Source organism: Dreissena polymorpha, chromosome 6 (genome assembly GCF_020536995.1).
Source record: "Dreissena polymorpha isolate Duluth1 chromosome 6, UMN_Dpol_1.0, whole genome shotgun sequence".
NCBI classification, from domain to species: Eukaryota; Metazoa; Mollusca; class Bivalvia; order Myida; family Dreissenidae; genus Dreissena; species Dreissena polymorpha.
The window spans coordinates 41,817,830-41,880,785 of record NC_068360.1 but is presented as its reverse complement, the minus strand read 5'-3'; the positions used below and the strand labels follow the sequence as shown (position 1 = coordinate 41,880,785).

The following is a 62,956-nucleotide window of genomic DNA, read 5'->3' as shown; positions in this document are numbered from 1 at the left end:
TCTTTAAATTTTGTGAATAAATGTGTTTCTGGTGGATAACAACGACAACATACCAGAATATTGCTCATGATCACACGTAAAACTTCTTTCTGAGAGCGAATGGAAAATGCGTCACAAATTCTGACAAATAAACAGTAGGGTGTCGTTATTGAAATACCGCGAGAATACTTGAAGAATAGAGATGCCAACTATGATGTTTAAAACAAAAAAAAAATTAACAAGCGTTTGTGATTTGTCAGGATAATAATAACAATAAGATATCGAAAAGATCAAAGCAAATAAATTCAACAGAAATCTGAGATTCGGCAATATAGACGGGTTATTTTCACCTAAATTGTGTTTGGTAAAGACAGTCACTATATGTAGTGAACCAGTCTTCGGCTTATACCCACTGAAGAAGAGCATTCAGGGGAGATAATTGAGTAATGACTTAATTCTGGAACGCTTGCGAAGAAAAACAAATAATACGAGAATGTTAAGTGCAATTCGCTACACAATTATGATGTAATTGATATAATTTTTCCTGAGGTATGTATTTAAATGTGATTTAGCATATGTCAAAGTGTTTTTGATTTGTTCAAGGTCATAAATAGCATCGCGAAAATATATGTCGCGTGGCAAATATTTTTGAGTCGCATCCATATGTGGTATTCATATGTAATTTAATGTCTAAATTTCCATATATATTAACGGTCAACGCCCGCTTCGCGGGCTTTTGCCCGTATTAATATATAAATATGACTGTGATATAGAAACAATTGGAATCTGTGATATACTATTTGATTTGGAATGTTTCCATATTTGCAATAATATGTATTTAGTTAAACCTCATTTTTGGTAATGTTTTTCATTTTTGTTAACATTGGTTTAGTTGTCGGATTGAGACAAAACGCTAGGTTATTCACGTGTTTTCTTTCAATCAAACACCAAAGTATATGTGTGTAAGTTAGATCATATAACAACTTGATTTTTTTTTTTACGTACTTTTAATGGACCCCATTGGAAATAAGCTTTCAGATTAATGGGTTATCCATAGGTCAAATATGGCATTACAATTGATAACTAATTTTTATAACTGTTATAATATATATAGATTTGAATTTATTTAAATATTTATATATTATTTGCCAACTACAGCTGTCATAATAACAGTTGTGTAACTATGTTTTTATGCTTTTATGTATTGTGATATTGATATATGCGTTTGACCTAGAATGTTAAATAAATAAATAAATAAATAACCGAGCTTGGGAATCTTCACATCTTAACATGAATGAGTCTCTGGTGAATTATGGCAGTCCCTAGTATATGACTATCGAGCACCCCATTCACGGCCTTATTTTTGACGATGCTGCTTCAGCAGCTCGTCTAAGTTATCATACCATGAAAAAATTCTTCACAATGGCGAGCTATGTAACAGACCGAGCCAGTCCGATTGAGATAACTCGATTTTTCTAATCGGCATATCTCGCTGATTAGCATCATTCTATACATAGATGGTGACGTCACTACGTTATTGTCCTCTCTATACTAAGACGCATCACATTCCCCTGGTTTGGGGAATTATGCTTCCGCCAAAGTAGTTCTGCGTAGGATCGAAAATGTTAACAATGAAACGAAAGTCGTTTTTATTGTGTGTTTAAAACGGAACGTTGTTTAAATAAATGTTATTTAATTATGTTTAAATGTAATAATGAATCTCGATTATGACTGATAGCGATTATCAGAAGCGCGATTACCCGCCCTACTTTCGCTTTCGCTTTTCACTCGTAAAAGAAGTGCTACCCAAAATTCCTTTCGCGTTAGTACACAGGTCAGTAAGACCAGTGTGTACACAATGGATTAGCATTGATAACATTCTCCAGCAGAGTTGTCGTTCGTGCCTCAACATCGGTTCAACATACAACAATGGCCGCGCTGGTTCACACTAGTGTCAAAACTTTCTTACAGCATACATCGGCTTGTTTGGCTATTTAGAAACTGTCATTTAGGATTTATGAGTTATTTATTAACTAAATCTCCGCTAATGTCAACAATGGATTTAATTCGAAGGATATATTCGATGTGAATGCAGGACTTTCTGGATCTTGACAGCTTGACACGGCAAAACTGGTATTTTTAGTTATCAATTTAAGTCACATTTTGCTTTGTAAATTGTATTCGAGCATTTTGCGACTTATTGAATGACTATGATACCCGATATCAACATATCACATGGGATTTAAAGATCACCAAGCTGTCCTGAAAACATTGATTACAAAGTCTTTACTCAAATTACTGGTTTGTATTATTTCTTCTTTCTATTTGAGTATTTAAATGGTTTGATGCACTTGAGAAAGTTTAAACTTGCATATAGCATTATTCATGTTAACATGCGGAAGAATATTTACCTGTTAATACGTTAAGAACCATAACAAACTCAAAACTAGTGGCGAATCTCACAAGATGACACGCCGTTCCTATCATTAATGCAACACTTGCCAAAATCGTTGGCATGGCAAGCCATTGGCGGTCAACAACAAGTCCTAGTGATATTTTCGAAAATAAGTCTAATCCTGCTTGAATAGACACGCATATGGCAATTTGAGAATTACTTAAATTAACATCCTTTGCATGCGGCGGAAGCATCGCCGGAACTAGCCCCAAGCCAGACACCATGCAAAATGCCATCAGTAAAAACAGTAAAAATAGTGGGTTCTTCTTTAAGCTTAAGTCAAACACCGTGCACAGCACGTTCTTTATTCCTGAAAAAATTGCCATGCAGCATGTTGTCTGAAATTCTGTCGTAGATGATGCTGTCGTTTTCTCTGGTTCGTGGACGTCTTAAGATAAATGTTTTCTTGCAGAGTTTATGCCAATGAAAGACCCAAAAATGCATTCTCCGCTTGCGTACAGAGCAACTTCTGACCTGTCGATGGCTTGTATAACTTTGGTCAAAGTGGACTTACTCACCTCAGTGCATTCAGACAGCGTTCTTGAGCGTTTAGCATTGTAAGAATGTGCCCGTGCACGACTAATCAAAGGCGACCCTTGTTGATTTCGATTGGCAATGTCTACATCATATGATTGCATTGCAGCATTTTTCAGTCGTTGATCCAACGATTTTCCTGAACCTTTGAATGCGGTTTCTCGTTCATCATCAACATCTAATTCATCGTCAAGGTCATAATTTGTGTCAGTTATTTCACCTCTTGCCTTGTTAATGCTTTTGTCATGATCTTTGCCGTCACCAAAAATAACAGATGTGTCTTCTTCTTTCTTACTATCACCCTTATTTCTTCGTAGGGAGTACAGTTCTATTGGCCGCATAAGAAGTCCTGATAAAATGGAATGCATTAATAACGCGGAGATAATAAGCATTGCTCCTGTGTAGCCGTATTCATCGAACAGTTTCACAACTACAGGCGCGAAAGCGAGTCCACCTAGTGAACCACCAGCAGTAAAGATGCTATTAGCAAGACCGCGATGCTTGTTAAAGTAAGCCCCTATTATCGCCAACTCTGGAGAGGCTATCATTGCCAAACCAGCACCTGCGAATTAAATTGTCTACCATGTAATATTGTTATTGACAAAATCACAGCAAAACATTATTAAATTGAATCGAGTATCGATAAGTTATATGTGTTCCTATTTGAAACGAGGTCCTATAATGCACAGCTAGCGAGCGATTAATGATGCTTCCATATGTAAACTATGTTTTAAGAGGCAGGTTTACAGTTTGGAGCTGTTAAAAATAGTCTGGTCAGTTGATATATTCTGTACAAAATTGATTTAAATATATTGGCTCATATTTTGCGATATAGAATGTGTAATTCCTTTGCATAGTTAACATAATTGTTAATTGTTGTTCACATTAAAAAAGGATATATGTTGGCTGTACTCTCATATGTCCATATATAAGTATATACATATCAGCGAAAGTTTTCAAGCATTACTACATATTTAACGCTAGAACCTGAACATAATAATATTTTAAACTCAAGAAAATTGCGATGGCATACCCAAACTGTGACAATGTCTCTTTTATTAGCGATATTCTTCATGTTATAGAACATTAGAAAATAAAGGTTAGATAAAAAAACAGTAGTCGTTCGATTGCAATCTCTCGCAAAAAAATGAACCTGATGCACTTTTAGCATTATAAATGAAAAGCGCACTGGTCTGGTGATATATATGTTCCTCGTAAATTTTATTTAAAAAAAACACCATGTAAGTGTTATAGATAGTACATTTGCACAGGTTCAATGACAGCTAACTTCTGTTGCAGTACTGCTATAATGAGGAAACCGAAGGCTGAATCAAGTGAATGATTAAAATTCAAATTATTGTAGTCTTAAAAATACAGCCGGAAACACAACGACACACAAAAGTTGGTTCGTACCGCATAGGATGCCCTGCGCAAAGTAGTACTGTCGAATGTCAGTAGCAAATGCTGTGATTGCGTAGCCAACCACTGTCAGAATTCCGCCTAAACAGACTGAGACACGGCTGCTGAATTTTTGCAAACCGATGGTCATCACGAAATGTGCTGTAATTTATACAAAAGTTACCTTTTACAAATGTTAATATGTACACGTATCATACCACCGATACATCCGGTATTTAACATTCAATTTCAAGACAGTATCACAATAGGTGCCGGACTACGTTTTATATCCATCAAATATAGTCTTTCTTCGAACTAAATTGTTTACTTGACATAAAATAATGCTTGATAACTATGTGTTTGTTTTATCTAAAGATTATTATGATAGCAACAGTAACCAATAAGTTTGCATGATGTGATGAGACCTTGTATAATGTCATCAATTATATATTCAACCATCTTGCATCAAACAAATTCGGGAAACACCATGAAGTACCTTCATAAAATGAATACAAGGCTTACGACTTCGTTTGAGCTACAAGAGCAGTTCACCCATGGAAAAAAACAGCCTTTATCCCCGAACGTGCTTATGGACGAAGAGGATCTTTTTTCTCTTCATTTAATGTGTATATATACAACGGAGATACCTGTAACATTAAGGGTCACATTATGTATCAAATTCATCACGGCCGTTTCCGATGCGTTTGCGTTAAACCGTAGCTGAAATTGCAAGAAGAAGACCCCAAACGACCGCAAAATTCCTCCATAGACCATGACTTCGAAGGTACAAGCTCAAACAAATAAAATAAAATAAATATATAATGCGTTCTCATTTAAATGTTATTTAATAACGATATGTTACTGCGATGCAGACGATTTCCCTCTTGTTTTTCAAATATAAATATTTGAAGTTTCATCAACGAGTAAGATCATTTTATGGTTTATATTTTCATTTTTTTTAATGCACTTATTTTCATCAACGTTGAAACAGGGTCATAAAAAGAATTACATAGAATGGCAAATGTCTATATATATGTATATCTGGTTCCATATGAAACTGGAAGGTTTAACTATCCTTATGACTTTGTGGTAATATTGCAATAGAGGAGAGAAAATTTACATTTTTTCTTCGGTCTACGTAAACAAACGTTAAGCAAATTAATTATTTCGGCCATCGTTTATTATTAGCCGCAAGTCAGCGAAAGGGTACGTATGTAATATTTCGCACGCCAACAAACTAAGTTAAATAGACATGCAAGTACATGCAAGTACAACCGCGTTTGAATGCTTTGTCTGCATATAATCGGCCTAACAAAGTAACTACGCGACTTACAATGATTCTGTTGTTATTATGTCGGAGATGTGCACACAAAAAAGAACATCAAACGGCAACACATTAATGTAGTATTGCCAATTTTATGTGTGTATTTTAAAAAACTAGATGGCGGACACAACTTTGTTACATAACGCAGAGTCATTTGCCTCGTTGTTATAAAATGCGTCCGATAATTTTACATAATATGTTTAGTTGGCTGCTGTTTTAATGCAACTAATAGTCATCAATTTTCCAACTTATTGCCACAGATTAAAAATATAAATGAGCAATCTTCATTTACGACTGATAACGAAATTCGATTCATCATCGTTGAAAGTTGATCAAATAATAAAGCTTTAACCCTAGCGTCTAGAAAAAAGGCCTTGGCAAACAGCGTAAACCCAGATGAGACGCCGCATGATGTGGCGCCTCATCTGAGTCTGCGCTGTTTGCTTACAGGAATTTCTGTAATAATTATTCTAAATATAGAAATAAATATACTAGACATTCCTAATTTGGAAATAAATTGATATATTTAGAAGGATGGGAGAGTCCACTAGGCAATAATGGGTTAAACACGCTAAATGATTGAGTATTTGTGGCGTGTTTGTGTTGTTTTCCTGATATTTTTGACAATACAAGGATTGCTTGTATAATGTATAAAATATATAAAGAAATATCACAGAACGTAAGGCTTAAAGGTATCGTCAAACACGACGACGAAGAAAAGAAAAGTTGTAAAATACCGTATTTTTACAATTATTAGTTTATATTGATTAAAATACCACGACTGGTATATTACATTACTTGAAAAAAGTTTATATTTTTAGTATATTCGGTAATAAAATTTCGCGATGTGAAATCGAAAGTACATCGCGAAAATAGGTGACATAACGATATACACACTATAAATAACACAAGTAGATTGATCATTATATATATATAATATATACAATTCACTACGCATGCACAATTTGCATTCCTGGGTTTACCACGTGATGATGATGATCAATCTACTGGCATTAACTGGTAGTTACCTGGTACCGGTACCCAGTAAAATGTATTACCGAATATACTGAAAATATGAAAACTTAACAACTTTTTTCAAGTAATGTAATATACCAGTCGTGATATTTGAATCAATATAAACTAATAATTGTTAAAAAAATACAGTATTTTACAACTTTTCTTTTCTTCGTCGTCGTGGTTGACGGTATCTTTAATGGTTAAGGCGATACTTTCGTAATCCAAATGTCATTGTCTCGAGTCACGGTGGGGTTCATTTTTGTTTCTTGTTTTCCTCCTCTAAATTCTATTCTTAGTTTATGCTGAAGCTCTTTATTGCCGATGTTTACATTGACCAATTAAAGGCATTTAATGACAAGTTCCGAAATTGCCAAAATATGTCTCTTTAATGCACGAGCAGGACTACAGGCACCGAACTCTCAGGCTTAAGTCTGGTTTAAGTATATCTGGATTAAATGGCTTATTTTATCGATGCATTTTATTGTTCTTTAAGTTGGCCGTATTGTACAAAATAATAGTCATGTTGTTTAGTAAACAATAACGTACAATTACATTTGTATTATTTTTAAAGGAAATTCAAGCACACTTGCAAGAAAAATTGAGCTGAAACTTGTACCATTTTGACAGACTCAAGGACTTTTGAGTTGAGGGCCCACATTTCTCATACTGTTCTAAAACGTTTGTTTAAAGGATAGAGTTGTAACCAATACATCTTACTACAAAGTTTCAATAGATGCAGACAATCAAGTTTGATTATGCCATAAGCAAATTACGCAATATGGATATTTGCTAATCTGGGGTGATAAGGTCAATAAAGACTCAACAATAAAAAAACATTTAGAACATCCAGTTTTAAGACTATTATTTATCTTTAAAATTAAGTCTAAACATTGGTTGGTACACACGAATCCCTATGTCCCTCTTCTAACAAACGGAGCGACACACTAGCTTACAATTACCAGCAAGAACTACCCATGCCCATCCTTTGTCGATTGGTAGATCTTGATTCTTCGTCACCTCAATCGTATCTTGCTCTCCAACTTTCAGCTTACGAGCGTCTTTTTCCATATCCGGAGTGTCATGGGTAGTATCGTGGTTCTTTTGAACACGTTTGCCCTTCATTTTCATATGAGTTTGTCACAATCCTTTACTTACTGGTTGCTATTTTGTGTAGCCGGTTAAACACTATTGTTGTCCATCTACATTCCGATATTACGGGTTTACAGACGTTCGGCCTACATAATATCCATCCAAGTGTTTATATCAGCAGGATTGCATATTTATCAGTTTGAGATTTGATCGGCAAATTCAGCGAGCTTTTAAATATTCATATCGTAGATCATATTCGTGTTCTATTTTCTATGTTATATGATATTTAATGACTAAAATGATTTGTTCTACTTATGCCAAAAATTATGCGCTGTTCGTTGTTAATTTTTAACTTGACAGTAATTTAAAACGCTTCGCGCGTAATGTGTTTATATTATGACGGATCCTTCGTGAAATAATTGTCAGGAATAAAGTACATATTTTACAATGTTATTGACTTTCCAACACTGTGATTCTAAACATGATTAAGTTAATTAACGTAATTACTATTCACTGTTAATTTAGCATCAATGTTTTGTGCACTAGAAGTAGGGGCACGAGTTTATATATTTCCCTAGGTGTGAATTGCATTCCGCTTCACCATTATTGACCAACATGTTTGCTATTGCACAACCAAACGAAATAATACGATAAAATAAAAATAAAAAGCTTTTAGTTGTCTTGTTATTTGTTTTATCATAGTCGAGAGGTTTAAGTAGGAACTTATCTAGGCCTTGTACAAGGATTGTATACTCGGTAAGCGATGGAGTGTAATACATCAACGCGAATTTTATATTAGCCACCAAACTATTTGTTTCAAACTTAAGATAAAGGTAATTGAGTTTACGTTAAAGCCACACACTTTATTTGGCATAGTAAATTTAAGTATAAATAAGAAACATATCTGATCTATGCCAATAAGAATATATCTGGTGGTTACAAGGTATAAATCCGTTATTTTTTGCACTTTAAAACTGAAAAATAATCGCGTTTATCAAAATAGACGTATACGTCTAGAAATCCTACTTTCGGTTTTAAAAGCGGTACCGTTTGAAAAATAATAAATTACTTGCTAACTAGGCTATAGATTTAATTTGATCTATGCCAATAAGAATATATCTGGTTGTTACAAGGTAGAAATCCGTCTTTTTTGCGCTTTAAAAATTAAAAATAATCGCGTTTGTCGAAATGAATGGACGTATACGTCTAGAAATCCTACTTTCGGTTTTAAAAGCGGTACCGCTTGAAAATTAATAAATGACTTGCTAACAAACCTATAGATTTAATGACAGTCTTTCACATTTTCAAATTGCATCTATATGTATTGATTAACATTTATTTCACTTCAAAGTCAGAGGCAAGGTGTGTGGCTTTAAAGCTAGTACAGCGGTCATGGGCTTCTAAGTGAGACATTTGCATTTGTATTACAACTGAGTCAGTTTTTTGCACAGTATTTCAATTAAGAAAGAGATAGGGATAAATAAAACTGTACATATTTTATTGACAGAACGATATCAGGTAACGTATGTCGTAATACATTATATATTAAGTACTTTAGAAAGCCAGAGTTATTAAATGGGTCTGCGATCAATTTCTTGTACATGTATTGTATTTCTTTCTTTAACCTTTACTCTACAGGATCAAGATACATGTGCACTGTATATAAACAAGACAACCGTATTACGAATAATTTATCAAACAAATTTCTTTTTTTTTCAGCAAAATATTTGCAACGGTTAACATATTAGTTTTGTTTTAAGTAAACACATAGAGTTACAGTTTAGTATGCATTCGAACGATACATTGGCGATAAGATCAAATGTTTTCAATAGTTTGTTACTTATGTATTGTGGCCCTATTTCATTTGATCTTGTTTGCAAGGTCGAATTACTACATTCAGCAAATAAGAAAGTATCTAAATGTACTATACAACGTTGTTTAATGACACGTAGTTTATCATAAACATGCTTAAAAGGTAGCTTCCAGATAATCGCTTGGGATATGTTCGTTCGACTAACTGCACAGATTATAATATTATAGTTATATTTATTAAAAAAACGCGGTGCAATGGTTAGCTTACCGACAGGTAACTAAGTTAAACACCTGGTATTAGCGCGATTTTCGTCTCACAGTGAAGAAATATGGACTCGTATTCGCCAAAATACTCGCTGCTGATAAAACCTGTTCATGGCTTGCACACATCAGACATTTACAGTGTAGTTTTGCTGCTTATGTTAGCAAGATATATTCTCAATGTTTAATGATATAAGTACTTGAGCATGATTAGTTGAAATTCACGCGATATTATTTTGTTAAATGATATATTACCACATTACTCTTTTATATGGAGACTAAATTCCTTAAAAATCATTTGCCTGTTATAACCGAACATCTCGCAGTTCACTTAATACGTAATTGTTAACTAGAATACACGTGAATACACATGATTTTAATGTACTCCTTAAATTCGAAAAAAAAACAACAGAATACAAATATGTAACAACAGCCAAACTGCCGATGCAGTTGTTTCTTTAGTTTTATTCATTTCAACAAGATTGGTTTACTTAAATATTGGGGTGTGTTAAGTAAGTGTTATGACTATATGAAAGAGCTGGAGCATACCGCATTGAGGTCAAGAAAGAGAAGTCAAAGATCGATGTGAACAGCACAAACTACACTAGTGAAGACATCACCATGAACGACAATAAGCTCAAAGAAGTGACCAGCTGCAAGTAAGGGGGAAAAAAACAATTATAAATGTCAATGCAGTGAAAAATTATTATTTTCATGAGAAGCACAGCCATGTATAGCATGAGTGAATAAAAACATCGATAATCTACCGAAACAAACATTTTTGAAGATGATTTTCCATCGCAAATGTATGTTTCAAACGTGTAAAACGCTGTAATTGCGCAGCAATACAAGTAATAAAATCATGCCTTTGCGTTGCAATTAATCAGTGACGTAGTGTTCACTCTTTTTTTACTGTTCGAAATAGATAAATATAAGTTTTTACATAACTAATATTGTCCTTTAATCGACCGAAAAACGAATAAAAACATCTTCTGTTCGGGCATGGTTTATGTTTGTATTCGGAATGCTCGTGGACAAAGGCTGATGTCTCCGGTCGCCTTCATTGCTATTGAAACCATTTCAATGTCGTCGAAGCAAAGTTCGACTTTTTGCTTGTAATGACAATTTTACTTTATATTAAAGGTCTATATGTGAGGAGTGTTTTCTTTTTCATTTATGTCTCGTTGTTTTACTTGGACAGTTTTGATCCGATGTTCAAATGTGTTAAGCTGCTGTGACATTTAACTTTTAGAAGTAAAAACACAATGTGTCGCCAAATTATTTTCCATTTGAAGACGTGATTGCTAGTTCAACCGTGTCTTTCTCTCGTGCCTGTTTCTCGGCCTGCTGTAATTGTGTCAATCTCGAGATGACGATAACAAGGGCGGCGCCAACATATGCAAGTGCTCCGAGCAAGTGAAATGATGCCACGTACGATCCAGAATTGTCTCTCAGTAAACCTGCAATAAATCAAAATGTAATCATCACTGAAGAATATTTCAAAGTTATCAAAGTATTTGCTATAGTGTCATTGCGTTTTCTGTGAATGTACATTGACTGCATTAACCTTACGTTGTTTTTATTGTAACATAATAAAATAAGACTCATGATATTTAAAACAGTGTATGGAAACCCGTATGTTCATGATTTGCAAACATATTGGCTGCTTATTGCACAACTGGATATCATTTTAAAGTCAATAGATGAAGATTAAAGGACATTGCAGTATAGTTTTTAAGCATATATCTTTTAAAGCATTTGCATAACAAATGTTAAATCTGTCAATATTAGTATACCGTATACTTTTTCCACAGTTTTTGTTGTCTGGCAATGTCATGTAAAAAGTGTAAGCACCAATTTCCCTCCGTTAAGCAAATAACTAACAATACAGATGCGGTGTCATTTAATTGCCTAGCCCAATCTACCTTTATTTACCCTCCTACCCCATAAATCTGTTAATTGTATCCCATTGTTTTTTGCACGCCGATATGATCGCAACTCCGAGACACTAAGTGTTGACCACATCATGTTTTAAACCACTGCTGAGTCAGTCGATATTAATTATTAAAAGTTAAGAAAATAAATTTGAGAAAATACACTGAATGGAATACCCCATAGAGGTGTTATACATCTACACTATGATATTAAATAACAAACATAAATTCGATCAGAGTCTGCTACAACTATTGGTCATACGCTACCGGTGACAGGGAAGATGATGGCAATGGCGGTCCCGTGAACGAGTGCGCCGAAACCTAGAGACTTCTTGAATTTCTCGACACCTATAACTTCTATCATTAATACTGCGTACATGGAGACATACTGGCCGACACAAATTCCTGAAATATGAATGTACAAATCATAATGAAAAATATGTAATTAAAGGTTGTTTGAATTTGAATGAACATGTATCAAATAACTAATGTTGGGGTTAAATATAGTTGTTACCTCACGCAAAATCCACACAATATTTCAGAATTAACAATACATACTGTTAGTTTAAAAGAATTATACATGTTTAGATATAGGTGAATGTTATTCAAGGTTGTTTGTTTTAGTTAATCTTGACAGGTTTCCGTTATCATTTTAATATTAGCCGACGGTTACAATAAATTATTATTCTGATAACAGTTATGCCGTTTTATAATTATACTAGAGAAATGTATAATATACTGTATATAAATATGTCAATACCAGATATCAAGACCAATTTTTCTTTTACACTTCCAAACAAGTTTACTTACTTCAGGAAGTTTAACGTTACATGGGCAATTACACATTTTTAAAAAGCCAAAGATGAATTACCTGAAAATACATTGAGAACCATAACAAACTCAAAACTGTTGGCAAATCTCACAAGATGACACGCAGTTCCTACCATGAATGCAACACTTGCCAAAATTGTTGGCTTGGTCAGCCATTTGCGGTCCGCAATGTATCCCAGCGTTATTTTTGAAAATAAGTCTAATCCAGCTTGTACAGACACGCAAATTGCAATTTGCGAGTTACTTAAATTAACATCCTTTGCATGCGGAGGAAGTATCAGGGGCACAAGTCCCATCCCGGACATCATGCAAAATGCCATCAGTAAAAACAGTAAAAATATTGGGTTCTTCATTAAGCTTAAGTCAAACACCGTACACAGCACGTACTTTATCCCGGAAAACATTGTTGTGCAGCATGCTTTCTTAAATCCTGTCGTTGATTTTTCCGTCGTTAATTCAGGTTCCTTGATGTCAACCGATGAATGTATTTTTACAGAATTTATATCAATAAAAGACCCAAAGATTCCTTCCCCGCTTGCGTAAAGAGCAACTTCAGACCTGTCAATAGCTTGTATAACTTTGGTCAGAGTGGACGTGCTATTTATGCCTGCATGTTCTCCGGTGATTTTCTGGTCAGTGCATTCTGACAGCGTTCTTGAACGTTTATCGTTGTAGGAATGTGCACGTGCACGCCTTATCAAAGGCGATTCTTGACGATTTCGACTGGCAATGTCTGGATCATACGATTGCATTCGTAACATTTCAACATGTTTCAGTCTATTAATTGCTGACCCTGGGCCTTTCGATACGTTTGCTCGTTCAACATCAATATCTAACTCATCATCAAGGTCATAATTTGCGTCAGCAATGACACCACTTGTATAATTAACGTTGTCGTCATGGTTATGGGCGTCATCAAAAATAAGAGATGCGTCTTGTTTGTTCTCGCTTCGTTCCTTTTTTCTTCGTCTTGAGTATTGTTCAATTGGTCGCATAAGAAGTCCTGATAAAATAATATGTATTAATAATGCAGTGATAATAAGCATTGCGCCCGTGTAGCCGTATTCATCGAAAAGTTTCACTACTATCGGCGCAAAAGCAAGTCCACCTACAGAACCACCAGATGTAAAGATGCTGTTGGCAAGACCGCGGTGCTTGTTGAAGTAGGCGCCTATAATCGCCAAAATTTGAGGGTGTATCATCCCCAAACCAGCACCTGAAGATAGGATTTTTTTTAATATGTTATATTTGAATTGACAAATAACAGCAACTAAACTGTTTTAATGGTAAAAAACTCGGAGCAATTGCCCTTAAAAATGTTTTAAAAGTGGTTGATACAAATGCAACGTATGCTCAAAGTAAAAAAAATAAGTTGGTTCGTACCGCATAGGATGCCCTGAGCAAAGTAGTATAATCGAATGTCAGTAGCAAAAGCCGTGATTGCGTAGCCGACCACTGTCAGAATTCCGCCAACACAGACTGAGACACGGGTGCTGAATCTTTGCAAACCGATGGTCATCGCGAAAAGAGCTGAAATACACAGATTACGTTTTAACAATGATACTATTTACATGTATTATACAAAAATATTAAAATTGTAAATCAAGCGTTACCGGTTACCGTCCTACATGTTTGGCATATAAACGAGTCATATTAATAATATATATGTACTTCCAATTTTAGGCCTATTTACATTGTACCACCGATACCTCCTTATTAAACATCCGATTTCAAGAAACTATTGATGCAAATTTCCGGACTTCTTTTTATGTATACACTTATACTCGTCCTCCATTTGCACGTAAATTCATTCGCAGAAAAAAATAACTTTACAAACAATCGTGATTACTCTGTCTTTATTCTCAAAAATTAATATAATGACAACGGTAGATAATGAACGAAGTTTGAAATTCGAAAGATCTTGCGAGCCTGTGTTTTAACATCTTTGATTATGCAAAGTAGTATATGACGTAACAAACTCGCATTGAACAAGTAAGCAGAACACTATATTAGCATATGTTCTATATGTATTGTGTTTAAAATTGTCATAGTTAATAACTACAATGTTTGCTATTTTTATTAGAAATAAGAATATGCTATTCCTGGAATAACACGTTTTAATCAGTGAATTTAAGGATTGAAAATAACTTCTAACTTTTTATTCTATGTGTGTATATTCACTGTATATACCTGTAACACTAAGGGTCAAGTTCTGAATCAAATTCATCACGGCCGTTTCCGATGCGTTTGAGTTAAACCGTAGCTGAAATTGCAGAAAGAAGACCCCAAACGACCGATTTATTCCTCCATAGACCATGATTTCCAAGGTACAAGCTAAAAGATACAAAATACAATCAATTAATATATAGTGAGTAATTATATCAAAACAATGTAAAAGCATTACATTGTTATGATGCTTTACTTACTTTTGAACAAACAACATTTAAGTCTCATTAACGAGGATGATCAGTTTATAGTAGCATTTCGTACGCAAAAAACAACGACTTTAAATGACATGCAAATACAGTAAGTGTTCATGCTCCCTCAGCATATTGGCGGGCTGACAAAGCTAACGCAATACTTAAAATGATTATTTTTGTTTTCGCCTGAGGTGTGCAAAATCTCGTACATCAAATGGCAGCACATTTATGGTGCATTGACATTAAGCCACTTTTAGTGCGTATTTAAGAAGCTAGATTACGGATACAACATTCAGCTTAATGTGTCGAATTCCAATTATGTAGTCCAATAATATGATATAAACTGTGTGTTCAGCTGTTATGTTGAAGGGACATTTTCACAGATGGAAAGCATATCAATTTTTAAACTATTCGCCACAGGTTCAAAAAATAAATGAGCACTAGGGGCGCAATAACACGAATAATGAAGACTCAAACTAAAATGCGTTTTCTTTCATGAGTTATCATCGTTAGAAAATAATAACATTTTAAAGCATTGCAAATGCAAATTGATCGAGTAATTTGGAGAGTTTCTGTTGTTATATTTTGTTATAAAACGTTTTTTTGTTGTTGTTTTTTGCTAAAAAGAGACTTTCCTGAAAAAAATATCATAAAAGCGGAATCTGTCGTCCCTGATAAGCCGGTGGTGACTGCACAGGCTAATCTGGGTCGACACTTTACGCACATGCATTAAATCCCTTTTTTCACAGAGCGGGGCCCAAAAGTTTAAAATGTAAGACGCAGTGTGACAGCTAGAATACCTGGATAGTTTAGGCGATAGCTTCCTAATACAAATTCCAGTGGTTCGCGCACAACTTGGTTGCACTTTTTTCTTTAGTTCCATTCTCGTTTTATACTGGAGCTCGTTAGTTCCAATGTTTGCATTTATCAATTTGAAGCATATAATAACAAACTTTTACATTTGTTAAAATATGTGCACAAGTCCCTTACCATGCATGAGTATAACCGATGACGACTACAGTCACCGCTTTCTAAAAACACGTTTAAGCCTGATTTGAGAATAACTGAGTTAAACAACTTATTTCAATGATTCATATATTAATTATAAAGTATAGTGTATTGTATGTAATAGCATTCATGTTGTTTAGTTCATAAAATAATGACGTTCAATTTAATACCTTAATTCACTTTTCTAAAACATAACGAAAATGAACGTAAGCTTATCCCGTTAAAACATTTATTATGATTTTTTAGAAATCGATGCCAGATATCTCGCTTAAAACAGATGGAGCGACACCCTAGCCCACAGTTACCTGCCAGAACTACCCAAGCCCAGCCTCTGTCGATGGGCAGATCTTGATCCCCCGTCACATCACTCGCATCTGGCTCTTGGACGTTCAGCTTACTAGCGTCTTTCTCCATATCATGAGAGTCTACCGTAGTATCATCGTCCTTCTGAATAACTTTATCCTTCATTTTCGTATGTGTCTTTCACATTATGCTATGTACTGGTTGCTATATTGAGTCTTTCTGCGTAAACGATCCAAACACTAATGTTGCCCATATATAATCCGCCTGGTTTACAGTATTTTAAAACGTACATACTGTTCATCACATTCAAATTTATATCTGCAAGTTCGCTTAATTATCAATTGAAGTTTGTATCGGTCAATACACCGAGTTAATGAATAAAGTTAAACATATCGTACATTATATCCATCGTCTTCTTTCTCTCAGACATAAGATGGTTGTTTATTGACTTTAATGAATTACTTTAAGTTTGCCAACAAATATGCGCAGTCCATTGTAAAATTTTAATTAGACATTGATTTAACACGCGCCGCCTATTATGGGCCTATATTATCGTGATTGCTTCCCATGAAATAATTTTAAGTTTTACGTGTTTGACACTATCATGCGTATTATACACTGTTCACTTACAATGTCGGTTTTGTGAGTTCATGGTAGGGATATGCGTTTATAAGCGCCCGTCGTTTTGTTTGTCACTCCGTTTCATCATTATTTATAACCATGTTTGCTATTGCACAACGCGTAACATCACGATAAAATTGAAACTACTCGTTCACGACTGCCTGGCTACTAGTTTCATCATGGTCGAGCGGTATAAATAGAACACTAATCTAGGCCTCGTAAACTGATTGTATACTCGTTAAGCGATACAGTGCTATACTACAACGCGATTTTCATATTAGCAACAGTACTATTTGTTTCACACAAAAGATAAAGGTAATGGAGGTGACACTTCAGCTAGTTCAAATGACATGAGCTTTAAACTGTGCTATTTGCATTTATATTACAACTTAGATAATATATGCAATTTATGTCGAAAACAGTATAGTAATGGAAAAAAGCTATGAATAAATTATTGATCATTACAATAAAGAAAAATTGTTGTTTTGTTAAATAAAAAATCAGCTATTAATTATTTTTTCTCGCATACGTATTTTATATGTTTGTCCATGTGTTCTTCTACAAAATAAGATATGGATAATATGAATAACAACATTAGATATAAAAACAAATAACATAAAGTGTATTACTTTATTTAATAAAGTACCATTCGTTTTACAGCAAAATATTCGTATTTATTTATGGAGATATGTGAGTGGATGATTTATTGTGACTTTCCCTGAAATGCATTTCCTTTCACTCATTTAACGTGCCTTTTATAAATATAATCGCGTTTAATAATCTGTTTTAAACGATCACGTAATAGTGAGCATCAAACCCCAAAATTTCTTAAATACCACATATTTCAGCATATTTCATAGGATTTTATTTCTATCCGTGTGATTGATGGTAGTTTACTTTATACACATTATATTCGTGTGTTACAAAATGTTCTGCATGTCGCTTTAAGCCTATCACATTACTGTCATTACTTTCACTTTGTAAGACAGAACAATGTGTATGAAACAAAAAGATCCTATACGCCTCGCATCGGGGCGCTTTTTCAATTGCTGTTTTTGCATGGTCGAAATGCTAAATTCAGGCAATAGCAAAGAAGTCATATGTACTATAAAACGTAGTTGAGAAGAAAGAAGTTTGTCATACTCAATGCTAAAATCCCCGTTAGAATTCAGATAACCGCCGAAGACATGTTTGTTCGAAAGAGATGAAGGTACTTCAAAGTGGTGTGATACCTGCGTATATATCAGCATATATATGCGTCGCTTTCTGAGAAAACAGGGCTTAATGCATGTGCGTAAAGTGTCATCCCAGATTAGCCTGTGTAGTCCGCACAGGCTAATCAGGGACGACACTTTCCGCCTAAACTTGATTTTCGGTAAGGAGGGACTTCCTTGAAACTAAAAATACCATAAAAGCGGAAAGTGTCGTCCCTGATTAGCCTGTGCGGACTGCACAGGCTAATCTGGGACGACACTTTACGCACATGCATTAAGCCCATTTTTCTCAGAACAAGACACAAATCATTTGGCTGAACACTATACCTTTGGCGCTATTCTTGTATGTGTGTTGAGGACAATTACGCGATAGTATGCATTGTGATATGTTTACCACATTATTGCTGTTTCCCGTATGAACTAAATTCCTTCTAAATGAATACTTATCGAAACCGAACAACAACCAACGGTAATTTAACGCAGTTTCAAATGACTTGATTTTGAATAACGTTATCTGTTTAGGGTAAGTAAAAATGCTTTCTAATATTTTTTAATATATAGCTGTGAACAGAATGGTTTTAGCCTCAATGCTTATTCGTGATTATCATGTAAATCTGACAGTCTTATATTGAAACTGCGACAAGCAATAATTATTCCATAATGTATTTTAGTGTTTGAACGTGTTTTATATCTAATCGATTTATTTAAGTAGTATAAACTTGAAAAAAAACAGCTCTTGAAACAGAGGTTTTGAGGACCACTTTGAAAAGCAATCTGTTACCGATAACAATATCTTGGTCCTTATAGCATGTTTCAACAACGATTTGTATACTTAATTTTAAAACCGTACTAAATTTATTAAGTCGTTTTACAATGTTGAATTGATTTTATGAAATGAATTGATGCATCGAACGTGTATTAATTCAAATAATGCTTTATTAATACATACAGTAACATTAACAGCATTGCATCAGTTTTCCCTACCCATCCCCCAATAATATCGTTATTTATGACATTGCATAAGCATAAACTATTCATTGTATCCTAAAAGTGTCTACATCAACATATTGCGATAAATAACGACATATTTCTAACACAGGCAGAGACGCACTCCTCGGCCAAAATACCAACATTCGAACTTTCTCATATCATTCCGTGATTTGTTAGTGAAAACTGTTGGGCACACATACAGAAAGCATCTTCTTCTAACTGTAATTTAAGTTTAACACAACAAAAATGAATTATTAAGATTTAACTAATTTTCGAAATAAACGTGAACATAATGCCCATAGATATTTTGATGACGCTCCTATTCAGCTCAAACTGTTGTTATTATTTTAAGAGCATGGGAACTAATTCGGTGAACTAACACGCGGACGGACCAAACCACATTTTTAAACAAACAAAACCTTCCTTTGGAAACGTGGAGCTTACTTATAAGCCAGTAGATTCGTTTTCCTTAGTCAAAAGCAACAGCTGGTGATTCTTCTTAAGAATTAACACTTTTCATCGCATTTCTCTTGATATTCCAGGCGTGGACGTTGGGTAGAAAATACGACATTATTCCACCAATGAGAAGTAAAGCCCCAATGAAGTTGTGGGTGATGAAGTAAGATCCTGTGACATCCCGTAGATAACCTAAAACAGTACAAAACTTAATAATGTATTATATATCGCATAACCTCATACTCCATGTTAGTATGAAACACGGATGGTAACGGTATTAATGAGATAAATTCCGTTAAATAACATATACAAATATAGCTTAAAAATTCTTGTTTAATCGCGTTGTATTTACTTGACGGCGGGAGTTTTATACGATCCGACAAAAACGAACAAACAAGGCAAGTTCATCTTTGAAAATACTTTACCGGAGAGAGGCAAAGTCAGCCCAGTGGAAAACCCTTGCATCAAGGACACGAATCCAAGAGCACCCTGCAAGTAAAGCGACAACACCTCAAAACACTGATTTGATTGAAATTACACGTGGAGTAATTGTGTGATCGAAGTCCATTATGAAGAAAGAAAGATTTCAAATACATGTGTGTCAAATACTTTCAACATCATTACATTCTCATCGGATGTTTCTATCTCATTTCCAGCCTCTCTGGAGTGTTTTTTACATAAGGCTGTTAAAAGTCACGATTACTATGTTTCCTTTAGATTGTCTTGTTTGCATTTGTGACATTGTTTTACCCACGATTTATAGACAATGGATACTTGTTTATCTAAGATAAGTTCAAGCACATTCCTCTGCGAGAACAACAAACAAAGTATATTTGATAGAAATCGGCAATATTGTTTATATGTTACATGCAATTGAATTCAATAATATCAAAAATTAATCATAGTTCTACCAATGACAACAAAGTAACAAACCTTAAAATCCTCAATATCAAGAATATCCAATATGACAACAACGAAGAGGGAGAAATACACCCCCTGAAGTAAGCCCGTTATTGCTGCAAATATAGCGATTGTTTCAAATGACTTCATCAGACCGACGAACTGCGCGCTGACGCCGAGAATAAGGGCCGCAATGGAAAGAAAAGTCGATCGGTGACACCAGCCTTTGTCCGCGATAAGTCCGAACACCATCTTCGATAACAGGTCCATTACACTCATTCCTGAGACCAGTAAAGCTACTTGTCCTTTGCTGATGCCCTTTTCGAATGCGTCTTGCGGCAAGAAGGAGTTGACCTGTGAGCATCCGGCACAAAGGAAACCGTTGCACACTAGGAAATAAATAAATACTGGACTTGATAGTAGCTTTATATTGAACACCTTCAAAAACTGTGCGGAAATAGATTTCTGTTTTTTGGGAACTGCATTGATTTGTTCGTCGGTGAAATGATTTTCCATTTTATCCACTACGCCGTCGAAGTTTAAATCAAGCATGGACATGTGGAGAATTTGTGTACTTGCAAAGCGTGCAATTTGGGATTTCAACAACTTAGAAGCATCTATGTTGTCATCATCATTTCGTTCATTTTCACTAACGCAACGTCTTCGATGTTTAAATCTTTGCTTTCGATATAACTCTGATTCTTTAATTAAACAACCCTTTCCGTTTGTATATTTACTATCTTTCTTTATTTTACCGTTTAAAAGAAGCGCTTTTCCCAGATCGGCATCACCAGCGTCAATACCCGATTGACGGTCGTTTCTCTTTCTTCTTTGGTAGAAACTCATTGGACGTAATAGACATGCAACAATGAGTAAGTGAAAATGGAAGCCAGCTATGAAAATATATGTGCCCGTGAATGCATGAGTTTCAAACAGCAGTGTGTATATTGGAGCAAACGCCAGGCCTCCTAAACTGACACCCGAGTGGACGATGCTGCTAGCCAGGCCCCGCCTCTTCTTGAAATACACACCGATTACAGCGTTCACGTGCGGAATGATCAAGGCGTTGGCTATTCCTAAAAATATGTTTTGATACGATTAACCCATTTATGCCTAGTGGACTCTCCCATCCTTCTAAATTGGATCGATTTATTTTCAAAATTAGGGATGTCTAGTATATTTATTTCTATATTTAGAATATTTCTTACAGAAATTCGTTCAAGCAAACAGCGCAGACCCTGATGAGACGCCGCCTCATGCGGCGTCTCATCTGGGTCTACGCTGTTTGCCAAGGCCTTTTTTCTAGACGCTAGGCATAAATGGGTTAAAGACAGAAGGCCAATATTAATGTTGACAAATAAGCATCACAAACATTAAAAACCCCAATTGATACGTTTCTGTATAAATACGAATTCATGAAACTTCTAGCTGCAAATAAATTTAAGAATTATTAAATAAAGTTTAAGCAAACTCGAAATATATGTAAAATAGCTATACAGTAATATGTAACAACCTATTAGTGTTGGTCTACTGTATGAACTTTGCAGAGGGGTGAAATGAGAGAGAGAGAGACGGATAACATTAAGAAAGTCATGAAGATACAGTAACAGACTGATGGGTGAATGGGCTGTAACTTGACCGGACTCATAGGTTGGATTTTGTTGATTTGATGGTTAAGCACTTTCAAAGATACATGAGAACGGACAGACAGACAGACAGATAAAGAGAGAAAATAAAAAAACTCACAAACATGCACGTATGCAAATTAAAAATGTACAAATTGAAAAGTGTACTAACCGACAAGTATGCCAAGAAGAACCCACGCAATCTTTACATCTGTGGTGAAGGCGCTAAGGAAAAACACGGATGTTGTGAGAATGCTGCCGCAAACCAATGATAAGCGAGCGGGAATCGAACTGCCGACTGTCATCACTAACAACGCTGGAAAATAGTATTTTCGTTGATTTATTTTATTTAGCGATTGTTGGTGATTCGTTAAATATCTTTGAAAGATCGGTTTGTCTTTCGTGTGATTGTTGTGTAAAGAGTAAGTGGTTGAGTCGATGTATCTTGCGGACGAGGATCGTTGGACAGTAGAAGTGTACGTTCAATGCTATGCCAGAAGAATTTTTCGTTTGAGTTTAAAAATTTACATTAATAATTCATCGACATGTAATTCCGAAATATATTTACCGGTGATACTGAAACCGATGTTCTGCAACGTGAAAATCAGTGACGTCGCTGATGACGAAGAACCATAACGCTCTTGTAATTGGACGAACGCGATGCCAAAGCACTTCATCTGGCCAATTATTATAAACATGCACAGCGTGCCAGCTGAAAAAAGTACGAATTAAATCTATCAGATTGTATTTACTGAAACAGCTATGGTATAAAATAACAAAAGATATCTAAAGATTCACACAAAGAACTGCAATTATCCGTTGTTATGTCTGCTGTTGGTAGGTTACCAACTTACCTTAGAAACTATTTTGACAATTATTTTGTTGACCTTTTAAAATATGTGAATCGTGTCGATTTTTAAAACACTTATTAACATTAAGTATTTATATGATAACTATCATCGCCAAATATACCAAGCATAATCACCCACGCCCATCCCTTGTCGACCGGAAGGTCGATAATGTCCATGTCAGTATCAATGATTGAATGCACCTCGACGTCGCCTGCGGCATCTGTTGCCTCAACGTCGCCTGCGGCATCTGTGGCCATAACGTCGCCTGCGGCATCTTTTGCCTCAACGTCATCCGCCAGAAACCGAGGGCCATTACCTACTTCGAATTTTGCAGTATTTGAATCATTGTGCTTAGTTGTGCTGTCTGGCTTCCCGTTGTTATGATCAGTCCTAGAATCAGTCCCTCTTTCGAAAGCCGCATAAATTGCTACATACGACTCGTCTGGGTTGTCTTTCTTCCAATTACTTTTATCCGTCTGCGAAATATTCTTTTCTTGGACGTTCGCTTCTATCATTCCGTTCACGCACTGATGTATATTCACATCTGTAGATGGTGTCACGTCCATATTGTCTAGTTCTATTTCTCTTTAATGCTTAATCACTAGCATATTCAAAGACGGTCTTTTTTCTCGTGTGTTTCACTTTAACCGCGGTATGGTTTGTTATTCGTTCGATAAGAAAGGTCATTTAAACCCGGGGCTAATCCGCCCTATTGCGGATTTTAACTATCTTTATTTTCTTATCTAATGTTTTCTACTCGCGACAAGTGCGACTCAACTAATCAAGTAATCTATATTTTATCAATGCTATCCATTCGTTTGAAGATAAAGCGCCTTCAGGGTTTATATAATCTGAACTCGATGTCGTCCTACAGTTGTTAGATTGAACGTTTAATATATTCGGTAACTTTATCTTAAGAATCGCACTTAAAATCTCTCGATAGCTAGTTAGACAATCTATCCAAAGACTAGGACTTTACAAACTAAACGTCCTTTCGTTTGTTTACATGGATCCTATTACACAAAACTATTAGTTTGTGTCTAATTTTGAATGCTCCTGTGTACAATCAGTGTTGTGTGTCCGTTGATATAAATCATTTAATCCTTCCTTCGAAGAAGGATCGAAGTCAGGACGTAAACGCATGTCGGGAACCATATAGATCCCTAGTTCACGTATTAATCACACTTTTTACATATATGATTTTCATTAAATGTGGGAAGTCGTGGAGGTTAAACATTCTTCACGCTCTTAAAAAAAAACGAAAAAAAAATCTTAAATTGACATAACGTAGTAATTTACGTCCCTTTTTCACGCTTAAAAAAAAAAAAACAGTTCACGAAAAGAAAATCTTAAATTGATTATGCGAAGTATTTTACTAAAGTTTATTTGTATTACATATAATAAAACAAGAAAGTTCCCACCAGTTTAAGTATGTGCAGTGCCCTGTGAAAAGGGGATTTACTTTATGTAAGTAAAGTGTCGTCCCAGATTAGCCAGCGTAGTCCGAACATGCTAATCAGGGACAAAAACTTTCAACTGGATTTTTACTAAGAGGATACTTCTTAAAACGATAAATACCATAAAAGCGGAATGATTCGTCCCTGATTAGCCTGTGCGGACTGCACAGGCTAATCAGGGACGACACATAACGCACATTCATTAAACCCCCTTTTCACAAGCTGTCTCATAGTTTACATAACATCTAAAATGCTCACAAATGTTGTAAAATTAAACAATGTTTAAATTGAGTTTTTTTAAGAGAAAAGATGACGAAATGATTTGTCAATCTTCATTTAACATAACTCAATAAAAATAGTATCACTCAGAAAAAAAGAAATAAACACTGCATTAAATTAATAAAAAGGAAGCGATATTATAAGGTAAAATATTGAAGATCGGAATACACAACAAGGAATAATTCATTCATCACCGTAATTTGATTTCTTCAAACAAGTATTCCTGAAGGCATAAACGGCGCTTCAATATTAATTTCTTCAGCGTGAATATATCAGACGATAATCGATAATCGAAAAGTCCTCCTTGATCAAAAAGTAAAATACTCTTATTTTCAGGGAAAGTTAGTATCCGGTTTGTTCCGGTTCCACTAGTAGAAAAATGAATTCCTAACTGTATCGTAGAAGAAATGAAAAATTGTTGTTTCAATGTGGCGTTAACGACAATAATATGGCCTCTGAAAATAACTTATATTCACCGAACAATGATTTATACTCCTCGTGTTTCTGATTAGTTAATGGTGTTCAGATAGTAGGTTACATATATAATCTTTAACAAATAATGATAACCAGTTATACACGTACTGTTTGGTAAATAAAATAGTGTTGCCGTCTCTAGCTCGACAACATTAATCTGAACTGACCTGGTTAGATCGTTTTTTTAAATGCCATCATTATGAATACATCCGTGTCCAGAATAAATTAATCACACCATTGAATTATGTTATCTTGCCGTTAAAATCGTGATATATGTTAACGAGGAAACCCGAGTACGAATTTAGAAAAAAACAAAACTTAGCCTGTTAAATTATGCTAACATAGTGTAATTTTTTACTTATTTCGAAATTATATCGACGATGGATTAAACGCGGACGGTACGTCAGACCAGCCACCGGTCGACGTGCATGTGCGCACGAGATCTCCTGAGCTCGTTTATCTAGGGTTAAAGATGTACGTCGCAACGGTGCCCGGCTCAACGCCGTTAAACGTTGTTGTGGCGTCTCTGACGTAATCAGGCACTGAGCAGGTTATTACTGAAATTGCAAATAAAAAAAATAAACGATGTGTGCTTGATGTAATTTAACCACGTGTTCATCTGGCGTCATCAGTAATAAAGTTAAGTGGTCTTGCAAAGTGTGAATAAAAATCTCATGTAATACCTTTTTATAAATGAACTTGATAAACATAAAACCAACGGATAAGGGAAGTAACTGAAGTAATACATAAATCTGTATGTGTGATGTGTATGATTAGTCTCCCGTGTTAATGTTAACAACACAGTTCATCAAAATGTCAGTGAATGATATAATAAGACAAAATAATCGATTGATTATGTACATATTCGATATTTTAACATTAAATAATATGCATAAGAGATGTGAGTGTGTTTCGAAGTGTATGAGGTCCGACCGCGCCTGATTCTGCATTTATGTGAAGCCCTGTAGTGTGTCCCGGCACTCCTAGCTAATTGTCTTACTAGACTTACGAAAGCTGGGACACAGTTGGAATAAAGCTGAGAATTCAGCGTTTTGTGTCTAAAGACCCAGTCTCGTACAATTGCCGAATATATACGAATCATATCCAGGAAGGTCCGGCTTGTGAACCCTGTATCTCCGTGTCGATTCGTGTTGGTCCGTGGGACCCCGGGAATGATCTTGGGGTTCCGGGAGTTCAACACTGAAGTTTTGGGAAGTTCAAAATTTCCGTGTTGATCCGTTACGATCCGGGAAGATGACAGCATCCGGCATTATACATGTAGCTACCACATAGGGTCCGAGGACAGCCGTATTTATTTATTTATGTATTGGTTGATTGTCCGTGTTCGTCCTTTACAGTCTGGGAACACATGCGAAACCCATATCCATCAAGAACCTTGACGGCAGTTCTACGGTTGTCTTCTGTGCTATTGTTGTCGGCTCAACATTAGGCGATGGGTTGACGACCTAGAACAAGCTGATGCTAATGAGATGCTAACTTCTACTGCAAAAAGCTCTGGTTGGAAAATATATCCGGGTTGCTAAAGCAAAACTTCGACAGAGAAAGAGACAAGTCGCAAAAAGGATATATCTAGACCGGGGAATATAACGAAAAGGAGAGCCATCTGAGTCAGATAATAGTTCGCCGGAAGACCAGGCCTGGTTCAATACGCACGGCTGATGGACGAACTCAAGAAAGAAGACCCCAAAGGCTTCTTTAATATCCTGCACATGGGCTATCAGATATACCAAGAGATCCCGACACGCATTGAGCAAAGCCGAATAAGTAAACTTAATGAAGTATCTGACAGCTGGAAGTTAGTTGGCACACAATTGTGGTACCTTACATCACGGATAGTAACGATTCTCTGGTGTATGGCTTTCGGGTCGCACGCAGCACCATCTCCAAGATCATCCGCCAGATCTGCGATGCGATGCGTGTAGAATTGGCTACGGAACCAATGCCTTGTCCTGAAATGCCAGATAGGTAAAATAGAGCTTGTTTCTCCGTGTTGCTGCTGTTTTTCATCGGTAGCGGATGCTGCTTTTGACGATCTTTTGGGAACTGGAAAGCCAACATTGACAATACGTTTTATATTAGGTGTAATTTTGATGTTTTAGATTTGTATACGAGGTTACACCTTCGAGATTCAATTGCAGAATGATGTAATTACCAACAATCAACGTGCTTTTATACAAGTTATTGTCGGTCCGGGGCAGACCGTATTTGCTCCATATCGTTTTGTCCAAGTCGTTGTCGTGTATTTCGGAATGCTAAGCGTAGATGCTCTGTTGGTCCTTGTATCTGTCGTATTGGTCCGTAGCTCTGCCGTGACGGTGCTGAACAGTCCGTGTGGGCGCCGTGTTGATTTCGCGTTTCTGCCGGCTAAGTCCGCGCGCCGTGTTGCGATTGGGGTGATAATTTTTGGAAGACTGCCGACGCTCAAAAATCTTAAAAGACCACAGACCGTCCTGGATCTTGATACGTTGAGATCCGGTACTGCCGTATCCATCCGTGATTTTATGGGACTGGGGCTTTAATGAAATGCATCTAATTTTGGAGTGATTGTGTGCTGTCGATAGAAGGAGGACATCCCGCCTCACCGGTATTGTGACCACCAACACACATGCTGCCGGGAACGGAGATTAAACCTGGGTCGCCTAGGTGAGAAGCGCGCGTTCTAACCACTTCGAAAAGCGGAAAGCACAACTAAATATTAAACCGATCCCATAAGTATTTTGAAATATACAAACATACGCAGTAATGCCGTATCGATATGTAATTAAAGATAAAAACCAAATGGGCATAATAAATAAAATGCATTCAGTAAATTTAAATACATGATATCAATAATCCCACTTACTGAATCGCTGACCAATCGTGTCTCTTGTGACGTCGATTTCGGTAGTTCCCATGCTATACCTTACACAACCGCCGTGATGGATCTCATAATTCGGCGAAAACATGGCCGCCGGAAGTGAGTCGCTGTTCGGAACCGGATTCGCCAGATCATACCATGCGAACACCAGGGCATTCTTCCAGCCTGCATATGATGTGTAACTGGCTTTATTGGCATTGAACAGCACCGCGAAGTAGCTATTAAGATTGCCGTCGCAGTTTGTGAACGTGATCTCAAGGCAGTTTACGTTCCAACAATTCCTCCTCCTTTTTTCCAAGCACACATTTATATAGCAACAATTAATTTATAGTGAAAGTGTTAAAAAACTTATTCAGTGCCCCAAATTCATTTTCGGTTGCACGCCTCCGGTGTGATCTGAAATCGCGCCTATTCAATATCTACTCGATAATAATTTACTGTGCTACAACACTTAAATAAACATTTAATGAAAACCCAATTTTAGTACTTCTACTTATTTTCAACCGCAAACGAAGTGTACTCGAGGTAACTTGTTAAAATAATAAAAAATAATATTTAACTACGCATTTATAAAAACGAGACCTACTTATAAACTAAGCACGACAGTTCCTATTGAAACAGTTAATTTTGAAAATGTAACACCACATTAGCCGTTGAAATGTCCCGTTTAAAATGAAGCCAAATGTTTACCTTGAGCTGAAACGCCTATCCATGACCATATCAGCGCATTTAAAGTTTGACGCAACATCATCATTGTCACGGAGAACTGTCGCTGTAAAGATATATTAGGAAACTCAATGAGATTTTTAATCGATAACATAATAATATATAATCAATATATCATTTTCATAATTATTTGTAAAACATTTTTTTTACAATTAACTCTTCATTGAACATAGCATAATTGTATTTATAAGAATTAATCCAAAGAAGAACGCAAATCAAGTTCAGATACAATATTTAAATATGAAAACGTTCAATGAACTACCAGAGTGCCCTTATGTGATAGTCTTCTAACACATGCCGACAACGACAAAACGAGTTTATATGGGGCCGTAATAGCTATTTACAGTACACAGCCCTCTGAAAATACAGATACTGTCTGAAAGAAAAACTGGCAAAAGCAATTAAAATGGATGTGTTACTATCATTAAACTTACAATGATTAATTAAATCGTTTAATTTAAAATGCAGTGTGTTTGATGATTAATATTTTAAATTAACAGCCCAACCCGAGCTTTGTGCGGCGCAAAATCAGATGTGAAATACATTAGCCATGTGATATATACGGGATTCGAATCTAATGGCAATGTAGTGAACTATTTTTAAGTCGCAAGCGATACGTTTATTCAAATATGAAGATTTAACAACAACCAAACATTCTTATTTTGCGTACGTTCATTCATAAATCGTGGAAAACTTTTTCCGTACACAGAACCGCGTTAAGCGCGCGGAATAATGAATGCAAAGTGAATTTAATAAGCGATCAATGACGATAATTCGAGAGTCACTATTATCTTTAATTGAGATGACTGCAAATTTAATAAACGAAAGACTTTTCTCAGTTCACTTTAACAACCAGTGTCTTTCTTTATACATTTTGGGAACGGGTCCGGGACACTATTGATTGGGAAAAATCGTAACGTTTTGACTGGGAAAATCGTTGTGGGATTTATGCAAATACAATATAAATAACATATACTTTATTAAATTCAGAATTTAAAATCCTTCAATTGGGAATTATAGGCTGTCATTGGGGAAATATATATAGTTTTAAGGTGTGATATATTTACCAAAAACACTCCGAAAAACTACATCTGGTCAACTCAGTTCTTCTTTGACCCGTATCCAGTTATTCAAATATATCAGATGTGCATAAACAACATGTAAATATAAATATATTTGTTGCGATTCCGGTTTCGCTTGAAGAAAGATACGAACATAAAGGTGGAATTAAAACTGGAATAAATTCTAGATATCGGTGTGCAAACAATAAATTTATAGATTTGAGCCGTGCATTGTGAAAAGGGGGTTTAATGTATGTGCGTAAAGTATCGTCCCAGATTAGTGTGTGCAGTCCGCACAGGCTAATCAGGGACGACACTTTCCGCCTAAATTGGATTTTTGCAAAGAAAAGACTTTTTTAAACGAAAAATAGCATACAAGCGGAAAGTTTCGTCCCTGATTAAACTGTGCTGTCTGCACTGGCTAATCTGGAACGACACTTTACGCACATTCATTAAACCCCCTTTTCACAGAGTACGGCCCATATATAATATGCATGGTTTGTTGAAATATGAAATAGACAGTTAGTGATTAATCAACATAATCAAAACAGTGTTTCTTGTACATTTCTAACCGGATGGGGTTTGAATTTATTTGAATATATTTGACGTGTCAGCGAAAACGATATCGTTGGTTTATACCAACGTCCTGGTTAACTGTCAATTCGTCACGCATGATCAACCCGATTGAATTCATACAGTGACAATCATTATATGCGCCGAAGCATATCCAATCAAATTCATTTTTCTGCATTTATGTAGTAACAGTGAATGAATAAAATTCTTATTTGTTAACGCAACGTGTAGTGTATTGTAAGTTTAAATGTACAAAAGGGCTTATTCTTCTGCAGCTTGCGAAGGGGCGTCTACTTTTAAAAACGTCACAATTTTAATCATCCAATGCACTTAAAACCAAAAAAAAAATTTAAAGAAGAAAAAAGATATAGGGACATCAGGCCAGAAACGGCTTTGTCTTACAAATGCAATAAGTTTTTCTTTGTCACAGCTACATATGGCTTTACTCATCAATAATAATCAATAATAGCTTATAGTCGTGACATGCTTTATTATTTTTATTTCAACACTTGCGAAATAGCGACCGTCACAGCAAATAACGGAACAAAAAACACTCGTGTTTATAAATGCGTTATCAGACTGAGCCAAATTAATCATAGAAATGAAGCGAAACCAAATACCGCACGAAAGCGCATCTTTACCAGGAAAAACATTTGTTTGTTCTAGTTCAAAGATTATTACGTTTATTAATGGGACTTTTCGCATTTGGTAAATTGACAAAAATAAAAAAATGATTTCAGATTCACAAATTTTCGTTGTAGTTATGATATGTATGAGAAAACAGTAATTCTGGACATTTACCATAACATCCATTATATGCCTCTTTTGATGATTTAACGATTTATAAAGCGTTGCAACGCGAAACGACTGAATAAAATGGAGAGTTCTGTTATTGCCCGTATATTTTGTAATAGTACGAGGATTGCTTATATAGAGTATATAATACATCAATAATTAATGAGCACTGATGGCCGAGTGGTCTGAGCGATAGACTTTTACTCCGGGGGTCAGTGGTTTGAGCCCAGTTGAGGTTACTTTTTTTCTTTCTTTAATTTACTGGAGCTTTTTTGATCCAATGTTTACATTAATCAATATAAAGCATTTAATGACAAACTTCAATACATGGCAAAATCTGTGAAATGGCCCATTTAAGTCTGACCTTTGTCTAAATGAAGAAGTCAATGTTAAGCATTTGTTAAACACTGTGGAGATTTTGAAACGTAACTGATGAGGGTCGGGAAATTCCAATCTATATCGCCCAAAGGCTTTTATGAATTTCTCTCTAATTATCATTCATTAAAGATACTAACCTAATGGTTTTCACACTTCGCATGAAATGTATATGAAGTTTTATATGGCTGTCTTGTAATGGTAATGGTTGTTACACGCGCTTCTCATTTCGGCAACCGAGGTTCAATTGAAATTAACGGCACATGTGAGTTCGGTTGGTGATCACCATTCCACACAGATAAGATTTCCCTCACTCGACCGCACCAAAATGTAATATCTTTCATTTTCAAAAAAGAAGCTAGAAATGTCAGCCAGAAGAAAACTTCGTCTGAGCTTATATAAATCTATAGTAAGTTAATTTGGTAGGAGTGCGAAACACCACGGGGCCTGCATATCATGCAACTGCAGGCGCCAAGGACCTCATAAACTTGTATAATAAATTCTAATGAAATGTATATGACAAGGTTTATGTATATCGGGACGCTACGTGTGCACGAACGTACTCATGCGTTCGTATCCTTCCGTTGTTGACACTGATCGTTGTTTAACCCATTTATGCCTAGCGTCTAGAAAAAAGAAATATTCCAAATATAGAAATAAATATTCTATAGAAAAGAAATATTCTAAATATAGAAATAAATATACCAGACTTCCCTAATTTTGGAAATATATTGATCCAATTTAGAAGGATGGGAGAGTCCACGAGCCATAAATGGGTTAACAGTAAGAATAGATGCGCGTGATATCGTTTTGTACTTTCAGACAGTGACAGATGGGGTTGTTATTGCAGGTTATTTTTTGATAAACATCATTCAATTTTGCAATAAGGTCCAACAAATTTTGCAACGTTAATGGTAATTGTTATGCACTTAAAATTATAATCCTGTGGGTTTTCCCCTAAAATATGCAAGCGAGTATGTGCGTACGGTTTTCCACGTTCTTGCGCTATATAACTGTCGATCTTCATCATTTGAACCTGTCCGATGAAGAACACAATTAAAGTAAGCAAACTGGTAAGTCACTTCTTTTTTTAACTATGGTCATCTTCGTTCATTTAGTAGCTTGTATCGAGAAAAAGTATAATGAAGTAACTAAGCTTAGTGATATAATTGAATGCGTATAGTTATCTTTTAATAATTTATTAAAATGAATGTTGTAAAAGATCTTGCACAAAGTAAATGCCTCTAATTTATAACAACGTAAGTGGCTTTTACATTAAAGCATAGTTATGAAATATTAAACTAATTAAAATCAAATTTACACATTTCAGCGCGAGTTCTTAGCAGAAATGAAGTTTGCGTTCGTTTCGCTGTTCCTTTTGCTATGTTCAGCGATGGGCGTTTCAGCTGAACGTAAAATGTTAATTGTATTTTAAAAGAAAATTGCAATATATATACGCCCCAAATTACTGTTAAATATGTTTATCAAATTTATTGCATATCTTTCATTTTATTCCGACCTTGATTCATTTGATTAGATTTTTAATTGTACATTATTGGCAATTTTAAGAATTGTTTTTGTCTCACTTCGAAACGAATGAAGCAATTCAATTAAAATGTACATGTAACAAATATTGGGAAGAAACGGACAGAAATTGCTCATTTTGGACAAGTTGCGCATATACATACATTTGCTTATATTTCATACTCACGGCATAAAGAGGTGTAACTAAGTAATTTAGTTGTTTTACAGTTGAAAACTGTGTGGATTTGCAAAAACAAGCAAACGGTGGTCTGAGAAGTGGGCTGTACTCGATCAAAAGCGGAGGAAATACCGTTTACATTTACTGTTACTATGGCAACGGGGATGGATACGTTTACCTTTTACCATCAATTTCGAACAACGTGAACCTGAATTTGGCGTATCTGTCGAACGATCACAGCCTCGTGAAGGTCATTCACAAGCGTCGTCAGAATGGCAAACAGTACGAGGCGACAATGCAACAAATTCCCGCTTTCAATTCGTTACCAGTCTCCGTTCAGTTCAACAAACATGACGGCTATCAAGGCATACTAAACAAAGCAATGGGGCCTTACATGTTTATAGGCTTCGTTCCCCTCTCTCACAACGTGAAGGGCGGCGTACAGGGCTGGAAGGTCAACGGGCAGGAGTTTACATTCACGAACTGCGACGGCAATCCAAATAGCTATTTCTCGGTGCTCTTCAATGCTAACAAGCCTGGGTATACGTCGTATAATGGTTGGAAGAACCCATTGATGTACGCTTGGTATAATTTGGCTACTCAGGTTCCGGTAAGTGAGGAACTTCCGGACGCCTTGTTTTCGCCGGACTATGAGATACACCACGGAGGATGTGGAGGTTACAGCATTGGAACAACGGAAGGCGATATTACAGGAGTCGCGATTGGTCAGAGATTTGGTGAGTCTAATAGATGGCCATTTATATGCACAGCGTTAAAACAATGTATGGAGGAAAGCATATTATTGATTTTGATTTTTGTCTTATGATCAATCGCATCACTTTATCATTCTCATTTTAAAAATAATAAGTTTCTATTTACAGTTTATACAAGTTCGCACACCTGCAAATTGTGTTTGTTTGTTGTAGCGTGCGATTTAATATTGTGAGTACGTTTATATGGCTGAGAAGTGTTAACATGTACACAACGGTCAGAGTAATATGAAAAAAGTAAAATCGTTTACAGTCCCGTTTAATAAACAATATAGGTCGCTCTCTGTGACAAAAGGGTTTAATTCATATGCGAAAAGTGCCGATTCAGATTAGCCTGTGCAGTCCGCACAGGCAAATCAGGGACGACACTGTCGCTTGTATGGTATTTTTCGTTAACATAAAATCTCTTAGCAAAAATCCAGTTTAGGCGGAAAGTGTCGACACTGATTAGTCTCTGCACAGTCTCACCTGGGACGACACTTAACGCACATGCATTAAACCCCTTTTTCACAGAGCACGGCCCATATTTATTTTAATATTTGATGGCTGGAACATCTGGTTACCAATTCCGTTTCCATATTTTGTATGTTATGGAACGGAAACTTAAACCATTAGAACATTGAAGCTGGACTTACCTTGTCTTGATGTACACAAAACAAACACATGTACTTATTTCATACAATTCCAGTTATCACCTGCTCTGTGCCTGATGACGTCATGAACGCATCAAAGACGTTAGGCGGCTTAAAACCGGGTTCCATAGTAATCTACAGCTGTAACCCTGGTTACAAGGGCTCGGGAGATCTCGTGCGCATGTGCACATCCACCGGTGGCTGGTCGGGCGTACAGCCAACGTGCATCAGTGAAGCGGTATTTGGTCCTGGGCAGCTTATCGGAATATGGACTGCGTTTAAATGAATCCAAATATGAAAGCAATTGCGTTGTTATTATCCTCCAGTATCAGAACTGTCAATTTGGATTGTGCTCTAAAACTAAAACTTTGCTCTGTTATTACATGGTGATTGCATTCGCGTGTTCAGACAGTTTTGCTACATACTAAATAAATTACTTTGTTTGATCGATTGCACTTGTGTGTGTAAAAGGACATTTAACATAGGATAAATCTATTAATTTCGAACATTGTATTATGTGCCTATTAATAAAATTTAATCGCTGATTGACATTTTAACCATTCATTACAAGAACGGATATACTGGGATTTAGAATCATTGTTTGTTGCTCACCTTGTTGGTTCATGCAATACTGGTAACTGCTAAACCGTTTTGGAGATTGGCATTTCTCGTAAGTCCATTAATGATACTATTGATAGGTCTATATTAAGTTGCGCTGACATCAGTGACTCGGTGTTAAGCCATATGTGCCAGAGATATGAACATGCACAATATACCAAACAAGTCTGAATACTTAATATTATGTGTTTAAGTGCACCATCAAAGTTAACAAAATCGACTCGGAATATTCAACTATTGACAAAAATTATCATTGTTTAAATATAAATCCGTTCACAAAAAATACAGGAGTACACAGAAATATATTTACATAACAAACCACAATATAAACAATTAATGACTTTCTATTTGCAAATGACATATCAATCATTTGAAAAAAAAAAGATTCATTATACAATTCGGTGAGAGTGTAAGCTAAACTATTAAATCAAGGTTCAACACACATGATGTAAATCTTAACCTATATGCAATAAGTTGCAAATCACGCAAGTCGCTATTGAACACATTTTAGAGACAGTAAAGTTGGTTTGAGCCATTCTTCTTTATTCTCTGACCAGAATTTATCAACAAACATTGTTGCGAAACGCGAACACAGTCTCCATTAAGTAAACAAAGTGTATAGTACAAACGTAGTAAATGTTCAAGACAATATCTTTCTACATCCACACAAGCCTTCGTAGGTTGTGATGATAAATATTTAATGAGACAAAAAAAAAAAATAATGTCGTTAGTTACACACTATAAACGTTTCGCACCGTTGGCACGTTGTTTGTAAATAGCATATGTATTATAATACAGTAATGTCAACCTGTTGGTAACACCAGCACACTTGCACAGCCATAATGTCGGGAACACGTTTTTGTTGCTACAAGTGATTTCCGTGGTTACGCTTTACGCGTGATTACATATTTATGATCAAAATCAGTAACTCAATATTGTTTAAACAGATCGTTTCTAATGTTAGTATATATTAGTTGTATAAATAATTTGCACGTTTTTACAGTTATTTGAAAGTTACACGTTTCAATACATTCCAGAAATTGAATAGTATTTCTACACCTGTCACAGACGGTACCATTCATGGCAGGGCTTTCACACAGGCGGCGTTCCCGCGGAGTCAATGTCTGCGCTGGGTATGTCCACAGTTCTTTCAATGATGCCATCCCAAACGCCGTAAATTACCGCATAGTTTCGCTTGAATTTTATTTCCGGTGTAACGGATTAAGACAGATATGATTTGCGGAACATTTAATTATCAAAAGGAATTAACATACTAGTAGATAAAGTGCTGTGGTAGAGATCAAACAATTGACTCTTATTCTGGCGAAGCAGCCCTTACCAGAAAGTAATTTGTGCTAGAAACAAAAGAACTGTCAATAGAGTGATCGTTTAGAGCGGCGCTTGCTTGGCTCCCTTGGCCCTACAATAATCGTATATATATATAATCTGAATGCATTGTCCAGGGACCTATACAAACAAAGTTTTTGTTTGTATAGGTTCCTGTATTGTCAATGCTTTCTCATTGTTGCGAACAGTTACATTTTCTAAACTGGGTTACAAGTAGGGAAGGAACTGCCTTAGCCTGTGGTTCTGACAGTATAATTGTTAAAATATTATGTTTTCTTCTGATTAAATATTCACAAAAGCAGCTTTATTTGTGTCGTTATCGTACAGAAAACGAGCTTATAATCCCCAGACCAGTACGTGTTTTCTCTACGTGTTCGACCAGCTGCATTCTTTTGCGAGAAATCTTTTCAACATTGCGTTTCTGTTTATAATACCGTTCAACAATAGTAGGTACAACATTAATATCGCAGAGGTATTAAAAGAACAAATCGTCTGAGCAATTTTAATGATGATTTTGGCAAACAACGAGACTTTCCGTGTTCACATTTGTTTCTCTTCAATGTAATATGGTGACTTTGTTTATAGCCAAAACACCAAAGTTTCGAACTCGGCCGTGATATTGGGACACGTGGTCTTACTAAGTTTAATAAAGATTGATTAATAATTGTGGGCTCCAAATAGTTCTTAAAGATAAATATTGACGACTCACGATATCCGTCGAGCCACGGAAGGTGTGGTAATAAAACGAGAGACTCGCTAGAATTCATACTAAACTAAGTCCACCAAAACAACATAAATAAGAAAAAAACAGAGAGAATTATTGCAGGCAGTTGTTTTTTTTTTGCATACATATAAAATACTACTTAAATAGTCTAATTAGTTGGTATAACGAACGAACAAAAATGTACACATTTATTCAATTGTTTACTGCTGTGATCATTTAATGATCCTCAATCAGAATAATTATTATTCAAAACAAGAGATGTGTTTGTCAGAAACACAATGCCCCCTACTGCGCCGCTTTGATATAATTTTTTTTATTATATCCCTTTAAAAATATTACTTCCCTTGTAAAAATGACCTGTACCTGCCAAATGATAAATATAAATTATCTCCCTTTAAAGCTTGTTACTTCCCTTGGATTTGTTTGTTTTTTTACCTCTGACATTGAAGGATGACCTTGACCTTTCACCACTCAAAAATGTGCAGCTCCATGAGATACACATGCATGCAAAATATCAAATTGCTATCTTCAATATTGCAAAAGTTATGGCCAATGTTAAATTTTTCTGTTAAAGTTTTTGGACGGACAGACTGACTGACGGACAGACTAAAGGACAGTTCTATTGCTATATGCCACCCTACCGGGGGCATAAAAACACCTTTGTATAAAACTTATCATATGATACAAATACAAAAGTAAACAAAACGCTGCTTTTAATAAACGCAAACGCAAAAATAAACCAGGTCAGTATATATTTATTGACCCATTTGAATATGTCTTAGTCCAAAAGTAGGTCCATGACAAGGTCAAAATGAGGAAAGGCGATGTGATAGTGTTAATGGTGCTCAAAGACATCATACATAAAAGTATGAACGCATTGCAGGCAGCATTATTGATGTTGGAAGAAACTCAAACAAGTCATAGATAACAACCACTTAACACACTCAGATGTAAAGTGAACATTGCTATGTGCTAACAGCATAAAACCAGAACAGCCTGCGAGTAACTCGCAGTCTATTCAAGTTTTATGCTGTTTGCTGCTCATCAATATCTAAGAGTTGGAAATGAGGCCTTTAAAATGTTTATCTAGTTTGAAAGATCTTTAATTAAATTTAAGTTTCTAAGGGACTACAAACACATCAAAATACGTATCTAAGTGGTAAAGGGTTAAGTATCATCACCTTGTAGCCAGCAGTATTTAAATTCGACACAAGACTTCATTTTAGGTAAACCAAAAATTTTGACCTTCTGAATTAGTCCAAAGTCCAAAAGGTCAATGTAAAGGTCAGAATGAGATCAGTTGATGTGGGTATGTTGATAGTGTCCCAAGACATCATCAAGGCAAGTATAAAAGTTTTGATGGAAGAAATACTTGCAAAACATTTTTGATTTACCTGATTGATGGCAGGACGAACAGAACAACCAATGAACAGGCCAAGGGCTATATGCTTCCTGGCATCTATAGATGCTGGGGCGTCAAAACACAATCCTTGAATACAATTATAAAGGACATGACATGTGAAGGAAAAATCTGACCTCTCCACATTACCTTTTTAGGACACTTAAATTAAATGTAGATCTTAAAATGTATGTCGTAAATTCGTTTGAAGCCATATTTTACATCGAGATACTGTTGACAATTATATAATTAAAATGTAAAGAGGTCAATGTGGCGTTGTGGATATGGTGTCCGTCAAGCAACCGGGAGGTTACGGGTTCGATCCCCATTCGTGAGCGTTCTTCAGATCTTCTCAAAAAGACACCAAGTACTGGTTCTGGGCCCAGGAAACGGACTCAATAGCGTATCATTAAGCCTAACTCTTTCGATGCTATAGAATAAAAAGGTTTAAACTAACACCAAAATATATGGATCTGAATTACAATTATAAGGCAAAAAGGAACACATTTTTACGCATCAAAAAGCCTACCAATGGCTGCTTAACATATAGGCAACATACTGATATGTCATTATCTCATTATAAAAACAATCACATTCAATAATTGGTATAAAACGTCACAAATGATCTGTCCAACACTGCACACACTGGGCACTGCACAGGCTAATCTGGGATGACACTTAACGCACATGCATTAAGCCAAGTTTTCCAAGTGTGCGTGTGAATTGTTCCTTATAAGTTATTTGCCCAGTCACTGCTGTTGTTGCTGGTTGTCCTGACTTGACGACTGTGGAGGTCTGAAACAACAACAAAAACATAAATTACATTCATTTCAGGACACATAACATCAAGTGTTCTGTTGTCAAAGAACACAAAATACTGTTGTAGAATTAAATTGTAAAGAAATAGATTTGTAATTTAGATCAGTGAAATTTCAGGAGGTAATGGGTCTTTTCTTGCTTTTGCATATTTAATTTCAATGGCATTTTCAGTGAAATGTCTTACCTATACATGTATAATGGACCTTAAACCGTTTACATCAAGCTGGGGATACATATTGTGTTTATGTTAACATATTACTTACGGTGATGGGCTTGTTTTGGGGCGTGGCATATTATGTAAGACTGCAGCAATCTCCTTTTTCTCGTCATAGTTTTTCCACAGATCATAGAGATGGAGAATCTGGCGTGTGATTTCTAGGATTTTATCCATGTCCACCGATAACTCTGCGAACCACTGCTTTAAGTCTTTCTGTTGTATGACACACGCTATGTGCAGTGCAGCTGAAGATTTATACAAGCATAATTTTGGGGCACAATTTACATATGACCCACCATCTGGGAAAACAGGGCTTAATGCAAGTGCGTAACATGTCGTCTAAGATTAGCCTGTACAGTCCACAGAGGCTAATCAGGGACATCACTTTCTGCTATTTCGTTTTTTTTTAAATAAAGCCATAAAACGAAGTCTTGTCAAAACATGTCTGGTCTAAGCAGAAAGTGTCGTCCCTGATTGTGGACTGTAAGTGTCGTCCCTGATTGTGGACTGTAAGTGTCGTCCCTGATTGTGGACTGTAAGTGTCATCCCTGATTGTGGACTATAAGTGTCGTCCCTGATTGTGGACTATAAGTGTCGTCCCTGATTGTGGACTGTGTCGTCCCTGATTGTGGACTGTGTCGTCCCTGATTGTGGACTGTAAGTGTCGTCCCTGATTGTGGACTGTAAGTGTCGTCCCTGATTGTGGACTGTAAGTGTCGTCCCTGATTGTGGACTGTACAGGCTAATCTGGGGTAACACTACGCACATGCGTTAACCCTTTGCATGCTGGGAAATTTGTCGTCTTCTAAAATGTTGTCTGCTGAATTTCTAAAATTAGCATTTTCTAAGATTTTTTTTTTCAAAGAATACTATCAGAATAGCAAACAGTTTGGATCCTGATGAGACGCCACGTTCTGTGGCGTCTCATCTGGATCCAAACTGTTTGCAAAGGCCTTCAAAATTCGGTTCCCGCACTGAAAGGGTTAAGCCCAGTTTTCCAACATGGCTTATACAACACAATTTTGGAACAATATTTTCATTTAGTATTACATCATTTATCTAACACTGACCTTAATGCATGAATATTTAACTATACCTATATGATGAAGGCATTAGCTTCCGAAGTGAAATCTGATGTACAAGAATACCCCACTTACTTGCTATTATGTCGTCATTTATTAAGTTATATGTAAAAAAACAAGTTTTAGTATGAATATTGGACATAATTTATGATTGTAACTAAAGCTTATATAGTTCATAAGTAAGGATAAATATTGTCCAGCAATTCAAACATTTAATCATGAATTGTTCACTAATTAACCAAAAAGGGATGTTGCAGGACATCGCGATCCTCTTTTCTGGATCTTGTCAGTGTTTCTTTGTTCTTTTTTCTTAAGTGATTGTATAAAATGTAAAATATTTTACCAATCAAGTAATTAAGTATTTTTTTAAATTCAAAAGATATCATACAAAACATTGATTTAGAATGGTAACCATGTTTTTGTATTGACTAAAAGTGACATTGACAGTTTACTTTCACACAAAAATTTATCAAACAATGTACATATAATTGCATCCCAATAGCTTGAATTGTTTTCAAAATCTTTTTCAAAAGCACAAATCATTTTTCTATACTAAGTTACATTGACTTTGATTTGGATCATACCCATGGCATGTGTATTCTTCGGACATAAGACACCAATGAATCAAGTTTAATTACAATTGCTCAATTTGTTTTCAAGCTATTGAGTAAAAACAATTATTCCATATCTTCCGTACTATCAGTGACATAAACTTGACCCCACAACCCCATACAAATACCATACTATATAATAAAGACATTTATGTACAAAGTTTCAATAAGCTACCTAATGCTAATTAACTTATTGAGAAAAAAAACTCTATATTTAGAACCCATCTTAAATGGGAAGGAATGCATATATGTATGTAGTTGCATGACTTTAATATTTTGGTAACTTGCTTTTTAATTATCAAAGTGAAGACATGTTTCTGTTTGAGTACAATTGACTTGACCTTGAGCATGCCACATAAAACCCCAAGCAAGGATTAAATCTATGTATTGGTTCCAGGCATAAATATCTGAAGTTTCAGGACAATACATCAATTTGCTATACAGAAATCAAGTGGAATTTATTTTGCTATTCAAGTGAAAGTGACCCACCAATCAATTCCCTTACACAATCAAAAGGTGGAGGGGCTTTGGTACAAGGTACCTAGATCTGAAGTTTAATGTAATATCTAATTTTGATAAGCCATAACCTGTTAACATAGCTTATATGTAAAGTTTCAAAGTGTAAAAGGGAGCTTAATGATTCAAACTTCTGAAGTGCAAGTTACCAAACTTGATGTATGGGGTCATTTCAACATGGGAAATACATGTGAAATGTTTACATTAAAGTCCTTAAGCCATTCCTGAGAAACTAGGTAACTGAAACACTTTAAGCTGCTGACGGTATACAGTTCACATGCAAATGTATAATTTAAAATTGCCCCTAAATTTGACAAATGACACACTAGAGTAACCAAATTTACACCATGGGCCATTTGAGCATGGTATAAATGTTTTAAGTAAGCCTAAGAATGAGCTTACAATAAAACTGTAACCTAGATGAGTTTCACACCCACTGTAACCTAGATGAGTTTCAGACCCAGGGTAAGAATAATAGCTTTCCTTTTCTTAAAAAAGTTTTGCTTATAAACAACTTCTGTATAAAATACACAAAGATCTACATAATCTTATTAAATATATTAAAAACAAGCAAATTTGTTGAATTGTTATGCGCTGCCTTCATCTAATATCCCTATACACCTATGAAGTTTCATGTTGACATCTTATAAAGTTTTTGAGATTAAGCCATAAAAACTTTGTGACAGATGGAACAGACTGAGAGACTGATGGAGGGACAACGCCTAAAGCATATATTTCCGTCTTTGGCGGGGGATAATAAATGTGTACTACATGATAATCTAATGTCATTGAAATCCCATTAACATTAATTTGACATTCAAACCAGGGTGCTACTTACATAATGCAATAAGGTACGGTGGATACAATAAACACACGTCTGTCCGCAGGGAGTCATTCACAATACGCCTGGAAAGGAAACCGTGTACTTCAATAATTAAACATGAAGGATAAATCTAAATCTAGATCATTTTTCATGCAATCACAGTTGCATTAAATGTAAATGTAAATTTTATAAGGTTTTATACTTCTACATAAAATATATACTTTGCATAGCTATAAAATGGTAGTATAATAGCAGAAAACAACTTTTGAAAGAAATAACGCCCCGGTACAACAGCTATTTTAAATGCATTTGTTTTATTTTGTAAGTTATTTTCTTTGTTAGATGTTAATGAAATAAAATTGAGATATGATAATCATAAGACACTTATTTCTAAAAAATAAATAATTTAAATTGGTATTTCTTTTTACAATTTCGGTTTGGGATAGAGTCTGTTTTCTTTGGGATAGGGTCAGTTTTACAGCCTTTTTTAACTAGCAGAAAACCCCCTCCAGACTATGTAAGGATGCTGTCTTACCAGGCCAATGGCAGAATGCTGTCATCTGTAGAGCTTATGTCCGATACATACTGCACCAGTGGACGATATGGGTGGAACACAACCAGGCAACAGTCCTGCAAGTGGAAGATACAGATAGAGGCAAATAAATGCGTGTGTTTTCACAATATTTTCGTCTATCTGCCTCTCATGATGTCAGTGAATATGAACTCACCCAGGAAAATTAACCCTTTACCTTTTAGATACGTATTTTGACGCATTCGTAGTCCCTTAGAAAGTTGACTTCAATTAAAGACCTTTCTTGCTTAATTCAAGTTTTAAAGGCTTCATTTTCAACTATTAGTAACTGATGAGTAGCAAAAAGCATAAAACCTGAACAGACTGCGAGTGACTCGCAGGCTGTTCTGGTTTTATGCTGGATGCAAGAGCCATTGCACTTTGCTTCTTATGGGGGAAAGAATTTAGTAATTGGAAACTGAAATGTTTGAGTTCCTCCAACAGGTAGGGACACGTAAGGTGTAAAATTTTCCCATTCATCAAATGACATGTGTTATTATTATCTTGAATATATTCACAGAAAACAGTTGTATTTTAAAGCTAGGGTTTCCACAACAAGAAATATTTTGAAATGGTTCTTAAAGTAAGCCCATACAAGAAATTCATTTTACTGTTCCTATAAAGCGACTTAACACAAACTAAAACCTAACAAGAGCACCGCAAAACGAGTGCGGGTGCATTTTTGAATAAAAGCTTGTCAGAATTTTTTATTATTGTATTTTTTAAGAGGTCAAAGTGACATTGACCTAGTGACCCGAAAATGGGAGTGGCATGTAGAACTCATCAAGGTGCATCTACATATGAAGTTTCAAAGTTGTAAGTGGTAGTACTTTGATTTTAGGGCCAAAGTAAAGGTTTTAGCACGATGCCGGTGGACGGCGGACGACACGACGAGCTGGCTATGACAATACCTCGGGTTTCTCCGAAAACAGTCGAGCTAAAAATTAACATACCTTGAATAATGCAATACTTTATATGAGCCATGATCTGGGAAAACAGGGTTTAATTCATGTGGGTAAAGTGAGCCTACGTAGTCTGCACAGACTAATCAGGAACAATACTGTCCCCCTACACTGGATGTCCGCTTTGAAACTTCCTTTACATAAAAAATTCCATTAAAATCCGAGTGTCGTCCCTGATAAACGTGTGAAGACTACACAGTCTAATCTGGGACAACAATTAACACACATGCATTAAGCCCCCTTTTCTGTTCATTTGCCTTACCATCATTTCCAGCAAGTAGAATTCACACTCTAACACATTGTTACTTCTGTATGGGTATTCCTGGGGATATGCATGGGAAAACTTGTTCTTCACTGAAACATTCAATACAACCATTAATATTGCATGAAAGAATTTAACACCTGCTAAATGAATCTGAATATGTTCCATCACTTCCTGGGTTTAATATTTAGTTTTCACACCAGTCCTGTACTTAGGAAATGTAAAGTCCAGCCAGGGCACTCATTTAGTCACTTTAAGTTAAATTAGTAATTACAACATGGATTTACAGGATCAAACTGTTATCAGTAATCACTTGATAGTCAAAATATTTTGCATTTAATATTTTTTTTTATAAAATTTACATAAAAATTGCATCAAGAAATAAAACTAAGTATAAGTGTATGTACTTGCCATGGAACATACAGCTATGTGTAAGGTAATGAAATGGGACTTAAAAGTAAGTGTAAGGTTATGCACATGACTCAAAAGTAAGTGTAAGGTTATAGACTTGCCATGTGATATAAAACTATGTGTACATTTATGCACTTGCCATAGGACAGTCACATACAAATTAGTTTAGGGCACTTTTAATGGGACATACAGCTATGTGTAAGGTTATGCAATTGAACAGAGACAAAAAAATGTGAGGTTATGCACTTGACTTTAAAGTAAGTATAAGGTAACCTGGTTATGCACTTTACTTTAAACTTTACTTTAAAGTGTAAGTCTATTCACTTGAAAATGGACTGAATAATTATTTAAGGCTATACACTTGTAGTGAGTCATAAAAACTAAGTGTACGGTTATGGTGCACTTGAAACTGGATTAAAAACTAAGTGTTGGGTTATGCACTTGAAAAGGGACCGAAAACTAAATGTTTAGGCTACATACTTTCCACAAGACCAGTAAATATTCTTGTTCCATGAATTCAAATGTGCTTAATCTGATCAAGTGTTTCAATTTTACATTTTTTACAGAATAGGTTTGTTTCGTGTTAGAAATTATTTAAGTATTTGCACACTGAAACTGATGCCAAAAATGTATGTTTGGACATGATGAGCTTTTATATCATGTCATTGTACACATCCCTTTAAAATAAAGTTTCATTGTAAACAAGAGATCAATGCCTAATGATGGCCTTTAACTTCTACTGATGAGTCCTTAACCTTTAAGTTTGGCATTCAGGTGTGATGTGATACATGTAATTACCAAAGGATAACCATTTCTGGTATAGCTATTATAAAGGTGCAAAGAAATGCAATGTTTTGAAAACAGAGCAGTGAATACAATTGTGTGTGTATTTAACATGCAGTGTACAGGTAGACAGGTGCACTGCTTTGTCAGGGGCATACAAAACCACGCAAAATTTTGTCAATTAACAGCCTATGGTGATCCACTCCGTCTCTTATCCACCCAACATCTTGCTTTTGAAAACTTAAACTTGTATTACTGATTGTGCATAAATACTCACCAACTGTCTGACAGGTTGTGATGAGCCTACTGTTAGATATCAAGCCAAACTCCTACAATAACAAACAAAAGCACAAGTTCATAAAATGCATTTCACCATATCAACAAAACTGCTTTAAGCGCGTGCAAATCGGCAAGAATCCTCAATGATTGTTTGTTAAAATTTAAGGTACTTCTTTAATAAAAAAAAATTCCTTAAGTCTCTTGCTTTAACTTGTAAATATCTTTTAAAATAATACACTTGAACTTTATAAATATTGCTTTATTAATACTGTTTTTTATTATATCATTTTGTAAGCAGAAAGACTGGCCCCCGTGTTCACAAAACGATTTTGCAATCGAAAATCGATTATAACTGACATCAATTTTCATTTTTGCCTATCAACAACAATGAAAATCCATTTTCAATGACAAGCAAAATCGATTTTGTGAACACACGGCCTGATACTCTAAATTAAGTTTACATGTTACATGATGATTATGTTTTAGTGTACATGTTTATTTACTATCAACTAATATAAAATATTGTTATTGTTTCCAATTTGTTTTTAAAGTTAAGAACACATACCGGTATAAATAAAAAAGAGCAAAACATAGAATTTTATAAGTTAATTTTTATAAGTTAATTTTTGGATTTTAATTAGAAAATTTTATCTGTAGATTTCATTAATGTAAAACCCAATTTAAGAATTCACATAGAAACTTTGTAAATATGGGTCCATTCCCAGCATTTTACATAAGATTACATTTTCTCAAAAGCTTATTCAGCTTTTATTGTTGTTTGTCAAGTTTTTGGGGGTTGACTTTTTAGTGGTTTTTGTTCAAAACTTTGTAGTACATACCTCCACTTTTGATGCAAGAAAAATACATGTTGGGGCCATTAGCCAGGGGTCAATGCATTTCAGTGAGTTTCTGAAAACAGGAAGTATTGTCAGACTCAGTCAAAAAAATAGTAAAATACTACCAAAAAAACCCAGTACAATAACTTACAATACCAAACATACAGTAATGTGTAACCTATTGCAAGTCTTGCGCTTACCTACAGACTGATAAAGTCTTTTACAAGTCTTATCACAGAAAATAGCAGTTCATGTTTTCATATACCAGTCGTGATATTTTAATCGATATAAACTAATAATTATAAAAAAATATGGTATTCTAGAACTTTTCATTTTTCGTCGTTTGTGGTTGACGGTCCCTTCAAGTGGTAAGGGTTTAATTACTGCAAAACTGTTAAGTACATTTCTTTGTTTTGTGGCAGTTTTGCAGTTTTCAACAGTGTTTCAGTCATATATCATGGCAGTCAGTTTACCAACTGACACTTTCCTGGGTTATCTGCTGTACCAGTACTAAATGCATTACCATGCAGTGCCCGTAACCGAATCTACTTGAATGAGAATGGCAATGGTAAGGATTTCATGACCAACTCCACAAAATAAAGGTGTCCATGACAGGAATTGAGCCTAAGATTTGTAGTTCAGCTGATAAAGCCGAATTGTATTTTTTATAGTCATAATAAAACATGTTTCATTACATTATTTGTATATAAAGAATTAGTTAAATTCAAACATAAGAATTAAGAGAATGCTCATTAAAACCTCGTTTCAGCAAAATGACAAGTGGGGTTTTTTGGTCATTAAATAAAGGGCCACACTCTGATAGGAATATCTTACCTTGCATAAAATCTCTTGAAGTAGACTGTCGCTGTAGCAATTACTTGCTGTCGTACTTTTGACTGCTCTCCAAGTGCTTGTATAACTGCAATTACAAAACCAATTAAAATAACCCAAATTCTAAAAAGACAAACAGCTTGTTTTCTATTCACAAAGAAGTAATCTACTGTGGGTCATATCACAATAATTAATAGCGGAGCCTAGTGTTTAAAAAAAGTTCAAAATAATTCTAGTAACCTAAAGTGTGAGATACATCTATTAAAACGCACTCTTTCAAGACCTTGTAAACTTTCTGTTTCTGTTACACAAAATTTACCAAAAATAAAAATAATATATTGTGATTTAAACTATCAAAATGTTTATGCAAAATGTAACTGTTACCAAAAATTAAAATGACATGATATTGAAACCTTTTTTAATGAATGAATCCCACGTCATTCATTCCATTTTGAGAACTCATTTTGTAATTACTTTGCATGAATACTTCTGACCGTGGGTATTCCACAACAAACTATCATGATAGGTAAATATTTTTTCTTATACAAAATAAAGATTTATTTTTCATCATTAATCATGTCAATAAATATCTTATCATTTCTGGAAAATAGAATAATATTTAGCTGTTTATTATCTTACAGTTCTAGAAAAAATATGGAAACTTACAATTGGCAAAGAAGATCATGCATTTTTCATATTCATCCTCACTCATCACTTTCAGATCTGCTTGCCTCTCTCTTGCTAGATCCTGTTTGTCCAGCAGCCATTGCTGACTAAAATGTTAAAACCAAACCAACTTATTCAAAGGATTTGTTAACAATTTGGCAAAATGACTTTTTGAAAAAAATGTGTCATACATGTACAATAAAAAAATAATGAATGCATTATATTAAAACAAGCCAGACCTGTGTTTGTGAAACACAATGCCCTCTACTGCGCTTTGAAGCCCCATATCAGCTATTTAAGAGAAAATTCTGAAGTCCAAGGCCCAAAACTTCTCCAAAACTCAATGGACTGGAATACACCCGCACTTCATCTGTAAGTCATGTAGGTTGACTCAGTCACATACCAAAAATCTGTTTAAGATTTATAAGCGTTTTGTAAAAAAGCTCCCGAAAGCGGTTATAATAGAGAAAATGTCAAAGGCCCATAACTACGCCAAAAATCAATGGACCAGAACGAAACTCACCATTCATCTGTAAGTTATGTAGATAGAATCACATACCAAAACAAGAGGGCCTGAAAGGCCCAAAGTCGCTCATTAAGCCTGAAAATGATTAATCTTGATAAATGAACTCCGCAAATAAGAAAGGCAAATCTTGATTTTAAAGATTATTCTGAATTTGATTTTTATCTCCAGAAACTTATAATTGAAATTATTTCTTTATTGTTTTCATAGACTATCCATTTGATATTTGCTAACATATCTTTAATATGATTATATAGAGTGAATCATTATGGAATCTTGTTTTGATATGAAGTTCCCATTTAAATGACATATTTTTTTGTGAATTGTTAAAAACATGCATTAAATAATCCCACTGTAAAATAAAATATATCAAACAGTTCAACCAGCTTTTATTACTGACCACTGATATTAACATCTGGCATACAGCAGAGTAAGAGGGTCAGTAAGCTGAGTGGTAAATATACTACCCCCGGTACTCAAAATTTGCTAAGGATCACTTTTTTTTTGTTTCGCATAATCTTCAATTTTGGATTACGTTCATTTTAATTTGTTATTTTGCAGGTTTTGATATTAGAACGTGTGTTTTTGATTTTATTTTTATGTATTGATTTATCATTGATGCGTGACACTGGCTGAATCTAGCTAGGGGTGACTTTTGAAAGTTTTAGTGCATGTGTGTCAGAATAGAAATTATTGTAAAAGTCTTCAAACAGTGAAAGGATCTTTTCAATATCGTGTATGGTTCCCATTGGCATTGATTACTGATTGACATCGCCTTTTTATGCTGCTGATAAGCCCACGGATGCTGTCTTGTGCGAACCCATTCTTCTAGAAGGGCTTGTCGTAGGTCCTGAATAGTGATAGGCTTGACAGGGCGTGCAGATATTGCAACCTGAAGAATGTTCCAGACATGCTTTTTGAGATTGAGGTCCGGAGACCTTGCAGGCCACTCCATCCTGACGATTGTTTCAGCTTGGAGGTACTTATAAGTTATTGGTCACCATGGCTATGTGTGGTCTGGCATTATGGTCCATTAAAATGAAACCTGGGCCTATTGCACCAGCATATGGAAGAATGTATACATCCAAGACCTCTCTGACGTATCTCTGAGCTGTCATAGCGCCAATATCAATGATATGCAGGTCGGTCTTCCCCTGCATGCTGATCCCAGACTAAACCAATACTGAGCCCCCACCATAACAATCATGGTTTGCGATGCATACTGGTGCAAATCGCTCATTGGTTATTCTCCACACCCGGGCACGTCTATCTGTAAAGTCTACACAGAATCTAGACTTGTCTGTGAAGAGTACTGGTGTCCAGTCATTTAAAGACCAGGTTATGTGATCTTGTGCCCATTGGAGACGAGCCTGGATGTGGTTGCGCATCAATGGAATACGAATGGCAGGTCGTCTAGCACTCATGCCAACACTATGCAGTCTGTTTCGAATGGTTTGAGTTGAAATTCCAACCCCTGATGCATTCTGCAAGTCATTTTGAAGGGCCGTGGCATTTATGAAGCGATGCGTCGGGCTTGTACCATGATAAAACGGTCTTGTGCCTGCGTAGTAGCCCTCTGACAACCTCCCCTGTATCTGGAGATAACATTACCATGCATTTAGTAGCGGCTCCACATCCTGGCTACAACGCTCCGTGAAAAGCCAAGCTGACGTGCCATGTGACGTTGTGACGCTCCTACTTCCAGCATCCCAACCCCCCTATTCATTTCTTCTAAGGTAAGACATCTTCTTACGCGATAGTTAGCCATTTCAAACAGCTTTCAATATGAATGATTGAGCTACAAGTGTAGATTTGAAGCATGTTCACAATGTGTAACATGTGTCAAAAAATGCAAAATAAGCGAGATATTTAATTCTGAAATCGAAAATGTCTGTACAGTCAAACTCGCCAGAATGTATATCAAGCATGTACGATGCGAATCTTAATTTAGTTTAATGGTTGTTTTTAAATTCCTGCAGCGATGTCTATTCATACGACACACGAACACTAACTCCGATCCTTATAAAAAGACGAATTCTTCGGTAATTGTAGGAAAATATGTACGAAATATCTTCGTCACCATTGGCTCGGGGCGCTAATTTGTCTTTGCTGCATTTTATGAAATTGGTCTTCAATATCTTACCTATTTTGTGCTATTGTAACATGTATTTATCAATATAATACAATTCAACACATATAAAAATCATATAGTCTTGCATTAATTGTTTGATAAAAGAATGCCATATTGTACAGAATCATCAAACAATAAAAACATATTCAACGTTTGCTATCTTCCAGAATGTAAAACTATTATTTATAATTAATTCCACGCGGCCTTGTGCTAAAACAAATATTTTAAAAAGGGAGGCAACTCTGTCAATTCAACATAATTTTTCATTTGCAGTTACTTTCCTTGACATGATAAACTATATAGTGTACAAAAGCTGTTATTACTATATACATATAAGGAAAATGACCCCCCCCCCCCCCCAGCGGCCATGCTTTTTTACCGATCCAAACCATTTTCGAAATCAACTGTCATATCCAAAAAACACATGTTCTGACCAAATTTCATGAACAATGGACCAAAAATGTGACTTCTATGCACTGTTAACATTGTGCTCAGGTGAGCTAAAAAAGCTCAATATCTGAAAGCGGAACGTTGCATAAAATACCTCTGGTAAGCGGAATGCCAGACGGACAGACATACTTACAGCCGGACAGTGCCACTGCTAAATGCCACCCTACCAGGGGCATAAAACTACTCCGAAGAAAAAAAAAGTATTTATTTATTTGAAACCAAATTTTTACTTTATACAGACTGCATAAGGAAGTGGTAGCTCATTAACTTAAGTTTTATCTTAAGAGGTCTTCAGTTATAGGCTCATTTTTTTGTACTTTATTTTTCTTTTTTATCATAATTTAAAACACGTCCATAATATTACAGTTTTGTTATTAAATTCATTTCATCATATTTTTTTCAAAAATAAGAAAATCTGTAATTAAGTCCCTTGAAAATATTTCACAGCCTATTCTGACTAAAATGAGTTTAAATTTTTAGACAGAAACCACCTCAGACTTAAACATGTAACTGATTTGAACAAGTCAAAATGTATTCTAGATTAAAGATTAGTCCAACTCAGTTATCTGATATTTGTCAGTGCGTAAATTCACAAATATACCATCTACATCGATCAAAAACTTCAAAAAAAAATTCAGTTAGTAACAGTATTCATAGATTTTTTTAAAAATAGTGACGGTTTTACGTATGTTGTGGCATTATTAAACTATGCCAAGTTTTTATGGAAAGCAAATTAATGAATTGCAAAATCTGAAAATTTTGATAACTTTTTACAATGAATGCACACCGGAATAGCACATTTCACAATATAACAATTGATAATGTCTAAGAAAACATTATGATCTGCATCTATTGGCAGATGATATAACAATTGCGCTCTTTGAGACTTTGAAATACAATGTCCGAATGTAATGTATCCGAATACTACTTAGGGACACATTTTGGCATATTCTCTGTTTATTACAAACACAAAATCTTTTTTATTAGTTGACTCAATAGTGTGTGTCTATTTATATCTAACTGTATCATTTACTTACTAATGTGAACTTTGCCAGAAGTTTCCTGCCATAATAAACGGCAGTCTATTTTACTTTCTTATTAAACGGTGTTGATATAAACTGCACCTCATCAATTCAACAACAACAACAACAACAACAACAACAGAAAAAACATAGACCACAATTTTGAGGAAACAATTCTCTCTAGATAAAATATAGAAGATGAAACCAGTACTTGTTGCAGATGAGATGTTCCCAGAAGGTGCTAATTCTTTCATGGATATGGAAGAGGTAATATCAAATATATGTATTAACACATCGATAATTTAAACGATTGTTACGTGCTTATAAGTTATAATTCGGACAAGTTGGATATATCTTAGTAGTTTAATATCACTTCTAATGAACGGCGAATTATTTCTTTGATGCCATTGCAAGAATGTGGTCAAGAAATTGGAGAAATGTGTTATGTGCCTGTCTGGTAAGCTCATTCGGCAAAGTAATGTAGGGTACTCCTATAAATATGAGGTCGATTGGGGTAGCTTACATCTAATTATTTGGACTAAATGTAGGGGTCCCACCTTCAAGTGGACTCCCAGTCAATCCTCATCATTTTCTAGTGCTGTGACATTTTGCGCCTGTGGGGCCATGAAATTATAAGGGTATACTCTAACCATAGTTAATTAAATAATACCCTCTAACCCGGTAACCCCCCTCTAACCTTTATGACACATTCTTATTTAAGTTGGGATGTATCTCATCATTCTCATGGCATAAACATAAAGGAGAAAGTTGTGTTGCGGCCTGGGTAGCTCAGTTGGTAGAGCAATCTCATGTTTTAGGTATTACATTATTTCCCCACCTATGAAGAATACCTACAGAATACCCAAAAAGACTGGTTATTTGTTAACAGATATACTGACAGTCCTAAGTTTTTATTATAACTGAGGTGGATGAAGCACCTTTCACTATGCATAATTGTGGAATTTTCACACTTGTTAACATCTGAGATTAACAAAAGCGTGCTTACATAATGAGTTAAGTTGTCCTGGGCTTAATATTGTAAATATGTTCATGATAAAGCAGTCAATAAAGCTTTCACTTGTCTTATAATAAATATGTAATTTAAGAGTTACTGCCCTGGCATTATATCTACATATATCCTTTATTGAAGGTGGGTGATTCTAAGTTTTAAGAGTGCCAGAGAAAATAAAATCTTAAACACATAAACTTTTTAAGCATTGACAGATCCTTTGACATGTTCATATACAGTCTTCATTTCCAAATTTTGTTTTATTCCAGGCCATAATGGTATAATTCTTGTTCATTAAATAATAACTGCAACTTCATTTAAGAGGTAGCAATAGTGTTAAATTTGTTACCCAAATGGCAAAGACAAAGTCAGTGTGTACATATGTCCAAATTGTCTGAGTTAAAATTAAGTGGTCCGAGGAAATGATTTCGTTGTATCAACTTGTCTGTTGGACAATAATGAAATAAATTCCACAATTTTTTCCCCAAGTTTACCATTTATTCAATCATTCAATTTAACAAATTTGAAATTTAAAATGTCCCCAGTATGTTTATTCATTAATGGTGCTTGCATTGTTAAGGTGCAGTAGTATTGATTTACGCCTTTTTCAAATAATATGATTATTATCTCACACATTGACAGCTTGAAACTGCTCAAATTGGACATTCATTTCAAAGACTCACCCACATCATTGCTTTATAGTTTGCAGATTTTAGGTTAATTTATAATATGGTGGTTTCTTTATCTTAGAAAAACATGTTATTGTCTGTTAAGTACAAATGTATTGTGTCTTAAAAGATGATATTACGTCTTCAATTTGGAAATATAATTCCAATGCTTTGAAAAGAATATTTCAGATTTTCATAGGAAATAATGAAATCTATTAAAATAAAACAAAAGCAACTTACATGTAAATTACCCAAAACACTGCAACAAGGCTAAAAGTGGCCATAACCTTATATAATGTTATGGCAAGCAGTTTCAATTGTTGGATTTAAATGTAAAATTGTTCACATATTATGCCTTTTATTTGGACTGAAATTTGTTTTGTCCATGAAACTGCATTATTTTGTAAGGATATGTAATTTATATTAAAATTTTCCAGAACAACAGCATGAAACAATGCAATATACCGTGTAATCTACAATAGGCATGAAAATTATTGTTATATTTTAAACAGTATCATACATGTATGTACCATTTGGATGATTTATATCAACTGATAATAAGCAGTATACAACATCTAAGAATTAAACTTTGATTATGCTTCTGGAAGTATTTGTTAAATATTTTTTATTCATAGATGCATATCTTTAATTAATGTATACAGACAAGTGGTTTAACCCATGGGGCATTGGGAAAGCTATATTTATGCTCCCCGAAATAAAATTTTGGCGGTGCATATAGTTGCCAGTTTGTCCTTCCTTATTTCCTTACTTCCTTCCGTCACACTTTTGCTACCGTTTCTCATAGCACCTTCAATTCTTTACCGATCTCTTTCATATTTGGCATGGAGGTACCTTGCATGGACCTCTACCTTTTGATGAGGTTTGGGGTCACTTGGGTCAAGGTTACCGAGGCTAATAATAGATTTTTCTGTCGTTTTTGTTACAGTTTCTCATAGCATCTTCAATTCTTTACTGTTCTCTTTCATATTTTAAATGTAGGTACCTCGCATGGACTTCTGCCTTTTGATTAGGTTTGAGGTCTCTGGGGACAAGGTCACCGAGGCTAATAATTTATTTTTTTTAGGTGGTTATTAACACATAGATTGACAAAGCACATCATCGGTGAGCATCCATCAGTTTCACTGACATTCTTGTTTACATCAAGTTGTAAGATTGTTTTAGATTTCACCACCCATTCTTTAAGAATATATAATGATTGATAATTTTTTCCCAATTTGTTTGTCATTTTTAACCCTGAAAAAGTATTGTCAGTAGAATTGTATTGCATAATAACATGCATTGTATTTGTATGTAAATAAATCTTATCAAAAGTTATAAATAAAGCATAGATAAAAACATATTTTAAGCTCCACTGGCCAGAGGCCAGCGGGGCTTATGTCATGGTCCTGTGTCCGTCGTGCCTGCGTGAGTGCGTCCGTCCGTCCGTGCAGTAACTTTTTTTTTAAACATCTTCTTCTCCTTAACTACTGGTCCAATTCTGATGAAATTTCTCAGGAATGTTCCGGGGGTGAACCTCTTCCAAATTTGTTGAAATTATGCTCCTGGGGTCAAATTTGACCCTGCCCTGGGGGGTCAAAAATTGAAAATTTGCTTATACATGTATAAGGACTATTTTGTGAAAACTTTAAAAATCTTCTTGTCCATAACCATTGGGCCTAGGGCTACCAAATTTGGTATGTAGTGACATCTTATAGGCCTCGACCAAGTTTCTTCAAATTATGCCCCTGGGGTCAAATTTGACCCTGCCCTGGGGGTCAAAAAGTTGAAAATTTGCTTATATAAGGCCTATTTTGTGAAAACTTTATAAATCTTCTCGTCCATAACCATTGGGCCTAAGGCTACCAAATTTAGTATGTAGTGACATCTTATAGTCCTTGACCAAGTTTCATCAAATTATGCCCCTGGGGTCAAATTTGACCCTGCCCCTGGGGGTTAAAAAATTGAAAATTTGCTTATATAAGGCCTGTTTTGTGCAAACTTTTAAAATCTTCTTGTCCATAACCGTATGGCATAGGGCTACCAAATTTGGTATGTAATGACATCTAATACTCTTCTACCAAGTTTGTTCAAATCAAGCCCGGGGATCAAATTTGACCGTTCCCCAGGGGTCACAAAATTGAACATATGCTTATATTGGGCCCATTTTGTGCAAACTTTAAAAATCTTCTTGTCCATAACTGTTGGGCCTATTTGTACCAAATTACGTATGTAGTGACATCTAATAGGTCTCTACTTAGTTTGTTCAAATTATGCCCCTGGAGACAAATTTGACCCTGCCCCGGGGGTCACAAAAATGAGCATATGCTTAAATAAGGCCTATTTTGTGCAAACGTTAAAAATCTTCTTGTTCATAATTATAGAGCCTAGGGCTACTAAATTTGGTATGTAGTGATATCTAATAGTCCTCTACCAAATTTGTTCATGACTCGCAGATGACCCCCTATTGATTTCCAGGTCACTAGGTCAAAGGTCAAGGTCACAGTGACCCAAAATACATGTAGTAAAATGGTTTCCGGATGATAACTCAAGAACGCTTGATCATGAAACTTCATAGGTACATTGATCATGACTCGCAGATGACCCCTATTGATGTTCAGGTCACTAGGTCAAACGTCAAGGTCACGGTGACCCAAATTGTAAAATGGTTTCCGGATGTTAACTCAAGAACGCTTATGCCTAGGATCATGAAACTTCATAGGTACATTGATCGTGACTCGCAGATGACCCCCTATTGATTTTCAGGTCACTAGGTCAAAGGTCAAGGTCACGGTGACTCAACTTAGAAAAATGGTTTCCGGATGATAACTCAAGAAGGCTTACACCGAGGATCATGACACTAAATAGGTACATTGATCATGACTCGCAGATGACCCCTATTGACGTTCAGGTCACTTGGTCAAAGGTCAAGGTCACGGTGACTTTACACAGTAAAATGGTTTCCGGGTGATAACTCAAGAAAGCTAATACGCCTTGGATCGTGAAACTTCAAAGGTACATTGATCATGACTCGCAGATGACCCCTATTGATTTTTAGGTCACTTGGTCAAAGGTCAAGGTTTACAGTGCCAAATAACATATTCACACAATGGCTGCCACTACAACTGACAGCCTATATGGGAGGCATGCATGTTTTACAAACAGCCCTTGTTATATTTTGAGATGATTCTTTACAAAGAAAGATGCTACTATTGTATTTGTTATAAATGTGTGAAAGGCTCTTAAGAAGGAACCAGAGATTATTAACCCTTTACCAAACACTAACAGGATTTGACAGGTTTGTAGCTGACGACTTTATAATTAATTGTGATAAAAGGAGAAATTGCTCAAGATGAGCAATTTCACCTTTTATCACAATTATTTCTTCCCTACCTGATCATTTCCTTCAGATTCCATAACAATTTAATTGTCGTCTGCAACCTCTTTCAAATTGGGAATGTCCAAAATGTGTCGTTTGGTAAAGGGTAAAGGCATTTTGATTTATATGGGTCTTGTGAATCTGTTTGAAATCAAATGCGTAGATTTGATCTTCAGCAGCTAAAAATATGTGAAATAGAAAGAATGACAATATCTTTTGGAGAGATAAATGTACCTACATTATTAGCAAAGGACCTGTGCAACAATTCCCAGGCTTTTTAGTCTATTTAGTTAACACGGTAGTAACTTTTTCCATATATAAAAATGCTCACCCTTCCATTATAAAGCGCCCAGTGGGACGAGTGATAGAAAGAGAAAGTCACATGCTTGAGTACATTTCAACCCATGCGCATTGCCTGTTTTTTTCGCATAAAAAACAGTGGAGCGATACAGGGCCATCATGGCCCTCTTGTTTATCTTTAGGGTTTAACGTAAAACTATTGCATCATATAATATATTGAACAATGCAGATACCGGTACTACTGTTTTTATATTGAACCTTATTGTTACGTAAGGGTTCCTACCATTGCAGGCTGGAGGTTCCAGTGCCTTACTTATGGACCTGGCAGCGCAGGAGAAATCAGTGCATGCAGACTTCTTTAATGGTATTAACTTTTAATTATAACGTTACACTGAAAATGTATTTATAAGCTGCACTTTGGGACAATGATATTTTATGCATGTGTGTAAAGTGTCATCCCAGATTCACCTGTGCAGTCTGCACTTTTATGGTGTTATTCATTTAAACTAAAGAAAGTCTCTTCTTAGCAAAAATCCAGTTAAAGGGTGAAGTGTTATCCCTTATTAGTCTGTGTGGATTGCTCAGGTTAATGTGGGATGATTTTTTCAATAAATGCATTAAACCCCTTTTTCCAAGAGCACTGCTCTGTTATAAATCGCGTTTAGATTCGTTTAATTATTTTTGTTAAAATTTCATATGTGGCTGTTCAGTTTTTAGCTCATTTGAGCACAACGTGCTCATGGTGAACTGTTGTGATCGCCTTTTGTCCGTCATCCGTCGTGGGTTGTGCGGCGTCAACATTTGACTTGTTAACTCTCTAGAGGCCACATTTATTGTCCAATCTTCATGAAATTTGGTCAGAAGATTGGTTTTAATGATATCTTGGATGAGTTCGAAATTGGTTACGTTTGCTTGAAAAACATGGCTGCCAAGGGGCGGGGCATTTTTCCTAATATGGCTATAGAAAAATCTTGTTAACACTCTAGAGGCCACATTTATTGTCCGATCCTCATGAAACTTAGTCAGAAGATTCATCCCAATGATATCTTGGACGAGTTCGAAAATGATGTCCGTTGGTTGAAAAACATGGCCGCCAGGGGGCGGGGCATTTTTCCTTATATGGCTATTAAAACCTTGTTAACACTCTAGAGGCCACATTTATTTTCCGATCTTCATGAAACTTGCTCAGTTGATTTGTCCCAATTATATCTTGGATGAATTCAAAAATGGTAACCTTGGCTTGAAAAACATGGCTGCCAACGGGCGGGGCATTTTTCCTTATATGGCTATATATGGCTAAAGTAAAATCTTGTTAACTTTCTAGTTTGCTCAATCTTCATGAAATTTGGTCAGAACATTTGTTTCCTGTGTAGTAAAGTTTGGTTTTATTATGTCAATATTATGTGACATTAACTGTATTATGTAATTTTTCATAACACAGAATTTTCATAGTTAAGATAACTGTTTTAGTCATTAACACTTATGATTAGCCTTTCAACTAAGAGATACATGTAACTGAAAGAAAGACAACATGTACATGATTTTGCAGTATTTATGCAGTATTTATCTCCCTTGTTTAACCTGGTTCAGTAATTTATTTTTAGTTCTGCTCTGAAATTTGGGAAGATATTGATCATTGATAAATGCACTGTTCTGAGCGAAAATTGACTACGCTGCCATTGATCTCTTCTGAACTGCATAAATTAAGCTGTTTTGGCTGATTTAAACACCTCTTGATGCTTTCTTGATAAGTTAACAGCTCTTGAAAAAGGTTGGAATTTTAAAATAATTAAACTCAAAATTATTTTTAACACCAGCATCAAGACATTTTGGCATTATTTTCTAAATTATTCTTATAATTTAGATTATTTCTATTTGGCATTTTCTAAATTAGAAAGACTCTATTCTATTTCAATAACTTTAGTAATTTTTACTTATTTTTACATTTGATTCACTGAAGTTTCCTAATCTCCATAAATATTGTTCTATAGATTAAATTAGACTTATTTTGTAAACTTGATTTTTGAAGCACTTTCTAGACTAACAGTAACTTATATTTATATCAGTTTTTTTGACAGATTTTGAACTTCTTTTTACATTCATTTAATAAGGTTTTTGCTGTATGTTGTTCATTTTTGTAACGATACTTAGATTCTTTAGACTTGGCTTGTACCTGTTCTTAATTTTCTGTCATTGTTCTTCATTTTCCGAGCTCTTGGAATAAAATTAGTTATTTTTGTTAAAGCTGCCTTGATTTTCACTTATAAATAAATTCTTTGAGTGTATTTAGGCGTCCCTGACTGAATGCCTTTAGTTAATTGAATAACAACCAGTCAGTGGTGTCATCCTGACCGGAAATAAGAGTTAGTCAAATAAATATTCCCGCATAACATAAGTGCTCACAAAGTTACATAACTTGTAACCGTCCTGTGACCGGTTCATTTGCGTAAGCGAAGGAGACCGCACTACCACACCTGGATAGGACAGTTGAGTTCGATAATGGTTTGGATCGGTAAAAAAAACATGGCGGCCAGGGGGGGGGTCTTTTTCCTTATATTTATATAGTAAAAAAGCTTGTGAACACATGTTTTGCCTAATCATCATGAAATTTGTCAAAACATTAGTTATGAGGATGTCCCGGACGAGTTTGAAAATGGTCATGATCAGCGAAAAAACATGGCCGCCAGGGAGTGGGGCAGTTTTCTTTATATGTATATAGTGACAACATGTGAACAGTCGAGAAGACACATTTTGTTCCCAATCTTCATAAAATTTGGACATATCTTGGAAGAGTTAAAAAATGGTTCAGGTCTGTTAAAAAAACATGGCCACCAAGGGGCCATTTGTTGTTCATTCTTCATGATACTGTGTTAGAACATTTGTTCCATTGATATCTTGGGCTGCAAAGAACAGGTCATTTCTTTTTATCTCAGGTGAGCGACTTTGGGCCTTTCAAGCCCTCTTGTTTAAAAATTATTCTGGCCCTTAAGGAGTAATGATTATGAATCCTAACTTATTGTAGAAGGAACAATGTCTTGGCTTGTCAATAAAGAAGTATTGAGTATCTTGACAAGCAAACGTTTGCTAACTTATTAATGGAAACAACTTGCAGGGGCAGAGTTATCTCATTTTGAGAACTTTGTCCCTTTTTCAAAAAGCTATCGACAACTTGTCTTTAAAGAAACCTTTTCACAGATTTGTGCATGTATTGACCTTTGTCATAATATGCTTTAAATTTGATAAATAAACTTTGGGTCTCAATATCTCCCATCAAAAAATAAGAATAAAAATTAAGATTTTAAAATAAAAGACAGAAAAAAGTAATCCTCAACTGGGCTGGAATCGCTGATCCTCATAGTTAAAGTCTAGCGCTAAAAACACTGGGCCGTCTGTGCTCCTAGAATGAGTTGTGTATTTTATCCATTAAATAAGCAACCCTTTTAATGTCACAAAATATAAAGATAACATCAGAACTTTGCAAATTATTCAATCGTTTTGCGTTTGTTACGCTTTATAATTTTAAAGTTTTTAAATCATCAAAAGATGCATATAATGAGCATGGTTAATGTTCAGTATTGCAAATATCATAGCTACAAGGAAAATTTGCAAATCTGAAAAAAAAATTGTTTTGTCAATTTACCATAACATGAAATTATGAAAAAACCCTTTAAAGCAATTTTATGGCGAATTCTGTCAAATGTTTACTTGTTCTTACATTCTCTGGGACAAACAGACATTAGGAGCAAATGATTTTGCCATTGTTTCCCTTACATGTACAAGGACACAATGTGTTAAATAGTCAAAGAGACGCAGCACACCTATGCAACCGAGATCTGTCTTGTAGAGCCCCATACTTCTTGAAATGAGAAATACTACGCCATAGTTCTGATCTTGGATCTTGTTCATTTGGAGGTACAAAGTTTAGCAGTTATTTTTTGGTACAGGACATTCATGTACAATATATGTCTACTTTTTATCTTGTTTACCCTCAAGTTTGTAATTAAGATAATTTCTTTTTTTTTTTTTTTTTTTTTTTTTTTTTTTTTTTTACATACATGTTATTCAACGGTGAAAAAAGTTACATAAAGCATAACAATTCAGCAATAGCTTTTCACACATTAGAAAACTTATTTCTATGATGCTCAAAGAACAATACTAAAAAAACTGAATAACGATAATTAACCCGTGTGCAAAGAGATATTTTTTTTTTTTTTTTTTTTTTTTTTTTTTTTTTTTTTTTTTTTTTTTTACCTGCAAAATTTTATTCACTCCGTAGAATATTACATACATTATGAATTTCATATAACAAAGTAGTTCATGTATAGCATATAACAAAGTAGTTCATGTATAGCAATTTGGTAATTAAATTCAAACATACATTCATATACAATTATAATTGAGTTATAGTTCAAGTATGTAGCAACAACAACATACACTAGTTTGTTCAATACAAACTAAATTAGTGTTGAATATAAGTATGTACATATCATTTAACATAAAAAATTGCACATTAGAAAAAAAAAAAAATTAGTATGGGTGCTGAATTGCATTATATACGCAAGCTGATAATGCAGAGTTTACAAGAACAACAAAACAAATTCATATGTATTAGTTGAATTATGTGTTATGGTTAGTTATGTCATTATATGTGATGTCAGTAAATATTTTCACAAGGGACCATATTTTTAATTCTTCATCTGATTTAATTGTGCTTTTGTAAATTTCAAAAGTTTGTTTCATTCTGTTTACAAGTCCGTACTTTGAGGGGATTCTGTTTTTTCTTTGACAATGAAAGATATACCGTTTAAGCTCTAGGCAAACTATATTTAAATCATTCATTTTTGGATTAATAATTCCAAGTACTAGATCCTGACATGTAATGGGAATATGTATGCTTGGTCTACTTCTACGAACAATATCAACAACAAATTTAATAATTTCTTGGGTATATGGACAGTTCCAGAACAAGTGAATTA

The 62,956-nt window shown here is 35.2% G+C and overlaps 5 protein-coding genes and 1 long non-coding RNA gene across 9 annotated transcripts; 2 read left to right on the top strand and 4 right to left on the bottom strand.

The window, feature by feature from the left end:
- Positions 1-2,255: 2,255 nt before the first annotated feature.
- On the bottom strand, positions 2,256-8,529 carry LOC127834259 (monocarboxylate transporter 2-like). Of its 2 annotated transcripts, none has more exons than XM_052359958.1 (3): positions 7,667-8,529; positions 4,382-4,528; positions 2,256-3,530 (listed from the first exon to the last, which is right to left on the bottom strand). In XM_052359958.1, the coding sequence occupies exons 1-3, from the start codon at positions 7,833-7,835 to the stop codon at positions 2,824-2,826; spliced, it is 1,023 nt and encodes a 340-aa protein (XP_052215918.1). In that variant the 5' UTR covers positions 7,836-8,529; the 3' UTR covers positions 2,256-2,823. The 2 variants fall into 2 exon arrangements, with proteins under 2 accessions (XP_052215918.1, XP_052215919.1); XM_052359959.1 differs by having other exon boundaries at positions 2,260-3,317; positions 7,667-8,526.
- A 1,790-nt stretch (positions 8,530-10,319) lies between these two features.
- LOC127834255 (monocarboxylate transporter 12-B-like) lies at positions 10,320-16,530 on the bottom strand. The gene is made up of 6 exons (XM_052359953.1): positions 16,368-16,530; positions 14,825-14,968; positions 14,018-14,164; positions 12,675-13,850; positions 12,071-12,208; positions 10,320-11,329 (listed from the first exon to the last, which is right to left on the bottom strand). Exons 1-6 carry the CDS (start codon positions 16,528-16,530, stop codon positions 11,148-11,150), a joined length of 1,950 nt encoding a protein of 649 aa, XP_052215913.1. The 3' UTR covers positions 10,320-11,147.
- LOC127834277 (uncharacterized) lies at positions 13,783-16,637 on the top strand. The gene is made up of 2 exons (XR_008027858.1): positions 13,783-13,920; positions 16,309-16,637. It is a non-coding gene; the product is annotated as an uncharacterized LOC127834277 (long non-coding RNA).
- Positions 16,638-19,118: 2,481 nt separating this feature from the next.
- LOC127834254 (monocarboxylate transporter 12-like) lies at positions 19,119-28,400 on the bottom strand. 2 transcript variants are annotated; one of them, XM_052359952.1, is made up of 8 exons: positions 28,096-28,400; positions 23,144-24,269; positions 22,740-22,883; positions 22,344-22,487; positions 21,302-21,622; positions 20,580-20,935; positions 20,072-20,135; positions 19,119-19,838 (listed from the first exon to the last, which is right to left on the bottom strand). In XM_052359952.1, exons 2-8 carry the CDS (start codon positions 23,586-23,588, stop codon positions 19,690-19,692), a joined length of 1,623 nt encoding a protein of 540 aa, XP_052215912.1. In that variant the 5' UTR covers positions 23,589-24,269; positions 28,096-28,400; the 3' UTR covers positions 19,119-19,689. The 2 variants fall into 2 exon arrangements, with proteins under 2 accessions (XP_052215912.1, XP_052215910.1); XM_052359950.1 differs by having other exon boundaries at positions 20,580-21,622.
- A 4,279-nt stretch (positions 28,401-32,679) lies between these two features.
- Positions 32,680-35,264, top strand: LOC127834258 (uncharacterized). 2 transcript variants are annotated; one of them, XM_052359956.1, is made up of 4 exons: positions 32,680-32,713; positions 32,971-33,052; positions 33,393-34,079; positions 34,801-35,264. In XM_052359956.1, exons 1-4 carry the CDS (start codon positions 32,684-32,686, stop codon positions 35,028-35,030), a joined length of 1,029 nt encoding a protein of 342 aa, XP_052215916.1. In that variant the 5' UTR covers positions 32,680-32,683; the 3' UTR covers positions 35,031-35,264. The 2 variants fall into 2 exon arrangements, with proteins under 2 accessions (XP_052215916.1, XP_052215917.1); XM_052359957.1 differs by having other exon boundaries at positions 32,683-32,701.
- A 2,343-nt stretch (positions 35,265-37,607) lies between these two features.
- LOC127834261 (cyclin-C-like) lies at positions 37,608-52,739 on the bottom strand. Its single transcript, XM_052359962.1, has 10 exons — positions 52,643-52,739; positions 48,502-48,608; positions 47,839-47,923; positions 47,008-47,077; positions 46,167-46,218; positions 44,696-44,787; positions 43,436-43,530; positions 42,916-42,983; positions 39,915-40,113; positions 37,608-39,627 (listed from the first exon to the last, which is right to left on the bottom strand). Exons 1-10 carry the CDS (start codon positions 52,672-52,674, stop codon positions 39,582-39,584), a joined length of 846 nt encoding a protein of 281 aa, XP_052215922.1. The 5' UTR covers positions 52,675-52,739; the 3' UTR covers positions 37,608-39,581.
- Positions 52,740-62,956: the final 10,217 nt, after the last annotated feature.

Coding starts and splice junctions, on each gene's coding strand:
- LOC127834259 (XM_052359958.1), bottom strand. CDS start 7,835: ATGAAAATGAAGGGCAAACGTGTTCAAAAGAACCACGATACTACCCAT. Junction 4,529..7,666: donor GGCATGGGTAGTTCTTGCTG/GTAATTGTAAGC, acceptor TATAAATTACAG/CACATTTCGTGATGACCATC. Junction 3,531..4,381: donor TGCGCAGGGCATCCTATGCG/GTACGAACCAAC, acceptor TTTAATTCGCAG/GTGCTGGTTTGGCAATGATA.
- LOC127834255 (XM_052359953.1), bottom strand. CDS start 16,530: ATGAAGGATAAAGTTATTCAGAAGGACGATGATACTACGGTAGACTCT. Junction 14,969..16,367: donor GGCTTGGGTAGTTCTGGCAG/GTAACTGTGGGC, acceptor TGTATCTTTTAG/CTTGTACCTTGGAAATCATG. Junction 13,851..14,017: donor TGCTCAGGGCATCCTATGCG/GTACGAACCAAC, acceptor TCCTATCTTCAG/GTGCTGGTTTGGGGATGATA.
- LOC127834254 (XM_052359950.1), bottom strand. CDS start 23,588: ATGGACGTGACACCATCTACAGATGTGAATATACATCAGTGCGTGAAC. Junction 22,884..23,143: donor GGCGTGGGTGATTATGCTTG/GTATATTTGGCG, acceptor TACTTTTTTCAG/CTGGCACGCTGTGCATGTTT. Junction 20,136..20,579: donor TTGATATTGAGGATTTTAAG/GTTTGTTACTTT, acceptor CTTTACTTGCAG/GGTGCTCTTGGATTCGTGTC.
- LOC127834258 (XM_052359956.1), top strand. CDS start 32,684: ATGAAGAACACAATTAAAGTAAGCAAACTG. Junction 32,714..32,970: donor CAATTAAAGTAAGCAAACTG/GTAAGTCACTTC, acceptor TACACATTTCAG/CGCGAGTTCTTAGCAGAAAT. Junction 33,053..33,392: donor GATGGGCGTTTCAGCTGAAC/GTAAAATGTTAA, acceptor GTTGTTTTACAG/TTGAAAACTGTGTGGATTTG.
- LOC127834261 (XM_052359962.1), bottom strand. CDS start 52,674: ATGGCAGGAAACTTCTGGCAAAGTTCACATTA. Junction 48,609..52,642: donor TTCTGGCAAAGTTCACATTA/GTAAGTAAATGA, acceptor TTAACATTTTAG/TCAGCAATGGCTGCTGGACA. Junction 46,219..47,007: donor TTCTTGCATCAAAAGTGGAG/GTATGTACTACA, acceptor TTGTTATTGTAG/GAGTTTGGCTTGATATCTAA.